We start from the raw sequence: 69,010 nt of genomic DNA, 5'->3' as shown, positions 1-69,010 counted from the left end.
CGCAATGAAAAAGAAATCACATCCGGTATGGAGTGTGTGCATTTCTATGGCAAACTTTTCGGATAGAATTTGCGCGCATGGGCTAACCGCGGTTTTCAGCTGCAGCCAGATGCTTTATACATAGGTCATATTAAATTACCCAGAATACCATCCCCGCATCCTTCACAAGATTCTGTGAAGCTCATCTGCCCTTCCCAGCGCCCTGTTTGCAGGGCGGGGGGTACGAGCGAATGCCCTCACAGGTACCTATTTACTCCTGGGTGAAGAGAAGCAATGAGTGACAAAGTGCCTTAATTAAGGGCACACGCACAATAGCCGCAGGCTGGACTCGAACCCACAACCTTCAGAATTACCCGCAGACCACGAATTCAATGCTCCAGACCACGAGGCCACGGCATTCGATTCCACTAATTCAATCAAGCAATGTAAAATACGCTGCCCTCAAAATTAGGTCAGTTATTTTTTGAATTAACGATTTAGTTGTACATTTGAGTTGTATTTTTATTATTTAGGTAGTGCACTGAGCAAATTTGCATAGTTAGGTAGCACGTTTATTACATATGATACATGTGTTTGTCGCTGGTATTTAATAAAACATGGCAATTTCCTGAAAACGACGGCTATTTCATGCACATTGATTATTTTATGCATTTTTTTCAGCAAATTTGTCTAACCAGATTTGAATAACAGAATCGCAACCTGGCCGTAGTAAAAGTAGATGAAGTGCCTGGTCTCATGTGTGACGTAACTTCCGAAGTTCTTTCCCACAATGCAGTGCCAAGTGGGGTTGTACTTCCGGTCAAATTCTTTCTTGATGTAAGCGGCCAAATCCTTCTCCACGGTGTATTTCTCAGCGCCCATTGCAGCGCATTGTACCGCCTCTTCCTGCATGTCTTCTGACATGTCTGCGTTCCTGATGACAGCCTTCTTCTCCTGTGACGCCATGTTTCCAAGAGGATCACTCGCTTCTGTACAAATTATGTAACAGAAACAGTATATTTATGATTAGGAGACGACCTTTCCACTTCACTGTTTGAAATAATACCATTTGTTTCATTACATTTTCGGGTTCGATGTGTGTTTAATTCATGCAACGAATATAGAACGTACAGTTTGTGATATGGAACGAGTATGCGGGCCCCATTAGAATATCATCATTATCATGCACGCTTTGTTAAATCTTGTGAAGTCTCACCAGATATCGAAGGAAACTGTTTTTTTAACCTACATCCAAAATGTAACGTCATTCCAAGCTGGAAGCACAACTCAGCTCAATATGTACACCACAGAGATTAATATTTGAACCACGCCACTAATATTGCATGTACATTTTCCCTTCACATAATAATTACACGTAAGGTGTAGGCACACGCTGATGCCTAATATACAACATAATATAAAATGTATAAACCAAATCCTCATAATCAACTGTAAAAATGAATGTAAACATACCAGTTTAATGTATTTACAGTTATTGTATTCTTACCTTTCTCGGATTTGTTCTAATTTTGACTTGCAAATTATGTGAACAATTCTTCGTAATCCGCTTGTAAGGCCAATGATATTACTTAGTTGCAAACATGCAACGGTGTTTTTTTCACGGAACAAATTATAATAAATTAAATGATGCATAGCTAATCTGGCTATAACCTTGGACTAACAGGCGCCCACATGTTTTTACTCCTCTGTTGTGTCGAACAGCGAGAACTGTTTTGATTGGTGTAGACAGAAAGCAAGCTACGGTAACTTGCTCTATCTCAGTATTTTTTTGTTTAGTGAGTAGTTTTTTAACTGTTATTTTTTACAGAAATTTTCGTCTCAAGGTCTACGAATTAATCACGTTAGCCATGAAAAAACCATGATTCAATAAACCGACACATTGCAGTTCATGGTGCGTGAAAGGCGTATTGTGCAGCCTAGACTATTTTTCTTTATTACGATTGAAAAAGATTTACTTGTGACTAGTGGCAATTTCATGCTCGATTACCAAAATATCCTGAAAGGTATGTCGACTGAGTAGGCGTTTGGGTGTTGAATTTTGACTTGATGAGAAACTCCAAAAACCACGGCACTGATATCCGTGTACTTTACATGTACTACCCCCTCATCCTTAGGCTGGCCCAACTAGAAGGTGCAAATAAATATGTACATGTATAGGGCCCTGTTGATATCAGAAATTGCAAAGAAAATAATTATGTAAAGGCATGTGTTCCCAGCATGTGGCTGGTACCCATCTTCCAAATGGGGGCGCTCTTCAAAACTTACCATTATTATGTATACTATGTTATTATATGGACAATTTCACGGCGCATTGTAATGGTGTTGAGCGGCTTTTCTTTGGTGGGATTGATGTCAGAAGAACTCTATAAACACTTCAAATCATTGCTGACAAAAAAAAATGTCAAACAATTCCGCCGGGGGGGGGGGGGGGGGCGGGGCAAAGTGCCCCCTGCCCTCCCCCTTGATACGCCACTGAATAGAACTCACAATTAACGAAAGATAACTGTACAAAGATACTTAAATTTAATGCCTGATTCTCGTTTACAAATCACATGGTTATTAAAGTTCAGTCAAGTTGTTTAATCTTGAAATCAGTGAGGTTATTTTGATCTCAACAATATGGATTCAAAGTGTTTGTCGGCATCATGTGACTGCAAATAGGAACTACATTTTGTATTTATAGCATTAAGCCGAAATTAAAACAATCAGAGTTGTACGAATGGTTTTCTTCAAAAGTTGTTTGAAAAAGTAATCAGAGCACTAATCGCTCGCAAAATGAACATATTGAATAGAAATTGAGAGATTTTGAAATTTAGTAAGGATTTTGAATAGATTATAGCATAATTTTGACGCGTTATGTCGTCCGAGAGTTCCTCTTTTATTTTGCAGGCTCGCTATTGGCAATAGTAAGGTCGCACGGACAAAACTACTGAAAGAAAAGAATAATGTAATCTTCTTGATGTGATTTTCTCTGGATGTTAGCATATTTGGAATGAAATCTTAAATTTTAAATGTCACTGATCTCTAAACAAGATGCGTTTGACACCATCAACGTGTACAACTTAACGAAGAAAATTATGAGATACTGAAGTTTATCGGCTTGATCTATTCTGGGAACCTGTGTTTCGTATGCTTATTGTTAAAACTCATATTCAACGAAAGTTGCTTAAAGGTGTCGTATTGTGAAAATAAATACGGGGTTCAATGACACTGCTGCAGAATCCTAGATAGAAAACACCACATGTATAATAATTGGAAACACGTAGGGCATATTATGGACTATAAAAACATTTAGCTGTTATCTCCGAAATTAACCACATAAATAATAGATATCATTAACACATCCTTTGTTCATAATGTCACAGTATCATATACGGTTCATCATGACTCGTTGAGGTTGTAACGTTTCTTGTTCAGACAGATCCGGTCCATCATCCAGATTTGAAGAGCAATATAGCCACTTGACCCAGGTAGAAGTAAATGAAGTGCTTAGTCTCATGAGTGACGTAGCTGCCGAAGTTCCTACCCACAATGCAATGCCAGGTCGGGTTGTATTTGCTGTCAAATTCCTTCTTAATGTAAGCTGCTATGTCTTTCTCGATGTTGAATTTCTCCATGGCTTTCTGGGCGCAGTCAATGGCGTCTTGTTGCTCATCTTCATTCATGTCCGCGTTCTTAATGACCGCCTTGGGTTGGGTTGAATCCTGAGCCATAGCTACTCAGAGTTTGTTACGATTATCTGGGTCAAATAAAGACAAGAAATATCGTTCTGAAGAGGTTCCTGACATAACGTATACTAGGCTATCATCATGGGCGTCGCCAGGATTTTTTTCTAGAGGGGGGCGAAGCACATTTGCCCCCAACCCATTAAATTAACAGCAATATGACTTTGCGCCTCTTTTTCTCTCTCCCCCTTTCCCTCTCTTCCCCCCCCCCCCCCCCCATGATGCCCCCCTCTTTTGTGGGTTGCTTTTCCGGGGGGGGGGGGGGGGCCTCGCGTCGCCCATGGCTATGAGCTATCATCTTTTTAAATTAAAATGACATATTCTGAAACTTTTCGCGGGGACTATAGACAAACCTTCGAAACTGGAATTGTGACAAGGGATATTTTCAATCCTGAATGTTGACAAAGTATGATCGACTTGCAAAAACACTGAGTCTTATGGTGTTGCACATCATAAGTCACTTTCTGAGGTTCTGAGATGTTAATTGTGCGAAAAACCTCGTATGATTTCGCGAGACAGTGCATTATTATTTCATTTTTATTAATATTTATTTTGCCATTAAAACAATAATCAATATAAAACAACAATTCAAAATCAGCACAAAACACTGCTTGGAAGGGACAATTGGAAGAAACAGTGGGAAGATAACCTGCATAAAGTCAACCATGTCGGTATATAGATCTGATCAATCTTTGGATTGAAAACAAGGCATGGAGTAACATGACTCTGGTTATGCAGACAGACATAGGTTTGCCAGGCATCTAAGGTATGATGCCATTTGAACTCAGAATAAGCAACGAATAAAATACAAATAAAATAAATTAAATAAAACAAATTAATAACACTAAATCATCAGTCGCCCAAAGCTCCCACAAATCTGGACTTCCCAAATGACCAACTTCACTTCCTAGTGAATGATTTGTTCCTCCGATTTAACAGCCCGTTTTTAAAGCATAAAAAAATTAGAGTTTTGAAGGTCATTGAAATAATTTTAGATGTTCGCATACTATAACAGTGCCCAAAAGTCACAGTAATAATATAGGGATTAAACATTTCATTTGGAATTTTCCGTGCTGCCTGCAAATAATATCGGAATCAAAATTCGTGGGCGTCCACACCAATTTCAGTGTTAATCATATAAATTGTGAATTATTTATTAATATTGGTATCATATTGATTACATCAATCGATCGCATATAATTATGCCACAACCGGACCGTATACACGCTGATAAAGCAATGCAAAATGTGTTTTAGCGGTTGCGTAAATGATAGATCCATGAACTGATAGGGTTTTAGAAGTAACTGAGGAAATCAAATTACTTACTCTTTTAGACGAACAATCCCTCTGGATAGCTTGATTGTTATAACAAGCTTGCTCCAGTGATTTTGTCACTCATGCACCACTGTCACGCGCATGTACAGATCATGAAGATGTACATAATATTCAGTGACCCAGTTTCATACGTCTCCCATATAACTCGCGATGCCCGATCTATAATGCATCAATAAATTATGCCGGTAACATCTCATTGGTGTATTTGCCTCACTCGCTGCTCCTCCTTGCGTCCTGATTGGTAGCCTTCTCTCGGTACCCTGCTCCTTCTCGTGCAAAAACAAAACGATCGTTGGGAAAGACATCGTGTGATTTTTTTTCTGGGAGTTGATAATCACGTTACCTGAGATGAAAAAACTTTTTGGTGATAAAGTCAAGCTACATATGCATCATGTTTTGAATGTGAAACTTAACCTCTATGTTTATCTTTTGCATTTTCGTTTTAAATTAGTTTAATAATTTCTGCAAACGTATAAAAATATATGTAACGTTTGTATCAAAACTGTGGCGAATCTGGGGTTCATTTCTTGGCCGGGGGCGCAAGGGGGCCCTATTTTCTGATGAGGACATTCACTGGTGTTTTTTTTGTAATAAAAAGATCATTAAGCCTTCCCCAATTTGAAGGCGGGAGTACAAACAATGGGTGGGATAGGTTTCCCGCCAGTAGGCCCCGCACTTTACCTCACTGCACACCCTTATTTTTTCGCAATTTAATATACAAATTAGGTTCATCATTTTTTCAAAGCCATATGACCTTGGCCGTTTAAACGATTGGCATCATTCCACGTGCATAGCACATGCTGTGAAACGCCACTGTTTTATAGTCCACAACTCTGGATTTGGGTATAAATTCCTGTATCTGCTAAGGGCACAGCGATAAATTCAACTGGTAGCTAATCGTCTGTATATAGTGAACCTGTCCTGTAATCGCGCAATATATAGTAGCAAAATCAATAAATCATTTATCTATACTTGCACAGGGTTATCATAGAACCTGACGTTTTCCAGGGCTCTCGCGCAACCCGCCTATGGGAATTTTACATTAGGTTGCCCTTTCACAGTCAGTGGTGGATCCAGCATTACGGAAGGGGGCACCGAATCATACAAGCGGGGCATATATTTGTTCATCTGGGTACAAATGTCTGTCTTTGAAGTGATTAAATAACCAGTTGACGGCAAAGAAAAAAAAGGATAAAAAGACAAGACGTATCTCCTAAAAAAACACCAATAAATAAAACAATAAAAATAACTGTAAACAAAAAGTGGAGGAGCGCAGTCGATGCGCCCCCTCTGGATCCCCTACTGACCATCTCAAATGTTTGTAGAATGATTTCTGACCGTAACGACTCGAAAGAAGCACTCATGTTGAAATTTAATCTGGGTATTCTTTAAATACAATTGTAGGGAAAATCATAGACGGTTAAAAACGAATTTCATTTAGGACCTATCACATCCGGCATTGTCGGTATACTTGGCCTCCCCTCGCTGAGCACTTTTGTTTCGTCTATTTATAAACAGATTGCTTCAAATAACCAATATTGGTAGATACATTTTGTCCAACCAATCCGATCAGTGGTTGGACACAATATCTACCAATATTTGGCTGTTTCAACCAATTATTGGATATTTCAACCAATCTGTTTTAGAGTACTTGCTGGAGAAAGAGAATGTATAACGTTGCGAAGATTTACCTTACAGCCGATGGATCCCGGATTTAGTGGGGTTGGACTGTGAGCAGATCATGGGTGCAATCCCATAAACGGTCTACATTTGTTCTTGAATACTAAAACGGTAATTTAAGGTTGTTCACACAACTTGAAATGGAGCCGTTGCCCCCCTCCCCCCCCCCCCCCCTTGGATCCCTCCTTGGGCCTTCGGCACACCGCACAGTACACCCTCCGCCCTGGCATGCAGTGTGGGTCCGCCCATGAACATGACTAGTTACGTAGATCGTGAGAGGGGCACTGTCCAGTGCTTTTGATGGCCAGCCCAGTGACCATTGTATCCGCGTGAGGAGGAGCACTAATATTTTTAAAGGTCAGTTTTCCATGAGAGGGGCATAATTTTAATGTTGCGAGTGGGGCACTGATAAAATTGTGCTTTCGAAGGGCAGTTTTATATCTCAAGAAGTTATCGCGAGTGGAGCACTAAATTGTTTCTGATGGCCCGATTTTCCACCTCGTGAGGGGCACAATATTATTTTTGCGAGAGGGGTATTTGCGCTCTCGAAGGGTATACTGGTAGTTTTCCCATCTCGAGAAGGTGCACAATCTTGTTAATGCGAGATGGGCAGTTGTGCTTTTGAGGGGCCGTTTTGCATTACAAGAGAAGAGACATATTAGTAGCGCGATCATATGCTTTCATGTGTGCGTTTGAGGGGCAGTTTTGTTTTCATCTCTAGGGGGCACGTTTATACCGCGAGAGGGGCACTTTTGTTGGGCTGGGAAAATCGGCGGGGGGGGGGGGGGAGGTTGCAAGTGCTCCCCCTGCCCCCCCCCGGTTCCACCGCCCTGTAAGACTACATCTTGCCGAATTGTTTGTTTCGCTTCAAATGTCCATTTCATAATTTCTTATCCCCCCCCCCCCAAGTGGAAACAGAACAAAACTGATATTTGTGTGGGTGCAATGTCACTGACGAATACGCGTAGTCATATTTATGAGCTGACTTTTAGCATTAGTGCATGTAGCAGGCTAGGCAGTCTACCGACAGGGGCACTATTTTCATTGCAGTTAAGTTGATTACGAAGTACCAATAGGGCGCTCTCTGTTGGAAGCAATTTCCATAAAAGACACGCACGTGGTCAACGAACGAGGGCGCAATATTCCACAACTAGTGTGCATGGCACATATGGCACGACAGACAACAATGGGCAAGTTCGCGCAAGGACTATAGTTAACCATTGGTCGACTAACGCTTGCCCGAACTCTGTCTAGTCGACGATGGTTAACTATGCTAGTCGACTATTTGGAACCAACCTACTGAGGTTGGTTGCTTCGCTGGTAACCATAGCCGCGCGCGTTCATAACGTACAACAGGGAGCCAGGATCCAGACGTTTTGCGATGACATTTTGACCAGCGTTCGACTAGAGACGTTCGCACTTTGCTATTAGTGCGCAGGCGTAAGGTACGTCACAAATCAACCACTAGTCGACTAATGGTCCTTGCCCGAACTTGGCCAATGTTTGCCGCTAGATTTTGCAGAAATCCGAAAAGAATCTCAGGCAGCTAGCTGAGATAGGCCTACAAACGGACAGACAAGTTGAATATGGATGGACCGACATAGGCTTAATTACAGAAAACCTAAGAATTAGAAGGTGGATACACTATATTTGAATAAATCACTCATACGAATGTATTTTTTTCGACGATATTTACACTTTATCAGTTGAAATAAGTTATGTATCTATAATTTAAGCATGTTATATCATCGCATCGGACAACACGACACAATACGATATGGCTTACTGGAGATGATAACGTATGATATGTCACAAGGGTTAGTAAGTTAGGTGATGAATAGGCGAGGACGACTAGGTAGGTAGCTATAGACTGAGGAGGGGGTTAAACATGATTTCAAAATATCACAAAAATAAGTTTTCACTCCTTGATTCCTATATTCCTATATTTTTCTGTACTTATATACACTCTCTAATTACAATTCATGTTGAACCTTCTTCAACCATGACAACAAGAGGTTCTAGAGTTTGCAAAATGGCGACTCATCACCCGTTTGTAGATAGAAAGTTCCAGTCGCCAGTGAAAGGTCAGCCCAGTATCCCATCGGAGGACAGCCTACCAGACCACAGTCATTGCACTGCCCATTTACAAAGTTGTCCCAACTACGACACGGATAGCCGCGAGGCTCGCATTGTGTTGAGTCGAAGCTGTCGATAAAGAGCTGAAGGACACGGCTGTGGCTGCAGCTGACTTCCATTGGAGCCACTATAGAATCAAGAACCAATTAAAAGTACAAAGTTAAACATATATTTTTCCTTTCATGAAATAAAAAAAACACTGCCAGTTTTAATTTGTGAGATATAATGTGAGCCACGTTATTTGATAACAATGTCACGTGACCACAGATACACAAAATACAAACGTACAAACGATATCACCAACGGTAGCTGGGCAACCAGGCTGCTCTTTTCCGCCATTAGGATAAAAATCCATGTGACCAACCTGCAGTGAATGAAAATAAAATTATGCCGATAAGACACAAAACCCATCAACAAAAAACTAGCAAAGCCACAAAAACGATTGTACGAAATATCAACATCAGAACTAATTATTTTGGGTAAAGTGAACCTACCGTTTGAACAATTCCAAGCCCAAGCAATTCTGCATCAGTATGGATGGCGTCAACAAAGATGGCATCAGTAGGATCCAGACGACAAGCCGGATCGTTGCCGGAAAAGTTTGGTCCGGCGGCATCAAGACCTCAGGGGAAAAACAAAGAGATGTTATTATCACTACAATCATCATTACAACGGAATGGTATCACTTTAATCCGCAAAACTATTTACTCAGTTATCTTCTTTTTATCTCCGTGCGTGAATTTTATGTAAAATCCGCCAAACAGTCTGCGCTTAGTATATATAGATGAAAGGTCAGTATTCTTTGATGTATGACGAAGAAATGCGAGTGCCCAGAAGTGGGACGCACCGAAAGGTCCCGTTTGTAAACTCGGACGTTCTGTACCTTCCAATGATATACCGGTATACAAAGGAATAAGCAACGCTAATTGCAGAAATCTTTAAGAAAAAGCGAACGGAGAAATTCTTACCTGTTATTCTTCCAATTCCTGACTGGAATGCTCCAGCATAGCCAGCGATATGCGCCCCAAGACTATGACCAACTAAGTGCATACGAGCAAAGTTTGCACCCGTCTCAGTGTTAAGAAACTGCATGAATCTGGCAATGACACGACCCACAACGCGTGTGTTCTGCACTGACTGACCGTACAGGTTCCTGGCACCAGCTCCCCAGTCTACTAGAAATACGTTCAGATTCTCCTATGGGTGCAACATAATTACAGAGAAGGAGAATTCTAACATAGTGACGCATGTAATAGTTCTATATACCAAGAAAATTTCAATACAAATATGTGACAGTGGCTATTCCAACCAAGAAGTTTGTGACTTAAAACAATAGTGTCCTAATTTCCGATTAATTGAACCCCGATCCCTCAAGACGGAACAACTGCTTGTTAATCATATAGCCTTTTAAAGCTATAGTCCATCATTTGCAGCCATCCGAAAAGTAACTGGCGTAATTATTGTTGAAAAACAAACTTGGTTGAAAGATAGTAAGGGAACTAAACTCCCTGTGAAATTATTCCTTCTGGGAAGCTGTCATATTGAAGTAATCAACGAAAGAAGGCATTTCCAACGGTGATTCTTAAGAAGCACCGTAGGAAAATTTAAATTAGTAGTTCGTTTTGTTATTCAACGCAGCGCGCACAAGTATTGGAACGACGCACACGCGCGCGCGGTTGTTATGATTCGTGCGCTACGTCGCGTATAGCTGCAATTCAAAACAATTCAAAACATGATTCAGTAACTTTTGATTTGAAATTGAGATCTTAGAATGCTATTTTTCTCGGAATGTACAGCTGAAGCTTAGCTGAAACTTCATCAGGTTAGTTGTTCAGTATCCTTCATTAGATTTTGAACCCTTTTGTTGCTTCAAACGAACAAAATGCACAAATTACAAATGATGGACTATAGCTTTAATTTAATATTTAAAAGCAATTTGCAGGAAATACTGACATAATGAGGACACGCCTTACCGTTGCAAGAAGCTTGTCTTTCAATTCCTTCATCCATTCCGACCTGGCTCCTTTCTCCGAGTAACCGTGAATAAGAAATATTGTCCTCCTCAAGGCGTTGAAGGTAGAATACTGTAGGGAGGATGGGTCTGTTCTGTCTATCTGCAGAGGTTCAAAGGGCAAAGGATTCAGTCACTGATTGTTAATGTTTTTGCAGAGAGGCCAAACTTTAAAGGGAAGATAAAGGAAAACCTTTTGTTATTTTGAAACATGAAGACATGAAGAATGATGGGTAAGTAAAAAAAGCGGAACCAAAACCCGCAAAAATTATATTCATGTTAAAATAATATGTTGCACCAAAAAATAATAATGACCTGAAAGCCAATTTCATAAACTACTTTTAGGTAAAAAATTGCTCAAATTGCTCAATCTGTTCAAAGTATATCACCATTTAAACACAATGACCCTAAGATCTCTTTCGCCCAAAAATGGGATTTCAAAATTCGTCGTCACATTGTCTTCAAACATCACTAACGATAAAATCTCAGTTTAAAAATTATAAATTTCAACAAAGTCCTTTTGAAGGCCCGTCTTTTTGAAATAAGGTAGATTTTATATATCATATTGTTTGTCTAAGCAGGGTTGTTAATAAAGATATTGTGCACTACAGTTGTTGACACTTGTTGAAACAAGTATTCTGTGTCATTTTCTTTGTTGTTCAGGACAGTCACAACACACAATAAATTTTCTTTTTGACGAAAGAGGTTTTATGGTCACTGCGTTTAAATGGTGATATTCTTTGAACGGATTGAACAATTTCAGTATTTGTTTTCCATCTAAAAGTAGTTTCTTAAATTGGCTTTCCAGTCATTATTATTTTTGGTGCATACATGCTTTTTAAAATATGAAATATATTTTTGGGGGGTTTGGGTTCCGCTTTTTCTGACTCACCCTGTATTTCAGGATTTCTTCAGCAACATTTATTAGTTTCATTTCAGTCGCAAGCAGCTTTTAGTGATTAAAATGCCCATTGATAACTGTCAATTCATTGCAACAGATACAGCAGCATTCGACCTGAAATCGACAAAAAGTGCCCATTGGCTAATCACGAAGGGGTTGTGACATTATCTGTTGATATGGAGAATGGTGGGAGAAACTTGTATTTTACCTTCATATACAAATCAGTGTTTAGGCGGGTGTACATCAAGAACTCTGTATTGATATAGTCTGGACTTTTTGGCGGGAATCTGAAGAAGACATCATAGGGCGGGTCATTTGAGAAGCAACCCAGGTCATCGTAGCAAATCTCCTCGGAAAAAACTGAGAAAGTTGGCAAAACATCATTTCATCAGATGAGCAAATAGTAGATGATGATTATTGGACTTGGACATGAAAACGAAGAATGACGTCATGAATTGATTTAATAGTGAATGAAGAGATAAACCTTGTTTGCTATAATGCTATTTTAGATTTGTGTTAATTTACGCTTCTATATTTTCAGACCTGCTTGATAAAACGGGATTGGAAGGACACCGAATCCCGGTAAATAAACACGATTTTTAAACATGTAGGCCTACTCAGTTTTGTAGTCCGAAATTGTTCACTGAAAATAAATGCACATTATTAGTAGAACCCTTTTTCCCCTCAGCTGTCACCTCTTTCAGGAAAATGATGTTGATCACAAGTGCATTTTTTAAACTCAGTAAGTGCAATCATATACATTTAACCTTACCTGACTGAAAGCACAGATTAAACAGGCAACATGTTATAAACAGTGGTCGGTTCATGTTGACAGTAATCGGATGACTGAACAACAACAAAATATATTTCTGAGCAGAAGAAGGATAACTTCTGAAAATCAATTCAAAGTTAAGATGTTGCTGAAAAAATGCAGTCAATCTGATTTGTACTCGCCCCTAGAGGCCCTTTTATACCACCTTCCGTAAAAATATCGTCTCTTAACCCCATTATGCATCCTTTAAAAAGTGTTATCAAAGTTTACTTTTCTTCACCAAACTAATAATAGGATTTCTAATTCTGGATATTTGCCCTTGTAATTATCAAAGATAAAGACGAGGAATCGAGGATGCGGTGCAGTATCATAAAATGATAACATACATGTTGTTGGGAAATGGTAAACTATCTTCTTGTGTTTCTTAGTAGTTATCAGTTTTCTTGTAATCGGATTTATACTATAACCTACTGATATAATACCTATAGTACGACCCTGTGTTAGTCGTAAACTTAGTTAGTCTTAAGTTTGTTAGTAGTAGCAGTGTGTGGCGAGATGAAAAATCCTTTGTGGTATAAATATATAACACAAAATTGATTCATTCAGTTTAGGACCAATCTTACATTGCAACGGATGTTGGATGTACTTTCCGTGCTAGCTTAGATTTTAGATTGAAAATATAAAAAAAAAATAATTACAACTTATTCACTTTTGAATGAGAGGCTATAAACGAAAAACAATTCAGCAATCGTTACGCTACAAATTTTGAATAATTTGCGGCCCGACGATAATTCAGGTTTGCGGGGTAAACAAGTTCTCACCTCTATCAGAATCGAAATGTAGGGATTGGGAACCAGTCTATTTATAGAGCCAACTAGAAAAAAAACCCGAGTTTTTTTTAATGAAAAGTACGGGTTAAAATTTCGACGGAAGAAAAACAAATTCCGAAATTGTGGTAAACAGTACACATGTCAGGTTTCAGGCTTGTTGAGTACATGCCACAATACTGAAAATAACAAGAAGCAATAACTGAAGCCATACTAACCCAGACTGCTGATTAAAACATCCCATTAAAATGTATAACATAATCGTTTAAAATGATTAGTGAGGGTATCTTTTGAATTGTGCGACTTTCCCAAATTTTCCGAAACCCTGTCACTTCTGACCAGGACATAAAATCACTATCACCAACTTTTGTTTTTCAAATGACAAAGGCTTGACTGTAAAAACTTAATAATTTCAAAATCGATTTCTATAAACCATCTTGAATGATGGCTGTCAAGTCATTACATGATCGTTGTTATGTATATCTTGAAACTGATGGTAATAAGCAGTGGCGTAAATCTGCGTGTACAACCACTGCCTTGTGGGGTACCGGAACAATGGAGGTACCCCACAAGGAATGCCGACCGACTTGCGGGGTACCGTTTCGGTACCACATTAAACTAGAGGGCAATGTTCAGGATACAGATGTACATCTTTATGTATACTCGCGCTTACATCAAAATGGCGCATTTTAAGTTTTTGTACTTTTTTTCTCTCCATTTTTCAGTGCTATTGAATACATTTTGGTTGTTGGGAATTTCGCAAAATACCCCGAAATCCACATTTGTTGGTTCTCATCACGAAAAAGTGTGGGGGATGATTCAATAGCCCACCCCCGGTCAAAAAGTGGGGGGGGGGGGGGGGGGGGGGGTTATATACCCCCATCCGCCGGGATTTATGCCCCTGGTAATAAGGGACCTAAACGGCTTGACAGAAATGCTTAATGACGACTCGTAGATGACGAAAGCTGGGTAGACGAGAAACGCGTTGACTTTTGCCTATGGGGTTGGTATACAAATATAAGCTCAGATTATAGAATAGGCAACGGATGTACGCTCAACAGTAAACATGAATGCTTTGGGTAAAAGTGGAACGTACGTGATTTGAATTGTTTTAATTCTTACCAAGATTGATTACTCCCAAGTGTCCTCCAGGATGGCTGGGATGGAATCAGTCCCGCTCCTACACCCAAGGGCGTCAATCGCTTCTCAAAAGTGTGAGTTTGTCTTACATTCCCTATGTGGACTTGTGAACAAGAGATGTCCACATAATGCAGGTTGTGTTAACGTTATGTGGACTAAGCCGTGTCCACATAAGGTTTTGCCCTTTCTGGAAAACAGGTTTAGAGGCATTTTTGGGTTAGGTTTATCCGCAGCAGAATGAAGAGAAACACTATAGGGAATCATAGAAAAAAAATTGGGTTAAAAGAGTTTTCACAGTTTAAGTACAGTTATTTTTTGTACCGAGTTTTCTTAACTACACGAAAACAAAGGAATGTCCACACAAGGTATGTAACGTAAACCTGGGTGTTCCAGCATGGCATTACGCCTGAGGACAGACAACAAAAGGAGCACAAAGGGGCCATTGATCCTCGAAGGAAGGTGCCTATTGTCCTCGAACGCAGGTTTGTGTGCTTAGTCTATGGGAGAGTGTTATATTACAGGGACAAAGGAAAACACAAAGCCAATCCTCGGAAGCATAACAAAAAACGACGGTGTGTGTGTGTGTGTGGGGGGGGGGGGGGGGGGAGGGGGGGGGGACATGCCTTGATCAAAATTAATGCGAACGCGAAGCGCGAATCCCTGACTGGGTGGGGTTCGGGCCGGCCCGCTTAAAGGGACACTGCGTCCTGGAACAGCCCAATTGGGCTACAAAACGCGATTTGAACGAAATGATGTTAATCGAAAAGAACGTTTAAAAGTAGGATATAAACGTCCACACGACTATCCTTTAAAAACTGGGCTTTTTTACGCAAAATATCATGTTCAATTAAAAGTACACGTCGAATATCTCAACCCCTATATTGCTCTGCATCGCAGTGTATTTCAAATTGTTATATTCCCCCTAAAAAAGGTTCAGTTAACGAGACACCGACAATTAATTGTATTTTAACATGTATGCTAATTGCTGGTTTTTATTTCTGTTAACATTTAAATCAAAATAAATGTCATGTATTACGTGTGAATTGAGCTGACAAATCTTGTTTTGAGAAAGTTGGTCATGCATGTTCACTCAACTTTCATTCACTTTGTTTGCTACTTCGTTTGGTAAGCATCCGGTGAGTTGGATGACTAGAACACCTCTCGATCTTAATCTTACACTGAAGTTTCAATATTACCGTGAAGCTTTTTTGAGTAAGTTTATGAAGTTTCTGCTAACATTCATATTTTAATAACATTCATATTTTAGTACTTTCTATGTGCTTATTATTCCTTGGATCGTCACTGGGAAAATGTAAATATTATGCAGATTGTCACTTTGCCATGACACCAACATTAGGAGTGTTTACGCTATCGTCCGTATACGGAATTTAAAATAACTCGTGTCTTGTGTATCACAAATGACCAATGATGACATAACCGGAGGTATTCGATTTATTGCAGTTTTTAATGTAAAGGATTTTATTTTTATTAAATAAATTATTCTTGTACTCATTTAGGTTTCAAGACAATCTTATCTTCATAAGTTGAACCTAGAAATTACAGAATGGCGACTTTGCACCAGTTTGTAAATAGAAGTTGCCAGATGCTGAAGACAGATCGGCCCAGTATCCCATCTTGGGACATCCTCTCCAACTGCAGCTAGTGCACTGCCCATTAACGAACTTGTCCCAATTGGAGCATGGGTAGCCGACGAAATCGCACTGAGTTACGCTCTCAATGTACAGGTCCAAAACACGAACGTGACTGCAAGGAATCTCAGATAAGGGGTCCGCTTTAAGTGCAAAAATATAAAAACAAAAACAAGATAACATTACTGACCATTATATCTTTACATAAGGTTTTTGCTCATTTGTCATATGCAGCATTTTATGTTTTAAATGATTAATACTTATTTTAGATGCGCAACAGGACTGCTTGTGATCAATACAGATAAGGAAATTGTTAAGAATTTTAATATTCTGTACAGGGTGAGTACAAAACAAAGGAAACTCAAATAGCAACCCCTATTTTAAAGAAGTTGTTCTGCATGCAGCGCGTTCAAGATCCAGGGTATGGAAGCCCCATTAATAAGATTTCTTTTAATTAAAGAATTCAAATCACTCACGCACTTTTGCAGTTATGGAATTTTAAACACAAACACTGTTTCTAACCTTGTCCACGGATCACAATAAAGGTAAGTGATATTTCAGCAAAACGAAAACTATTCACATATACAAAAAAACACGTCAGAACACTTTTATAAACATGATAACTTTATGGCACTTATCATAACATTGATTTAAAAACCTGCTAAAAATAATATGCTTTATAATGTCAAGAGTTTACAGTCTTGCCCTGCCTTCCATTTGGCTACCCCGAAGGCTTATGGGAATATTCTGATATAATTTTCAGGATACGACATGGATTCCTTATTTTTTTTTACTGAAGTGATCTGTGATCTGTGGGCAAGGTTAAAAACGGTGCTTGTGCTCAAAATTCCATAACTGGAAAAGTACATGAGCGATTTAAATGATTCTTTCACTAAAAGAAAGCTTATTAATTTGTTTTTCATATCCTAGATTTGGAAAGCGCTTCATGCAGAACTGTTTTTGTTTTTTAAAGGGGGCACCATTTGGGTTTCCTTTTTTTGTACTTACCCTGTGGAAGCATTGGAATGACCATACTGAATTAAAGCGAGCTAGGCTGAGCTGTCGAACCAAACCTCTGTCGCGTATAGTAACAATCCAGGTTACTCAACTTTAGAACTTCTTAGGGTTATCATGTTATAATATTAATTATCACGATCTCTAGTAAAAGTATATTTCTCATTCTGAATGTATATATGCACATACCCTCATTACAAATCAGACCACCCACAAGTGGTCGGAGCAGGCTCTTCAAACCTCCGTTAAAACAGAACTTTGCAAGGGGTCCATTTGAACTAATAGGAATTATGTAGACAATGGACCGTGTGACGTCATGCTGCCAGGCAACCGCCGGTAACCCAAATATTAAATCATCTTATTGTTAAAATGCTTGTTATTTGGCCCAAATTAAACAGTCTAAACTTTTTAACCATTCATTTGCCCCCTCCCAAAAGATATACTTGCAGTGCAGAATACAACCGTTCACTGAAAGTTGGCATCATATGACACAACTTCCAATTTGTTAACAAACGTCATTATAAAATGAAATTACAATTAGGCATCGATTTGCATTCGTATAAGATACAGTTATCAACTGTCGTAAAAGATACTTTACTTTGGTGGTAAATGTCTATTCAAAACAAAGCTTCTCGTTTTAGCTAGTTTTATATATGTAATTATGTGTAAAGAAACCCGCGCACTCTTCAAAGACTCTGTGTTTTGGTCCAAAAGTCGAGAACCGTCAATAGCCGTCTAAAACGACCTGGGCATCACTGATTATCAAGGCTCCACCTTATACTAATGACAATCAATAGAACGTAGACAACTGATAACAAATTCAACTTAAGTGCTCACGTACAAATGTCAACGAGGCTTGGAGGGCAACCAGGCTGTTCCTTGCCACTGTTGGGGTAGAAATCCATGTGTCCACACTGAAAAAAGGGTAAATGTTATTCATTAGTTGGAATTTTTTTTGCGTCGGGGTGATGTAAATTCATTATTAGGTTGAATTCGAGACGTATAAACACTGTATTCTCGTATACAGTGTATACACTGTATACACTGTATAAAAGCGAAAAAAATCACTCGGGTGGGACTCGAACCCACGACCTCCTGCTTTCTAGTGCATACGTCCGTCTTACCACTCGACCAACGAGCTGGCCAAAATCGGTTGACTGGTTCGAATCTGATGTAGCAGCGGATACCGCAATGAAACTATTCATAAGATGGAATATTTGCGACGGGGTGATGTAAATTTAATATTAAGTTTTGCCCTTCGCCGACGTATAAACACTGAATTCTTAGTGTTTTACCTTTCGAGTGAATTGTTTTTGAAAAAAATGGGCTGAACAAGTCAAATTTCCAAATTTTGAGTCTGCTAGCTTTTAGTTCTCAAGAACTAGAAACCAGTCGGAATATCATGTTGATAAGTTGAGATTGGATCGTCTCATTGTCTGGTACATTGACTGAAGTAAACCTTGAATTAGCAACCTTAGTTATCTTGCTATTATTATTACAACAAAATGGTACCTGATGGAGACATTTTCTTTTAAATTATTTTACATTAGGGAGACATTGACCATTAGGAAGATTTTTAGCTTTGAACTACCATTTTTATAGAACGAAGTTTAGTGTAACAAGCTACTTTATTTAAACGAATCCTTCGGTCGGCAATTGTATAATTAAATAAGTTTGGGGCGGGAGAGCATCTATATATGGAGTTAAGGGAAGGTTTTAGTTTGTGCACAAGTCTATAGGCACGTCTCCTTACCGTTTTCGATAATTATAATTATTATAAGTAGGCCTATCTAATAACTAGATGACAATGTCAGTACTATCGCACAGCGCAGGGCTAGGAAGGAATTTGTGTAACACAATGATTATTTTACTTACTGCTGCAACAATGCCTGCCCCAACAGCTTCCGCATCGGTGTGAATGACGTCAACAAAGATGGCGTCACTTGCGTCTAAGCGACAAGCCGGATCATTGGAAGTATAGTATGGACCGGCAGGATCAAGACCTGACAAAAAAATGAAACTAGTTAACAATATAGTAATTCGATTTAGTTTTTGAAATTTTCACACATCATCAATTATTGGATAGTGACTGAATTATTGAACACGAGTCGCTAAATGACCGATTTTAATGCTGGGTTTGTTATTAGTCCTATCACGGTTTATTGCAGCACCACTTCAGTTTTTTTGGTAAGTAGGCCCTACGACTTCAACTTGCATATATTTGTAGAGAGTGCGCCAAGGATATTTATCCAACATCCTGACCTCAATCAGGCCGACCGACATGATCGACTGTACCCTGATATTGCAGCATCGGAGACTCAGAGCTATTGAATTCGCGATATTTCGCGAGAGAGAAAAAGAAAGAAGAAAAGTCAAAGATTTTGTAACTTCAAAATAATCTAACCAGTGTTCCATGTAGTGAATATTTTCCAATGAAATAAAAAGTGAGAAGAGGAGAACTCGGTTCATAACATCATCTGAAACAGATAGACTCTTGTTCGGAAAGCATTAAAAAATATATAAATCTTAAGTCACACCTTTCAAGGGAGATGGCTACCAGCTGCTCAGAAAAACAGGATGAAAAATATTGAAATTAATGAAAGTTCATCGTTATTTCGAGGAGGAAGAAGATGGAAACTTCGTTACTACCTGAGATTCTGCCGATACCAGACTGGAAGGCTCCGGCATAGCCGGCAGTATGTGCACCAAGGCTATGACCTATGATGTGCATACGAGCGAAGTTTGCACCTGTCTCAGTGTTAAGAAACTGCATGAATCTGGCAATGACACGACCCACAACGCGTGTGTTCTGCACTGACTGACCGTACAGGTTCCTGGCACCATTGCCCCAGTCAATTATAAACACGTTCAGATTTTCCTGAGAGGGAGAGAAGCAAGTTTAATTAAACAAAGAATACGTCTATATAAAAAAACATGTGTTGTTTGCCACATGAATCCCATGAACCAAGGCCAAGAGCAGACATTACTTGTGCAAACACTAAGAGTTAATGAACTGCCACGTTTCATAAAGTGAAAGGACGAGATGATTTAGAGAGAGAATTAAAAATTGTAGCTTGAGAAAAATCGAAAAATGGTCAATTCGGTGGAAAATCGAATGAAAATTCGATCCATTCGATTGAGTGGATCTAAAAGCTGAAATGTTTAGTCGTATTAAGTGAATTTTCACTCCGATATAGATTGAACTTTTATTTCTTGTAAACAAGACAGTACATTGCTTTTCAAATAGGCCTAAATATATGATACATTTCTTTAGTATGTATACGCCGTCCCGATATCAGTGAACATTTTGAAATGTAACTTATTTCAATCCTGTCATTTTATTTTGGACACAAGGCCTTAGAAACCTATTTAAAAAACACCGATCGCACCGCATATATAAACACGTACCACTGCGAGTAGTGCGTCTTTGAGATCCCTCATCCAGATAGACTCGGATCCTTTCTCCGTGTAGCCGTGGATGATAAACACCGTTCTCCTACCGGAATTGAAGGTAGAACTCTGAAGGGAGGATGCATCAGTTCTATCAACCTGCACAGGTCAAAGGGTAGGTTAATTTTCCATTTACAGAAAAAAACTCACGTCAACTACCTCAGGTACAGAAGAAGAGACGAGAATCAACTGGCATTAGCACTTAGACCGAGTTTGGGCGGTCTGTTCTTGACGCGGGTATATTGTTCTTGCAAAAAAAAACCACGGATAGGTGGTGTGTGATCCTGTTCCGAGTGCAGTGTTCCCGCCTTTGGAGCACGAGAACAATATACCCGTGTCAAGACAAGACCACCCGAACTCGGCCTTTAAGTCCAGTCAAGTCAAAGGATAGAAGCATCAATATAAACATTAACGTTCCAATTGGGGTAATTTAGACATAATTATGGCAAAAGAAACGTACGCGGTATTTCATGATGATGGAACAGTTAAAACTTCAGGTCATCATTTTTTATCATTAATCTGTAGCGAGATATTTCCTTAAAACACCACAAAAGGATACTACACAAATCCTAAAAATGCAGCATCTTGTTAATCACGATGCACCTGTTTCTCATTAAGCAGCAGGTACACTTTCCTCTTCTTTTTCTTTAGTAGGGGCAGGGCGAGGGTATATCCTGAATGATCATCTTCTTGATCCTTTTAGTCAGGTTCCCTGACCAGATGATCTTGACGTCTCAGACCAGATCGTAGATCAGGAAACCGTCACATTCACAAATAGGAAATAACGCAGTAAAGCCGGTTGAGTCTCTATAGTCCGAAGTCCCATGGATCCGAAGTCCCATTGGTCCGACGTCCCATTGGTCCGACGTCCCATTGGTACGACGTCCCATTGGTCCGATGAAACATAATACTGTGTGGTTCCACTGGTTCAGGTCGACTGACCCTAACCCTATATACCCTAATCCTATGGGGCGTCGGACCAATGGGACTTCGGACCAATGGGGACTTCGGACCAATGGGACTTCGGACCAATTGGACTTCGAACCAATGGGACGTTTATACCAACTGAACGTATAGAGCAATGGGCTGTCGGAAAAATAGGACTTCGGACCAACTTCGGACCAATGGGACGTCGAACCAATGGGACGTCGGACCAATGAGACGTCGGACCAATGGGACGTCGGACCAATGGGACGTCGGACTAATGGGACGTCGGACCAATGGGACGTCGGACCAATGGGACGTCGGACCAATGGGACATCGGACCAATGGGACGTCGGACCAATGGGACGTCGGACCAATGGGACGTCGGACCAATGGGACGTCGGACCAATGGGACGTCGGACCAATGGGACGTCGGACCAATGGGACGTCGGACTAATGGGACGTCGGACCAATGGGACGTCGGACCAATGGGACGTCGGACTAATGGGACATCGGACCAATGGGACGTCAGACCAATGGTACTTCGGACTATAGAGACGTCCCCAGTAAAGATCCCCCTATGAGCGATAATTGAGGCACAACGTCTGTATTTTTTATTTGCTATTGTAAAAAATTCGTAAATTGTTTAAATTTTAAGCAAATTAACCTCATGTAAATTAGGCCAATGGCCCGCGATCGTCCTGCGTAATCCCCATTTTGTTGCAACGAACTTTTGGTCCCGCACTGGGACTTCGCGCTGAAGTCCAACCCACATTCCTTACCAGTGGAATGGACATTGGAATTCCCTGCCGGACCTAAAAGCTCTGGAATTTCGCCGTTCTGCGGATTCTGAACTGTAGTTTGCTGAGGTGTGGTCAAGGGACTCGCTCTCCAGCGATGCCATGCCGCCCGACCGTCTGGCTTGCTGAGGCCGCTGACTTGGCCGTGCCTTGCCCGTTGCCGTCTGCACGGGGCACGGTTCCTACCACCACGACGGCCAGATTGACCGCCGACTTGGCTCTCCTTGGCTTGGGCCAGTATCATGGTGCCGTTCCCGCCGATGCCACGCCCCTCCGCTATGGCACTTCGTCGACTGGTCAGCTAGCCCAATCGTTCCCCTGATCCGGTCTACACCTGTACCGTCCGTTACACCAAGCGCCCGGTCTCGGAGGTCGCCGATCAAGACGCAAGTCATGACAAGAACTCTCTCAGGACTTCCGAACTTTTCCGGCAGACTCCAGTCCAGGATTCCACCCTCTGGAGGTACCTCCCCTCTCAGTCCCACAATGGCCAACCGTATGAGTTACTTGATTTGTAATGTATAATTAATCGCTTTCCCATCTGCTTATTTAATCTGGTTTATGTGTGTTAATTTGTGATTTGTAAATAATTAAATTAATTCTAATTTCATTTCCAAAAACTCTTTGATTCCGATCCTCTTTCATTTGAGTGTTCCTTTCCCTTTATTTCAATTTTGTCTGTTATGTTGTTTGCTTGGATTGAAGCGACTTCGTAACACTATGGATACGGCTACTGGGTAATACGCCTGGCAGTGAAATTCTTAATCAGTGCGTTCGATTACTTCCCCCGCGCTTACTCGTGCAAGCGCGACAGCGTTCGCTTTACCCCTCACGTGACTTCTCGCGCTCACTCGAGCCTGGCCCAAGTAACCGACTCGCCGAGCCGGTTACTTCGGTAAGTATCCCATAAGGCCATGCAACGACCGGCGGGCGCCTCAGGCCGTGTCCAAAACGGACTTCCACGGAGCATAGAGCTACAAAGTAGCTCTATGCACGGAGCTACGGCTACGAATTGTTGTCGGCGCGTTCCCGCGAATTTTTAATGGGCGTGGACGTGCTGTAGACAGTTAATTGATTCGGATGCAGCCTGGGAAAAATGTTGCAACCTGACGCCACTTCCGCGATTGTGTACAAAGTTTATGGAGAGTCAAGAAAATTTTCTGAGTATTTCCTAACAAAAATGGGAAATATTTCTCAGTCCCAGATTCATGTCTTATCATCATTTTTGCAATGAATGACCTTCATTGAGATGATATATAAAGAAAAAAGTGGCGTCAGGATGCAACATTTTTTCCGCCTGTGTCATGTCAAAATTCAACTTTCCAGCCATAAATGTCGCGAGGGGTGGCCAAGGGGGAGGGGGCGCAACCCCCCCCCCCGGAAAAGCACCAAAAAAGGGAGAAAAAACAGAGAAAAAAAGAAAAGAAAGAGAGGCGAGAAGTCACATTAGTGGGGGGGGGGGGGCAAATGTCCCTGCCCCTCCCCCCCTCTAAAACTAATAAATCGAAAATATGTTGAGAAATACAGGATTTTTTTGGCAAAATATGTTTTGCCCCCCCCCCTCTAGAAAAAAATCCTGGTGACGCCCCTGTTCCAGCTCTTGCACGAAACTTTACCCAAAACCGTTCGTTTATTTAGCTCCACTGCGCATGCCTGTTCTCACGCGAGGAGCTAGGCGCGAGATAAGCTGGGGGAAGTAATCGAACGCACTCAACGCAAACCTTGAACAAAAAACTATGAGCTCAAATATTTTTAGTATTGATGCCAAGCATGACGGGGATTTTCTAGTAAAGAGAAAATAACATCTTACACCCGGAAATACCTGACATATCGCGAACATAAAATGTATGCCTGTGTCAACGAAATATTATCGGTAAACTTCGGACATTTTCGGAAACGCGCAGGATACTGCATGTTTGGTTACTTGCCGTTGCGCCTACTTTCGGATCAGGCAAAATACTCACAACTCTCCAAGGTGTTTGAGACACCCATCAAATTAAAGTTTATTTCATTTTTCATTTTCTGGTTTTTTTTTTGTAATCTGATGACATTTTGGGACAATTTCATCCAAAGATGATTACCCCTAAAGTACTCCTGAAGCCATTTTGAAAAATAATGCCTTCGCTCCATTGCAAATAGAGCAACAATATTTATAATAGTTGCTGTACTATTATGCAGTAATCTCGTATGCTTTTATTTTATTTCATTGTGGTGTATTCTAATTGTAATGTATTGTATTTGTACACGTGTGTATGAACATTAGTAGTGTATGCAGGGCCCCAATGGAAACCAGTTTTAAACTGTTTGGGCACACCCTGGGTAAAGAAATGTAATAAATAAATAAATAAATAAATAAAAAAATAACTTTAGGGCCTAATTTCATCAAAATTTCACAGAAATTCATATCAATGTCGCAGTCCAAATCACGGCTTCCACCCTGTTTCTTTTTTTTTTTACAAACCCTCTAGTTCATGTACCACAAAATGCTCTAATGGCCTAAAAAAAAAAAAAACATGGGCATACTATCATGATTTAACCCGTGTAGGCAATTTTGGGCCTATTTACTGACCTGCAACCCAAAGAGATGTCACACTTACGTAATTCAGAATACAGAAGCCAGAATCAGGGTATTAACTTGAATGCTTACCTTCAAATAACGATTTGTATTTGCGCGAGTATACAGCAAGAACTCAGTGTTGATGTAGTCGGGGCTCTTTGGCGGGAAACTATTGAATACATCAAAGGGTGGGTCGTTGGAGAAACATCCCAGATCGTCGTAACATACAGACTCGGCAGACACTGAAACAGGTACGTATGGAAAGTCAGACAGAATTAAACAGCTTTCTTGGATCTAGGTAAATATAGAACCCGTTGTCCTTACTGAGATGAAGAAAAACGTTAGGTTGTACAAGATTCGCTTCTGTACTAAGTCCGTTCATAGCACAAAATACGATGAAGTCAACTTTTAAAGCATTCGTCATAGCTTACCCTGTTGCCAAGATAGACAAACAAGGCATAACGTCACAAGTAAAAGACGAGCCATAAGTAAGAAGCAAAAACTATATAGATGGTTCGAAAACAAAATCAACGCTACTCTGTTGACATGCTAAGCGAAAAACAGTCTGGAGAATGTATGAACATTTATATACCCTGAGGCAGCTACTAAGTGCATGGCGTCACGCATTGCTTTTTTTCTATAAGTTTACTTATTTGATTTCGTTCACAGAATCGTTTTAATTTGGATAATTTACACTGTTATATTAGAGATTAGCACCGTGTGAACATCGCGGATTTTGTCAGATGGTACTCATTGCATAAAAAGGGGCTTATATATTTACTCGATATTTGGTTCTTGTAAATCGAAGTAACCTTTTTTTTTTACCTTGTCACTGGTGGACAACTAGCACACCAGATAAATTATTGATGGTAGTTCACTGTGGGCTTTACCCGAACAGCTCACACAGTCTTTAGTGATGTTGGAACATGACATTTCTTGTGCGTGTTTACGAGCAAAAGCCTTGAATGGAGTCTAAGTTGTCCCGCGGTGAGGATAAAGCTATTATCTCCTGCATAAATCGGATTATTCCTCAGCGGATCGTTCGACATTTCATTTCTTTGATATTATCATCACTTTGATGACAAAAGAAATTTGACAATACATGTACAATGTACTTCATTTACCTTCACTTGAGAAATACTCATTTAGATTAGTTGTGTAACAACTTAATGTATCTTCGCATTTCGTATTCTGTTCATATCTGAAGGTAAAGCAGCATTCCCTGGTGGTTCCCTCTACTGCTTACACAAATCAGACGTATTAGAACAAGACTTCCTGGGCATTTAGTTTTCTTGAACCGAAACTACCAAAATTCGGACACATTACTTCCATCAAGCGCAAATTGCAAAAGTTAATGCAGGCCTTTGGTTTATTTTGCAACTTTTTGAAACGGGAAAATGCTGCAAGCAAATTTGTAGTTGAAGCTTATTCGTGGATGTTTTAATAATTATGTTTTAATAATTCATATAGACCAGGCGCGGATTCGGGGGGAGGGGGTAAAAAAAAACCGAGCTCTGTCCATTTTTATTTTTTCCCCCATAAAAATTCATGGAAAAAATGCGAAAACCCCCCCTGCTCTGACACCCCAAATGTGTTTCTGGTAATAATGTCCGTCTGTGCACAAAATACGGACAGAGCCAGCTTGGTTAGGGGGTATACACTATTCTGTGATATAGTATTAATAATCGTCGGATTTGAACAGCGCCCCCATTGAAAGTATGGTACGAGTCCCCCCCCCCACACCTATTGATTTTCGGAGGCCAAATGTCCGTAGAAAAAACTGTCTACATTTCAGATTTTTTTGCCGATGAACCCCCCCCCCCTGCGAAAATTCCCGGATCCGCCCCTGTAGACCTAAAAACAATTTCTTGTTTAAAATGGCCCTCGCGGCCTCAAGTCAATAAGACCGTCCATATTCAGAGTAAATCTTTTAAGCCACAAGTCTGATGTATTGATGCGGAAGTAGATAAATTGTTAGAAGTTATTTGTCAATAAGGCTATTCTCCTTTTTAATAAGGACGGATTATGTGGGCTCAGTAAATAAACCGGTGACAGAAATAGTCAACCGGTATCTATTAATTCTTGCTGTTGTTATCTTTTAGATTATACATTTTCAGTGTGTTGATATTTTTTTATTCCATTCGTAGACCGCATCGTTAACTCATTTCGTGTGATACGCAGGGGCGGCTTACATTTCTGTTCTTCACAAAACAGATTTTCGACAGTTACTGGTTTATTGCATTATTTTCACTTACTAGAAACTTTATTATCAACGATGCACATTCTGACAAGTTTATTGTTTGTTTGGATGACCGGATGTCTCGTGAAACCAGGTAAGGATGTAAGGCTACTAGGCTATAGTTTGATGTAAACGTAGCGGTTTCATTTTTGTCGATCGTGTCTAAAGCCAGAAATAAGATTTGTGCCAGAAGCATGTTTGGTAAAATGGCGTTATTTTGGTTCTCTCTTGAAGGTTTTACAGAGGAAGTTTGCTATGGTGATATAGGTTGTTTTGTTTTTGTTCTCTCTTGAAGGTTTCACAAAGGAATTTTGCTATGGTGATATAGGTTGTTTTGTTTTGGTTCTCTCTTGAAGGTTACACAGAGGAAGTTTGCTATGGTGATATGGGTTGTTTTGTTTTGTTTTGGTTCTCTCTTGAAGGTTTTACAGAGGAAGTTTGCTATGGTGATATCGGTTGTTTTGTTTTGGTTCTCTCTTGAAGGTTTCACAGAGGAAGTTTGCTATGGTGATATCGGTTGTTTTACTGACGAGGCACCATTTGATGTGTTCTTTCGTTTCCCGCCCATGTCACCCGAGTACATTAATACTGAATTCCTACTGTATACCCGACTCAACCCCAGCTTGTATATGAAGGTATTTTTTGCATTTTTCCATCGAAAAGTTATGTCTAAGCATTGATGTAAATGAATAGAAGGCATGAGCATGTCCACTATACAGATTAGAAGCTTGCATTCAATTTTCCATTAAAGAGAAATAAACACACAAGAACCCCTGCTTCCACGAATTGAGTTGAGCGACATCCACTTCTGAATACGTTTCGATAACTCTCTAATTACAGGTTGACCGAACCGACCCAGCATCTGTAGAATATTCCACGTTCAGCCCGAGACGACGCACAGTGTTCATCATTCACGGGTTCACAGAGAAAGGCTCGCGAGCTGAATGGATGAAGGAAATGAAAGATACACTGTTGGAAGCGGTAAGTGTTCATGCTGCAGACGTGGACCCACACATCACCCAGGGATGGGATCTGCTCATAAGTCTGACGCCTCATAGGTCCGACGCCTCATAAGTCCGACGCCTCATAGGTCCGACGCCTCATAAGTCCTACAAAATCGCATCCCCTAACAAAATAAAGGCCCGTAAGTCCAACGCCTCATAGGTCCGACGCCTCATAAGTCCGATGCCTCATAGGTCCGACGCCTCGTAGCTCCGACGCCTCGTAAGTCCGAAATGAAAGATACACTGTTGGAAGCGGTTAGTGTTCATGCTGCAGACGTGGACCCACAAATCACCCAGGAATGGGATCTGCTCATAAGTCTGACGCCTCATAGGTCCAATGCCTCATAGGTCCGACGCCTCGTAGCTCCGACGTCTCGTAAGTCCGACAAATTAAACGCCTCGTTTTTCCGACGTCGGACTTATGAGGTGTTGGACCTATGAGGCGGAATAAATAAATGTTATGCCTCATAAATCCGACGCCTCGTCAGTCCGAAATTTCGGACTGATAGGTACGTTTCTTAATTGCCCCTAAGGACGTAACATGTACGTCCATGCACGTTTGTTATCTTCTCAGTGATTGCCCAATTCCCTGTCACGTGGCATAGCTATAAGTTCCTTTTACGTTCGGGTTATGAATAGGAGGCGGGCACATTATAAAGAGCCTAATACCTTGAATGAATAACTTACGCCACGGCCTTTTCAATTCATTGGCCGGGGCACAGTGTCGCAACACAGACAATAGAAGGAAGGCCCACCGCTCCACCCTAATTCTATAGAAATATCGCACTGCGTTGAAGCAATGATAGTTTCGTTCGCACCTGTTGGTTTACAGCATTTGAAAAGCGCAGCATTTCGTTCAGGTATTGAACCCTCTACGCAGATAATGTGCTATAATTATGTAAAACGTCAATCAACCAAAACAAACATGAAAATAGAATACACCATTCAAAAATAACAACATTTTGGAATATACCTTTCAAAGGGAAAAATATTAAAAACGCATGTTTACCGATGACAGTTTTGATATCTTACATTGGTATTTGGCTTGATAGATGCATGATCATTATGTAATACGTAGAGCACACAGGATCACCCCACCCGAAAACCGTAGGAGGGGGGCAATTAAAAAAACACAAATTCCAAAAGTAGTGGTTTTAAGGTAAATTTGTATTTTAAGACGCAGCTGTTTGGAATACTTAGCTTCATTATGTTGATACACAGGCCATATACAACGTTTTTGAAAATAATCCAGGGATGAGTTATACCACAAAATGCATAATTAATGTCAATCACAACGAAACGCCCACCACCGACTACTGTCGGACAAAAATACGAGTATGGGTGGACTTGAAAATTTACAAACCATACCATCATGTTTGTGTGCAACACCTTACATCAACAAGGGCCACAAAACAATACCCATGCAGGGGTGGATCCAGCACCTGCCACACTCGTATTTGGGACAGTTTGTTTACGTCATGACATAGCTCAAGTAAAAACGAAATAGTACAAATTGCTGATGATTTGGCATTTATGCAAATTACACACTGTTCCCTTATTTGTTTTCTTCTCGATATTTGATATGTTATTATATGTGCTTGTCTGAGATCAGGCTGTAAAAATCGGCAATTTTGCAATTTATTCCGGGTTTATTTTTTAATATGGTGTGACATTTTTGAAATTAATGCAAATTGGGGAAAGTTCCACTGCGATGATGTTGGTAGACTTTTGATATGTTCGTATATATTCTTGTCTGATATTACGTTGTTAATATAATTACTGGTGCAATTTGTTCTGGGTTTAATTTTTTTTTCATAATATGACTGGACTATTATACATGTAGCAACCGACCACTATAATCTGCATTGTCTCAAATTTCCCAAGGCTCAGTAGCGTATCCAGCGGGGGCAGGGGGGGGGGGCACTCTCACCTGGAGGATTTTTTGGACAATTTGTTTTTGGTCATCACTGATTTAAATAAATATTTATAGAGTTTGTGTGACATCAATCCAACCAACGGAAACCCGCTCAACAACCATTACAATGCGCCGTGATAATGTCCATATAATGTGTAGTACATAGGCGTAGCCAGCAGGGGGGGGGGGGGGAGGGTTAAGGGGGTATTTACCACCCCCCCCAATATTTTGTAAGGAGTGCCTTTTTCCATTCAAATGCCCTTTTTTTCAACGGGCTTAACCCCCCCCCCACCCGATAATTTATAAAGAGTGCCCTTTTTTGCGAAGTGCCCTTTTTTCTGAACAAGTGCCCTTTTTTTTTAAAAAGAAGTCCCTTTTTTGGGGGCATCTGCCGTTTTGGATGCCTTTTTTTCAGAATTTCGCATTGTATCGCCCTGAAAAACACCATATATTGGCCCTTTGTGTGCATAATTGTCGGTTTTGAACAGTGCCCCCATCGACAGATGGGACCAGCCCCCCCCCCCCCCCCCACGCTTTTTGATTTGACGGAGGCCAAAGTGTCCGGAGAAAAAAACCTGTCTACATTTCACAACGGATGTGCAAGTGCCCTTTTCAAAAAAAATTACCTCCAATAAAAATGACCAATGGTCAGTGTCAGGGCAAGTGTTGGGAGAAAAAAAACATGTCTACATTTCGGCGCGGATGTGCAGTTGCCCCCCCCCCCCCTCCAACATCAAAAGCTGGATACGCTGCTGCCTAAGCTTCCAGCCATCACGTGGAAAATCAATGTATGCCATGTAGACGCGATGTCTGGTCAACCATACCATCACGTCTCAGCTAAAAGGCACGCACGTCAATTACGAGTCGCTCAGTGAACTGGGATCATTATCATGTTAATGGTCTTATACGGTGCATAGTCACAGCCAATCACAGGGAGACCGCAAGCGTTAGGTTCGCTGCTCTCGTCCTACGTCCCAGATCAGTGCTGCCCATGGTGGCATACTCCGGCATAACCAATCAGATCCACGGTTACAGCACTGAACGTAGCCTTAGGGTCATTTTAGGTTTTCGTTCGGGAATTCAGAAACGTACCTTATGAGACGTCGGACCTATGAGGCGTCGGACTTATGATACGGCCCACTCCCCAGGGATCAATGCAGATAGTTCAGGAGGATACATACAGGGGCCTATAGCTGAATGGGCTTTGGTGGGTGTGAATATCCCACCTGCACTATTTTTTCACACGGCATTTGGAGACTCAGACGGCAAGCGAACCGTCAATCAGGGCCAAGTTCGGGCAAGGACCATTAGTCGACTAGTGGTTGATTTGTGACGTACCTTACGCCTGCGCACTGATAGCAATGTGCGAACGTCTCTAGTCAAACGCTGGTCAAAATGTCATCGCAAAACTTCTGGATCCTGGCTCTCTGCTAGCGTTATGGATGCGCGCGGCTATTGGTTACTAGCGAAGCAACCAACCCCAGTAGGCTGGTTCCAAATAGTCGACTAGCGTAGTCAACCATCGTCGACTAGACAGAGTTCGGGCAAACGTTAGTTAACCATTGGACAACTATAGTCCTTGCGCGAACTTGGCCAAAGTCAGCGATGCATACGTCCCAGCCTCGACTCCAGGGGCGCGTGCTCGTTCCTTACACTAACCCCTGGCTGTGATGATGACGTAAATGACGGTGAATGGCTACTCACAGGTACTGCGCGCGCATTTCGAAGATTGCACGCCGGTGTCACGGTCTCACTTCTCCGGCGTGCTAGCTTCTCCGGGTTGATTCGGCGGATAATTGAGCACGTTACAGTGCACGTTACATGAGCACGATTCATGCTCATGTGTCCGCTGTGCTTACTTTTCCTCGGGCTGTTTTCTGAAGTCTGAAGCCCGTTAATAACACAGTGAGGGACACCCAATAATGTGTTATGTAACACTTCCTGTGGGTCAAGTCATATTCCACGGTCTTGCAAGCATTCTGATTATTTTGTGTTCCCAGCGTCATGCATGTGTGTGTTCATGGAGGAATAATTAAGAACGAACTCCTTGGTCCGTGTTCCTTGCTCGTTCGTGGTCCATTTTGTCCTTATTTTTGCAACCACGGCTTAAAATAAATGTGCATTTCAAATTCAAGTCTTTAACATTGGAAGTTAACAGTGCGCGCCAAGAAAATTCTATGCATACAAATATCTTACGTACACAAGTACAGCCCCGAAAAACTCAGCACACTAATACAGTGACGAAAATGTACACTACTGCGCAATTTTGTGCATGCGTGTTGAAGCGAAATTTCCCTTTTGGAGAAGCTAGCACGCCGGAGAAGTGAGACCGTGACACCGGTGCCCCCATAATGCGCTCGCGTGCTTTGCACGTAACGTCACGTACTAAAAAAAATTAGGATTCAAAAGTCGCGATGCCTGTACGATTATGGATTATGTCAGCCGCGTTTTTCGCTAACCCCCCCTGTATCTGTGGTTGTGAAGGCACGAAAGGGGTACGTACATTTAATACAAATCTTTGCTAATTAACACAACGTCCAAACGTTGTGTTTGAAAGGATTGATTCTTCAAAACCACAACTTTTAACATTTTAAAGATGGCGTCGGCACGTAAAACGGATAAACTGCAGCCCTAATTATAATGTACCGTATTTTGGCACATTTAAATTACACAATTCCAGGGGTTACGATCGCGCAAGGCATCATGAGAAACAACATGGCGCTGCAAGATCGTACCCACGGGGCACGAGGTTGCACTTTTAGTCCTGTGATGTGGGAATGAAATAGGGTCACAATTTAGCAATGTCGACTCCGATTGGCAGAGGCGCGAGATCGCATAAATCTGCATGCTAGCGCTTTGACATATCAGACGTTATACTTGACTCCGTGGATATCAGTTATAATATAGAACGCTCTTTATATACGGACTGAAAAATCATAACTAATAAGAATAATTCAGAATGGTTCTCATCAATTTGCGAGGTGGCCTTTCTGTTGGTGTTTCCCAAACTGTTGGAAATTGTTGCCTGCTGTAAAACTAGATGTCGTCCTTCGTTCTGAACAGCTTCATCCGCATTCATGTATACCATGAAGTGCGCCCTCATGAACATTCCGCTTTCCATGTTTTGTTTTTGTTTTAAATAACAGGAGAACCTGAACGTATTCCTTGTAGATTGGGCATCGGGTTCCAGGAACCTATACACGCAGTCAGTTCAGAACACCAGGGTAGTTGGTAGAGTCATTGCCAAATTCATTCAATTCTTGAACACGGAGACTGGAGCAAGCTTCGACCAAATTCATCTGATTGGTCACAGTTTAGGAGCGCATATCTCCGGCTACGCCGGAGCCTACCAGCCCGGTATTGCAAGAATCACAGGTCCGGTAACGTTTTTTATAAGTTTTTTACATAACGTGCTTTATAGTTAATGGCTTGCAATAATAATTTACACACGAGTCTTTGCGTCGTGCCTGTAGCCGCTTCCCATAGCCTCGTGTGTTATTTCAAGCCATAGCCAAGTTATTTGGACACGGCCTTATTACTTCGCATGTTTGCAATCTGTTGCATTGCGCTGCCTTGCTATGCTTTGCGTTACGTTGTGTCTCGTTGCACATAATCATAAGGTCAAATAAACTTAATCATTACTGGCCAGCCAGTGGTTACAGTCTGTCATATTTGTGTATGACAATTTACGTAAAACGAATTCTAGGCACTAGTTGGGTATATCCATTGACGTCTATCCAAATTGCCATAACAACTCCGAGACAGCTCTGACTTAGCAAACCGATCCCCGTTGACAAGTTTTCAGAGAAAGCAAAAGAGAGCGCTCAATTGAAAGAACAAACATCTTTATTGAGCCTCTATTTATCAACCTTGGCCAACAAGGGAATTGCAAAAACCCCAAAGGTTTTTTTTTTTTACTAGCTGCAATTATATATTTGGTTTCGGGTCGTAAGCTTGCATTATTCTCCAACAAAATGACAGAGTAAGAATAAAAAAAGACACAATTTTCAAATTTTCCCGCCGTTCTGTAGGGCTTGATCCCGCAGGGCCAAACTTTAGGGACAACGACCCGGCTTGTCGACTTGATCCAACAGACGCCATCTTTGTTGACAACATTCACTCTGATGGAGAGACATTACTCGAGCTTGGTATGGGTCTGCAACAACCGGTAAGCAATTAACAATTGGTCAGCATCACTATTCCAGTATTTCAGCAAGCAGCACATCAACATTATTTTTGGAATTTTGGAAGTCTTTTGGCAAACAGGTATTCTGGTGCTCCAGTATCAACAATCAATAAGCCCAAGAGAATACGCATGTATATAGGCCTACATTTTGAAGCAACATGAATATTGAACCAATTCAGTCTGTTATCACTGGCTTGCCATCAACAGAGGGCGCGCTTAAACTCACGCAATAAAAATTAGATTGTCTGGTTCCCGACCCCATTGTCATTGGGACTTAAAATATGGGGGTCCAGTAAGGGTGCACACCGGTAAATAGGCCTAAACCCATCTGCCGAGCTCATGAATAAAAGTTATACCCTCAAAATATTCTATATTAGAGAGTTCTGAGAGCCATAAAATTGGGGAATTGAAGAGATATGTGACATTTGGCCCGGACTTGAGGCTTCCAATTCTGAGCATTTTGGATGCAATTGGGCTTGAAAGTGGCGCTATTTTGCCCGTGTTGTGGAGGGATCATATTTCAAGATGGCTTCACTTTGGGGAAAATAGGGGTCGTCTTCTTTGGGTGAGAATTTCTTGAAAAGTCAATGGTAAACCCACCAAAAAATGTGAAGAAAATGAAGATCACATGTTGATCATCATTTTTCTGTGCAGATACATTTCTGAGTAGTTTTTAAAAGAATTTTGAAGTATGGACATTTAGCACTGGTGTCTACGGGAATTTTAATCATTTTTGTAGAGACTAAAAAAATGACCATGCGCCGCGCATGCGTTATGCCGCGACAGTGGTTTTTCAGTGGGCGGAAGTATATGCAGGGGGGGGGGGGGGCAAAAGCATTTTAAAGGTATCAACAAGGGCTGCTCCGCAACAGATGCTTCCAAATCTTGAGGGCAGAGATCCGTAGGCCATCAACCGATTACAGCAATTGCGAGTTCAACAGAGGGCGGGCTATAACTATGTTGTGTGAGGGTAAACTTTTTAAATACATTTACTTGCTTTGTATTTTTGCTTTATTCGACTCAGCTCGGAGACGTTGATTTCTACCCAAATGGCGGCAAGGAACAGCCGGGTTGTCCCAAGACAGTTAGTGACAAATTGGGTAAGATACTGCTTTTATGTACACTGCACCATGTTGGTTGTTTCCGTCTTTAATTCTAAATTTACGATATAGGCCCAGGACCACCATACACTATTTTGAACATCATCAAAGACGCAAAGGTCTTAATAAACACGTGAAGAAGATGACCCGTTTTCATAATTATTGCCTTGCATGAAGTATGGAAAGGGAACATTATTATGCTTATAGGTAATACGTTGGTAATGACTATCAACTTCAAGTGAGGAATCAGTAAAAACGTTGAAAAAATACAGCTTGCCCCTGATGCAACAAATACAACTTTTGCTTGAATATCTCAACATTGCTTCATTTTTCAAAATAGATGATACCGAGTCAGAGTTGAAATGCAGTCATTTCAGAGCCGTTTACTATTTCACTGAAAGCATCCAGACAACTCAGTGCCAATTCGCTTCCTACCCCTGTAGCAGTTGGGACGAATTCTTAAACGGGCAGTGTTCGGATTGCGGAGCGTTGGGATGTCCGTCTATGGGTTATCGTGCCGACAGCACGTTGGCACGGGGAAAGTTTTACTTGCAGACAGCCAGTCAGGAACCATATTGCCAAGACAAGTAAAATCAGATCCTCATATTCAGAGTGCTTTATAAAGAGTGCTCTTTGAAGATGGTTATTTTCATCTAACAAAATGTTTTATTTTGCTTTTTTAAAACTTGCTTTGAACAATTCTGAATTGATAGCGAAATGGTTGCACTGAGTATTGATTAGACATTGATATATTTAATGGACTTAATGTAGGCTGGGCTTCTTTGACTTAAAAATAACACCCATGCATTGAATAATCCTTTGACAAAATCAACTTTTTCAACAAGTTCAAATTGGTTTAGAGGTTGACCATCTTCCTCATAAATCACCCCAAATGTATATGCTTCTGAATCCACCTCTTTGTGTCCAAGGGTTTATATCTTTTTATTAAGTGTCACTGTTAGCCATTGAGTTCACCGTGCTTTACCCTGACTATGCCGGGGTCCCTCTGGTCACAACACCCCATGAGAGTAATCCATCATCCTCAATCCGCGGTCAATTTCATTCTTGGTGCTGGAGTGAGAGGAATGGGCGTCTCGGTGTTTATCATTCAGAGACGTGCCGACAGACAGATCGGCAATGGGTGTGCATCAATCATAGCTGATGACTTCCAGACTGTACTGCATGTTTATATGGTTTTGTCTGTGGTAGGATAGAGGAGGGCTGCTCCTTTACCACACGGAATCCTTTGAAGATGGAAGGGGAGGGAGTAAAGTTGTTCATCTTCCTCGTGTTCCATTTATCTCAACTTGCCAAGTGCGTGCCAGCCTGCCTCATGCAGCCAATTATGTGGTCAGGCACGAGTCCCCAATGATTAGGATTGTGCTCAAATTAACTTACGCTGGAGAATGTGTAACACATCGTTTGGCCGCCCCTTTTCTACAGCGCACTTGTACGCGAAAGCGATCCAGTTTAAGTACTATTAAAATCCATTTGATAATTTGCTGTACATGTACTTATTTTCATGGAAACTTTAATCATCTTGGTTGAAACTAAATAATTTTAACAGCCAGTTAATTTCCAATTGAATTAATGTATTAGGCCTAATTTGTTTTAAAAATCCATGTTTCGATTTGTTTCTCGTCTAGATCATAGATGACAGTCAAAGCAAATGTTACAGAAAGGTTTCACTGAAACTAAGAGAAGTTTCCTTCAATAAAGCTTTCAACGGCAACCCTTAGCAATACAGTCTCTTCATCTTTTCCACTTCCTGTATTTTTTTACAACTGTAGTCGCGCCTTAAACATTTAATAAAAATATTTCAACCCTAAATATGTCGGGAGGAGTGAAACAGCTGGCTCATGCTGACATCCCTGTCTGTCTATTTTATTTCTTTGACTTGAAGGACACTCATTTGTTCGCCGCAAGAAGCCCACCGTGTGTACCCCCCACTCCACTATCGCTACAAAACAAAACTATTCGCAAATTAAGTTAATTGATCGGGCGGGGTTAACGGGCAGGACCTGATTATTGCTTCTGTCCGCTTAATTGACACCGTAAGTCAACAAAACGGAAGGACATCTTCTGTCTGGTTTGGTTTGAGACAAGAATGAAGCAGTGTTCTTGCTCGCTAACAGTAACAATAATCATAATAGGCCTGGGTTCCTCTAGACACGCCGGTCTACCTCCACGTTGTTCTATGCTATAGGTCCCAGCTCTATGATCTCAGAAGGCATATCCGTACAACACGCAGGAAACATGGCATCTCGAAAAAGTGAGATAGCATAACTTTACCCAGGACCCGTACCATCAGCTTGTAAAAAGCAAAAGAAGTTTACTAAAATGTCCCCCTTACTTAACCCCGACCTTCACGAGTCATGTAATCTTTTGATTCAAAAGGGTTGACACCCTTCCCCTTGTTTTTAAATTGGAGGAACACGTGGTGTATAGGCCAAAAGACACATGGTTTTGCTTTAAATCTGGTGTAATGCATTATTAAATGACCTTTGTGAAGTCCACATTCTACATGCATGGTTTGAAAATTAATATCGACGTTGATCAAAGACACTCTTTTGAATTCTGTCCGAATCAGACTATGAAATGGTAAGGGATCCAATTACTTAATTTTTTCCTACCGATATGTTGTATTTTCGAAGTACATTTTTATTTTTTGTTTTTATATTCGCATACAATGAACAGCGACCGTCGCAAAGGGCTGACTACCAGCATCGTCGATTCATCATTTTCGACACTTACCTATCATCACACACCAATTGGAAAAATGTTGTCATTTGGAAGTAACAGTTTTCTTTTCTCTCGATTTGGATCGTCCATTGCTCACAGAGCTACAGAGGCAACCAACGTGTGCAGGAGCGTTATACCGTTCGAACGGATGGACTACTTCACCATGCTGCGAGGCAAAACAAATAAAAACCTCCCTTGAGATTGGGAAGCTAGACCCAGTCTTGATCAGTGAGCGGTGTTAAAACAAAGTGTGAGGTCATTTTTCCGGAAAGCAATGAAACATTACGGTCATCAATGATTCATGCTTAATTTTAAAGATCGTCCCGAGACTCTCACAATAATTAAGAGATAAGAGATTTGCCTCAAAGAAGGAATACGTTTGTCGCACTTCATGAAAGTCGATTTATTCCGTATCTGACACTCACACTCTGTTGATTAGTGTCAATAATGAAATATATCATGATAATGACAAAGTTTTCTTTTCAGAATTAACGTTAACATTTCATTGTCGTATAAAAGGTAGCCGTCGGCTAAGAATTCTTTTTTTTTTTTGGGGGGGGGGGGTGACCAGTAGGGATCAAGATTGAGGGAACTGAATAGCATGGGAAAAAAAGATTTTTTTTTTGCCCGATGACCTGGCCGCTGGAAGATGATAGCAGTGGGTCCGTATGTGGGCAGTGCGGTCCGCTAGACTAAGGTTATGGTTACAATGACCTGTGACAACTCGCTGGGAGGTAGCCACCAAATCATACGGCCGCCCTACTTGAAAACAAAAAGGATTGAGGACACTAACACATTTAACACAAAAACTACACGAAATTGTTACCTTTAAATATCTAAGAAAATGTGTGAGAGTACATGTCTGGTTGTATGTCTGTATTGAACGATGGGTTTTGGAGCCCTAATCTGATCTACTCTCCGTCTACTTTTCTCGGCTTTAATTTGCCAATTCTATCGTGAATACGAAACCACGAGGGAATTGTTCGACTTAACTCGAGATCTTCTTTCCACATCCAGAGAAGGCCAACATCATCCGGATTTCTCAGAACAAATCGTCCCCTTGATTTAACAGTGTGACTAAAGCGCCACCTTAGAAAAATACTGACAATCTTGAGTAGGCCTATTTGATCATTATCGAGCAAAACACAAATTGAAGGCAAGATTTCCAATATGTTTTCCTTTTTTTGTTATGTTGAAGTTTTCAAAAATCGCCTCCTCTAAAATATTCGTATCAAAATCGTTTTCAAAAAAATGTCTAAGCATTATGCTACTCCCAAAAAGTAGGTTGTCCCAACGGTTTCTTGCACAGAAAATATTATTAATGGTCAGCGTTTCGTTTTTATGAATCGAAATTGTTAATCAGGGAAGCGGGACCCTTTTCACAGGAGGGGGGGGGGGGGGGGGGGGCAAAGGGACACTTGCTCAGAAAAAGGGGCACCTTCCGTCGGTGTGAAAGTGGAGGAAAAGAATATGGTTATGACGAGAACTAATTATGAATACGTTGTCCATCTTGCTCTTCGTGTTCATGTTACCTAGTTATGCAAAGCGACCATTTTTTTTTTATCGCGAGAGGGACACTTTTGCTTTTGGTGGCCAGTTCAGTGACCATTTTATTCGCGTGAAGAGCATTATTTTTAGGGGCCAGTTTTGCATCTTGAGAGGGGGCACAATTTTAATGTTGCGAGCGGGGCACTAAATGCGCTTTCGAGGGGCAGTTTTCCATCTCGAGAAGTTATCGTGAGAGGAGCACTAGTGTTTTTGATGGCCAATGTTCAAACTCGAGAGGGACACACTATTATTATTGCGAGAGGTGTAGGCCTATTTATGCTTTCGAGGGGTAAGTTTTCCATCTCGAGAAGGTGCTCAATCTTGTTAATGCGAGAGGGGTTCTTGTGCGAGTGCCCCTTACCCACCGTTCCGCCGCCCCTGTTGTTAGTCATGAGAGAAGTGCTGATCTGCACTGCTCGCTATAGTATTTGAATGCAGACCTAAAGTCTGAACACAGATTCAAAATGGCGGAACAGGACAGCCATTTAAAGTCTGATACCAGCCAGCTTGTCGAAGTTGACTGTGACGTAATCACCCTCATTTAAATATCTAATAGAAAGCGTAAATCACAACAAAATACACACAAGTAATAAACATTTAAATCATTCAAATCCGACTGCGTAAAATACGCAGTCGCAGTACCCCCCAGAGATGGCCGTCATTGAGTGAGCTATATACGTTCATGCATACCCAACCCACTTCATGTAATAAGTTAACCAGAAACTGTGACCAACAACGAGTTCTTCATCAACTCAGGAAAAAGAGGTCACATATCTTTGTTAATCAGATCAGTTAAGTAGGGAATAGAGCTACATTTGTACCTGTTAGTCCTACAGCGTATTGTGCTGAGATGATCATTGTTCCTCAACCCATTGTTCCTAATCGGGGGCAGCCAGTCTCTGAATTTGTGGGAAGTGAGTAATGATTTGCCAAACACGGAACACAATTGTTCTCTGGGGGAACATTGAGTTGGGAACATATTTCACTGTAAGACCTATTGAGACAATATTCATAAGACAAAATGATACGAAAAGCCCTGCGCTGTAATTTTTCTAGACATTCCTCTTGCTTTTTTGATAAACATGAGTGCCAGACAGGGGTCGCATATTCTAGAGTAGGTCTGACATATTGAATGTACACAGTAACCAGATCTGAAAAGGCTGTAAGCACGAGCATTGCAAGAAAATTGTTCACAGCGCATATAGCAACCATTAAGATATCATAAGCTTGAAAGCACGGGGCCATTGCCTGTCGCCTCATATACACGTGTGTAATGAGGTCAGGTCTCCGGTCTGTGACTTTTTACACCGCATATCCACTATCCGCATAGCAAAGTGCCTTATTGGTCCATACTTAGCTTGAAAAAGCCCAGAGTGTTCAAAGTCCGCCATGGAATTTGTGTTTTTTAGAAAGTTGATTTATCTTTAAAAAAAATCTTGAAAACAATTGAGGAACATTATAATTTACGCTTCGGTCCCTGAATGACTATACGTAAATGGCAAAGTCATGGAAGACACGATTTTTCAGTACAACCATCATGGATTTCGCGAGGGGGGGGGGGGGTGGTAACGGGGGATGTAGGCCTATACACATTTCGTATCTTCAAGTTTTGAACAAAGCGTGAAATGGTGTGATGCCCCCCTTCGATTTCTTCATGGCCGGTGATTTCTTGCATCGCTTCTGGATGGAGCATAAAATACTCGCAAGCATGCTCAGGCCACAGTGAATTGTATATAACTCTGTCATATCTAGCTGTCGTCACCCAACAATTTAATATTGCACGTGTGGCGGATGCCTTTCTACTCTGTGTATTTATGTTTGTAGTCTGCGTTGAAACCCGGTGATTCAGAAACTCTCTATTTAGCTGCAGTGATGCATAATATGTTTGAACTTCGAGAAAGACTGAAAAATATCGTGGTTTGGTGTGGAACAGTGATAATGGCGTTCGTGCCTCTGAAAGCGAGGGGAAAATATGCAGCAAACTTAATAGATATAAAGAAAGGTGATAAATAAGTATTTTCATTTTCGTTTTGTTTCCAATTAATGTTCATTTATGTCAAAATTGAATTGAACATCTTTGAAATTAAAGAACATAAAAACAGGGAACTTTAAACTGAAAACTACACAATCCATATATAACCTTCAGATTCGTCAAGGGTATACTACGTAAATTTATAATGTAATTCCAGAAAATGTGTTGAACGATGTGTTCTATCTATTTGGAAAGTTGGTCTGTTTTTTCGATAGCTGACGTCCCCTCCTCAATTTCTCATCAATTATTCATGCGTACATCGGACTGGACCGCGCTTAATAACTCCGCAATGGCCACAGGAAATTCAGCTACAGACGGTATTTCAACAACTTGCGAGGGGCTAAACAATTCGGCAGGCAAAGCACTGAAATATTCGTGTCGTATAGGATAACCCGAGATTGGCGCAAATTATTTTGTGAGGAGTAGAATTACAAATTTTAATTTTCAATACAACCATTTTTTCTTTTACCTAACATGGGCACTGTATGTGGTCTAGTTTAGTTGCATTTTATATTAACTATATATTACTTTCTTAAAGCTACTTACGAGCTTGATATGTGTATCTCTGATTAGTTGTATATTGGCTCCCACCAACTCTAATTATAAAATTTACAACTGAGTGATTAGCACCCCGTTTATACACTTGATTTAAAAGAGTCGACAAAAAACCTCGTCATCAGTGATGACAGATCTTTGTTTTAGCTCGAGTTGCATTACACACCCGACAAAATACCTCTCCTTCTTCTTCTTCTTTCTTCTTCTTCTTCTTCTTCTTCTTCTTCTTCTTCTTCTTCTTCTTCTTCTTCTTCTTCTTCTTCTTCTTCTTCTTCTTCTTTCTTCTTCTTCTTCTTCTTCTTCTTCTTCTTCTTCATTCATTCATTTTCATGATGACTTGATGAGTTGGGCCCAACTGTCCCTGTCGAGCATAGTGTTGGAAAGAGATGGACCACTCAGACCAGTTTCTAGCTCGATGGATGTTTTCAGGGTCATGTTGGGACGACCTCTCCTTACTTGTTTTAATATATTTGTTCTCTAACCTGGTTTATTGATGTATCATATTCATATTCATATTCATATTTATTTCCACTTAATCATTTTAAAAAGAAAAGGTTGAGACAATAATTTAGATGCGGTCTTACACTAATTACATTTGTTACTTTTACTTAACTACACAATGAAATACACTTTGAGTTACACATACAGAGACATGGGACCAACACAAACAAGACAAGACAAAAACAAATCAAGTACAATCAGAACCTAAATATGAAATCATTCGCAGAATATGTTCACAGCAAATAATATTTAAAAATAATTTAACATTATTGTAAGTTTTTCATAAGCAGGGACTTTAGCTTTTTTTTACTGCCAATTCTAAGAGTTTGATTTAATGTGTTCCAGAATTTGGGGCCCTGATAAATAATAAACGTTTTAGCTTTGGGGTGTAGGGGGCTATGGGGAGAGGTAGTACCTCTGGTTGTCTTCCACGCTGCACTCCATGAGTGGGTCGGCATCATTGGTCCTCACCCATCCCCTAAATCTCTCACGTGTTGGCTTCAAGCGCCACACTGGTAAAACCGCTTCAGCTGGCGGACTAAACCACGTGAGGGGGTGGTGTTAACATGACACCACTGGGCGAAGGACCTCCACGAAGATGGTCACCAGCCAGGGCGGAAGAGTTCCCAGACTGGCGAATCCACATGTTCGTGACCAAGGCGAGCCACCTAGTTGGAGGACATCGGCTGTGGTCAGGCCTGGAGAGGGTTGGGCACCGCCAGGCGACACCTGCCCTAGACACACCTCATGAAGATGATAATCAGGACATTCTGGTTGTACAAGGCGACTGGAATGCCAAGGTAGGAATGGATGCTTGCAAGAACTGGAGAGGCACGTACATAATGGACAATATTGCAATGCAGAGACCAACGAGAGAGGATTGAGACTCCTGGAATTTGCCACATACAACAATCTTGTGATGACGAACACATTTGGCCATCATAAAGCGTCTAGAAGATGGACATGGCACAGCCCAAGCGGAGACCACCACAACCGGATCGACCACATCATGGTAAAGAGACGCTTCCAATCAAGTGTGAACATGGCCAACACACGAAGCTTCCCAGGAGCGGATATAGGAAGTGACCACGATCTGGTGTTGATGACCTTCCGACTCCACCTAAAGAAGGTCAACAAGCAGAGCAACACAAGGATGAAGTTTGACCTTGAGAAACTGAAGGACCCAGCAGTAGCAGAAGCCTTCCAAGCAATGATTGGAGGGAAATTTGCACCACTCATTATCCTTGATGCTGATGCTGATGTTGATGACACAGACATGGATACGTTCATCAACACCTTCAACACAGCTGTGACCGAGACAGCCAATGAGATCCTTGGCAAACATCGCCCGGTCAAGAAACCATGGGTCACAGCTGATATCCTAGATCTGTGTGATAGAAGGAGAGAGCTAAAGAAAAAGAAAAACGAAGTAGAAGGGGCACAGCAGTACAAAGCAGTTAATCAGGAAGTCAAAAAGGGCATGAAGAAAGCAAAAGAGAATTGGATAGAAGAACAATGCAAAGACATTGAGGGAAACCTACAAAAGAACAATAGTAAGAAAGCTTACCAAATTGTGAAACACCTGACAAACACAAAGCAAGGGCGAGTTACCACGATACAGGATAAAGCAGGAAATTGTCTTACAGAAGAACAGGACATTCTGAAGAGATGGACAGAATACTGATCAGAGCTGTTCACCCACAGAGCCACATGTGACCCAGAGGTACTGAATGTCCCTCTAGCAACCAACACCGATAACTACCCCATCCTTCGTAAGAAGAAGTGGAGGCAGCAGTGAAATCGCTGAAAAAAAAGGAAAGTCGGCAGGAGTGGACAACATTCTAGCAGAGCTGGTTCAGGCAGGTGGAGAGGCCGTAATTACTGCCATAACAACTATCTGCCACAAGATCTGGCAGACAGGAGAATGGCTGACACCATGGACTCAGTCACTGATCATTACTCTCCCCAAGAAAGGCAATTTACAACTGTGTCAAAACTACCGCACAATCAGCATTATAAGTCATCCAAGTAAAGTCATGTTGAAAGTCTTGCTAAACAGACTGAAGCCTCTAGCAGAAGAGATCATTGCCGAGGAGCAGGCAGGCTTCCGAGCAGGGCGCAGCACAACGGAACAGATACTGAACCTCAGGATACTGTGAGAGAGATGTCTACATCAGCAAAACCTCTACCACGTATTTGTGGATTTCAAGAAAGCATTTGACAGGGTGTGGCATGCAGCCTTATGGGCAACCATGAGGTTGTACAACATCAGTGCCAACTTGATCAGGGTAATAGAGCACCTCTATGACAAGGCCACCAGTGCAGTATAATTCAACGGCAGCACAGGGGACTAGTTCAGGACGACAGTTGGAGTCGGGCAAGGTTGTCTTCTCTCTCCCACGCGCTTCAACATCTTTCTGGAGAGAATCATGACGGACGCACTGGAAGACCATGAAGGTACAGTCAGCATCGGAGGCAGGACTGTCACCAACTTGCGTTTCGCTGACGATATCGATGGTCTAGCTGGAGAAGAACAGGAGCTTGCCAAACTAGTGAAGGGCCTTGACAAAACATGCACATCCTATGGCATGGAAATCAGTGCAGAGAAGACCAAACTCATGACCAACAGTATCAACGGCATCACCACTGACATCACGGTCAACGGCAGGAAGCTTGACACTGTCCAAAGCTTCAAGTACCTGGGAGCTGTTGTGAGTGATCGAGGGTCTTAACCAGAAATATGCTCCAGGATCGCGCAGACAACATCAGCGCTGACAAAATTGAAGCCCATTTGGAATGACAGGAACATCAAGCTCAGCTCAAAAATCAGACTGATGCGCTCGTTGGTCATCTCCGTCTTCCTCTACGCCTGTGCGACCTGGACTCTAAGAGCCGATTTAGAGAAGAGAATACAGGCCACAGAAATGAGATGCTACATAAAGATTCTTGGCATCTCCTACAAAGATCAAATCACCAACGAGGAGGTACGGACCAGAATCAGGCAAGTGGATGCTACGAAGATCTCCTGACCACTGTGAAAAAGCGCAAACTGAAGTGGTATGGGCACATTTCACGATCATCAAGACTTGCTAAGACGATCCTGCAAGGCACTGTACAAGGAGGAAGAAAAGTGAGGCAGGCAGAGAAAGAGGTGGGAGGACAACATCTCGGAGTGGACAGGCCTGACGCAGAATGACTCCCTGAGAAAGTCTGAGGATCGAGAGGGATGGAGGAAGCTGGTTGACAAGTCTTCAACGGGTGCCCCCACGGTCAGAAGACTACGGGATAGGTAACAGGTAACAGGTAGCTTTAGCAGTACGTTATGTGTGGGATATGGAAATCCCTGTATTGTCTGGTATGACGACGATGAATAACGGTATTAGTCTTAAATATTCGTTAAAAAGAATTAAATGTCATGGTTGATGTATGATAAAGACAAAAAAGGAGTCTGTCAAAAGCAGCCAGGGTCTACGAACAGGACGTTGTAAAGTTTAAAAGTTTAACTTCTAGAGAGACCGCAACGCTCTGCTACAGTGAACGGCGCTGACATCATCTCATTGTGTCAGTGTTTATCATATTAACATCCATCAAAGAGCGGATCCCGCCCTCATCGTTTTTCGCCTTGTAATGGCAGATTTTATTGAAAGCTGACAAAGACATCCAGGATTCAAGGATTCTGCCCAATACTATTGGACATAGCCAGGAATACTTCACACTACTAGACTATCCGTGAATTTCCGCACGATTCTCATCAAGCTAGATTGACTGCACAGAAAAAAATGGAACTGCATCTTTGAATCAGGAAAACGTCTGTCCTTCAACATCTCCATATATTTCCTATTGCAGGTCGTTCGTAGGTTCATATAGTGTCGTGATTTTGTTAGCATTATTATTATTATTATCATTATTGTGTATCTATTTCTGGTAATGGAACCAAGGATTCCTCAATAGTGCTCTAGGCTCTGTAGATAGAAGGCAATGATAAGAAATTACAGTTTTAGAGGTGGGAGGAACACCCAGAAGAATATTCCGGGGAAAGCCCACAGAATCAGGTAGGGACTGAAAACCCAATTCATTATGTTGGCCCAGGCAGGATTCGAAACCCGGTCAGAGCGCTGGAGGGTGAGGAAAGTACCGCTACGCCAACCTGACCTCCCCGAAGGGGGGGGGGGGGGAGGGGTCAGGCAGAACAAAATGTCAGTCGTGTAATTATCATAAAACCATGAATATGTGCAACCTTGCAATACGATTGTCTATATACGTTGACACTTATTTTGTCATACTCTATGGATGAAGCCATGTGGCTTATAACATCATTGGAGGCGTTCCCAACCAAAGCAAGCTGGTTCCCAGACGGACCGCGGTAAACTGAACATTCTCCCTAAGGGCTGGTACAGTAGACGTTCACTATTACCCGCCAGGATGGTACGGTCTGCTACGTGCCCGGCTGCCCCTTTGCTGCCCAGGACGATTACACCTCAAATATGATACCCCAAGCTCTCGTTTATTTGTCTTTCCTGTTTTCACACCACTCAATCAAGTTCGGTCTGCACCTGCGGGTTGAGACATGGAAGAATTTAGACATGGCTGTTTTTGACATTAAACTTCAAGTGTCATTACATATCAAACTAACTCTTGGTGAAGTGAGTGTGCTGTGGCATTACTTTGTAAGTTTAACTGCTTCTTGTCGATGGATTTTTAAGTTAAATCAGACTTACTCCATTCTTTCTTTCCATTCAGTTCACTCCCATCAAGTATAATAATAGGCCACCTGAATGAAATATCAAATTTCGGAATGGAAGTGATTGAAGGGATAAAGCTAAATTTCAAATACTTCGCTTTGTTATCATAAAATAACATGACAAAATCACATCAACCAAATTATTCTGTGAAAACATTATTTTCCAGACAGTATTGCCAATGCTAAGTTATGCTTTTTAGCAATGGAAACCAAGGGGGACATTCGTAAAAAATTTATAAAAACATTCCACTCTGAGATTTTGTCGCCTGGAAAAACATTTTGAAAAGTGAAGTAGCTAGTTCAAGGATGTACAGCGGTTGGTCAGAGGCATCTGTTCCTCTCGTTGGATCAACTTCAAGTATAAAAAAAAAATCAATTTACAAATCAACTTCAATATTTTTTCTGGTGCAGACGAAGAGCCTTGTGGTTTTTAATCATGCGTTCTCAAATAACCATGCTAGGCTGTACACTGTTTATACCTCCAGGCTAATGGCACCTGGCCTAGCATTCTTGAACTCAACCGATACGGGCAAATCAACAGTTTTTTCCGGCGTGCATTCTCCTCCTAAATGGGCCGGCTTCGTTTGATAACCCTGGGAAAACGAGCAAGCGAGCCCGCACCGGACCATAATTTTGTTATTTCTAGGCCAATTTGCCGGGGGATATGGTGTAGATGTACCCATTGAGGCGATGGAGGCCACACGGTATAAATGGACCAAGAGGAATTACATGTATACCAGTAGATCATCATTGAAGGTAAAGTTCAATGCAGCATATACGATCATCACGACTGGTTCGACTGAATTCCGCCATACCAAAGGATTGAGCCCGCCAGGCCGATATGAAATTACACGGATATATTTCGGCTGGATACTTACTGCCAGATCATACATGTCCTGACCCCTTAGCCCCCCCCCCCTGTTTTTTTTTTAAATGTAACGCTGAACTATTTTTAAGCCAAGCACACTTTCTTACTATGTAATGACTTAACGATTTTTTTCCAGCTATATATATATTTTTTAGCTCCATTTTACTACGATGTAGTTCTACTGTTTTGCTACATGATGCATGTATTTATAACGAACACATTTCTACAATTCTTTCATTAGTGTACTTCTGATCAAAGGGTTTACCTTGTTAAAACATTTAACAAATCTTTTCTTCGCTCTTATCACAGCGATCTGTGATAAGAGTGATGTATTATACTACCTATTATATTACGAGTACTTTAGGGAGACATTCCCATAGGGGTTTCCGCAATTTTTTCTAACTTTAATGACCCGTAACCCCAATTTTCCCTTATCCTACCGTCCACGAATTTCATGTTTTGGACGACTAGCAATCGATCAAGCTTATTATGCGAAATTATTGCTTTTGCCTCTAAATAGGAGTTGTGACACAAGCGAGATATTGAAATGTCTCCCAAATGTCCGGTGTCTTCCTAAGGTATAACTTATGACGAAAACATGTCTCCTTAAGGGTACATTAACAGCAATTATGCTTCCTATACAATGATTACATAACTTTATATGATATTTGAAAAAGAAAAAAAATCTATATTAAGGAATTGAGGAATCCTTGGTTCCATTACCAATTAAAGGCGAGTGTTAAGAGAATGCGCGGGTGGCTCGAAATCGCGCCTTGTTACCGCAAAATACTAGTTGAAAAGATAATTCAAAACAACAAACAACTATTCCTTGATAAGTTGCCGTTTTCGTGTGTACGCGGGAAGGAATTTTGGGTACAAAAGTTTGGTCCGCAAAAATCGAGCCGTTGGATGGAGCGCTAGCGTCGGACGAACGTGATATCAAACAGTGACTTACGTGGTAATTGCAGTTTATGCGGCGCCAGTCTTATGTAAACAGTTTTGTTCTATTTTTGTTTACACATTTCTTTGTAAATGCAAGACATTATGAAGATCTTTACCAAGATCTTTGAAATAGGACCAGCTAACGATTTCCCGACAAAAAGTCACATTTAACACCATTCAATAGTAATGTTTTATTTGTATATTCCTGCGCTATTACAGCGCATGCGTTTAGTCGTGCAAACTTGAGGTGAAGAATAGAGCATTCACAAGCATGCGCTTTCCTTTCACATTGTTCAGGTGTTATAATAATTAAGCAACTGAGTGTTCTTATTCTTTTAGTGTACTGAGTGTAAAGTCAAAACAAGAATAGAAGTCCGAATTCCGGATCCACTTCACACCGGGATTAAATTCAAACTGTTTCCAGAATTAAGAAAAAAAAGTTGTGCAGCTGTAGCCTTTGGTTTCATTTTCAGCCACCGGTCGAGCCATGAGCCTTTTAAATCTCACAGCCTAACCAATTACAGCACCTAGGGGTTCAAATTGACCGAATTATTCCATCAATAATCCACTATACAGTTACACCCACTGAGACTGTCAATTATCGGTTGTTATGAACTATCCATTGGGCTCAATATTCACAAGTCGTGCCAATTCGTCTTCAGCCCTTTTTGTTTTTATAATATAGCCAAGTCTGTCACTGTAGCTGAAGGTAATCATTCTGCGAGATCACCCGTAGATCCCGTAGTAAGTGATTGGATGTGTGGAATGGGTATAACATGAAGGGGCGTGACCGACCCCACACGTACGTACACATGAGCATATAACTGAAATATAATATATTGAGTTTAAAGTGTTTGGTGCAGGGCACGTTTACATTAGGTTAATCTTTGTGTTCTTAAAAAAGATTTTGTCACACAAGCATTTTTTCCAGATAACAATAACAATTGATTTTTTCTTCTTCAAAATCTGCCCCACTTAGGGCACTGTAAAATGATGACGGTTTGGAAAAATTCCAATTTACAAGAACAATTATCTAACGGAGAATAAAATGTGGAAACAATTTCATTGTCGTCAAATATTTGTCGGAATGTTCCAAAATCCCGACCTTGAGACATTCCTGTCTGGTACTCCGCTCTGCGGGGGTGCAGACGTTTGCCTATATTGCTATAGTCATCCGGTGAATTGTTGATGTATTTCTTGTCACAACACATGGCAACAATAGGCTTTGTGTGCAATAATAACTGCAGATGATTGATAGGTATCCGTCAAGCGGGCGAATGGCGTTGACCATGAACTTGGTCTTGGAGTGATATTATAGCGAAGGTTTGGGAGAATTGTTCAAAATGGAAATTGGTCCATATTGCAGCCGTGCCTAAATTTCACATTTTAAAGAAGGTCTGTCGTTTAAAATCAAGACAGGCGAAATTCGATCTTTTTCATCCCCAATTTTAATTCTATGATACATTTCCTGTCAGAAAAAAAATCAAAGCACATTCCTGGGATGCTTCATTTTGAAAATGTAACACTGCTCGTCGGTAAATTTTTCCATGTAGGCCCAAATATTCCATAACTAAACGTAGGCGGATTTTTTGTTTGATGTCCTATTTAAAAGTCAACGTTTTGTACGGCTATAGAAAAAATATATATATATTTTTTTAACATAAGAAGTGATATGTACGTATGTTTTAGGTAAGCTTTCGCTTGCTGATTTTGCAAGCTTCCTCAGATCACACAAGATCTGTGTTTCGACTTCGAGATAAAACTCTAAAATAACACAGGGATAGCAGCTTTAAGTGGAGAGACCATGACTACATTTATCTTCCCGTGAAATCGAATCGTTTTGTTTGTGTTCTCTAGCAGGATTTACGCGTAACTGAATGGCTGTTTGAGAGTATAGCAAGTAAGTGACTGTTAGAAAATTGAGGATATACCTTTAACATTAATGGTAAATACAGTAGTTGATGCACAATCGACTCACGTAATGACAAGATGTGCTGTTAAGATGTTTTCAACTATCTGTAGACTCGTTCCCTATCGCGCCTTTATCATTCCTCATTAAAACAAATATTTGGGAAGTGACCCGCAGTCTACTCTGAACGTCGCTAATGGTCCGTTAGTGTTCCCTGTGTTTCTATATTTCTGCTGAACAATACGGAACACTTTGTCCAAGGCAAAGCTTCAATAGATCAAGACATACATTTTGATTCATACACAGCCGAACTTGTTTCGTTAGGAGACAATGAGTTACATTAGCCAGGGCAAACATAAATGTTCAATAACATGGCATTATGAAACCATTGGTGTCAATATCCCAGTCCCTGAACTGCGTGAAAATATTGGGTCTTTGGTTTGAACTTTGAAAATAAAATAGATAGGCATACTCGAAGAATTAAAATAAGTGTAAATGTGACACTAAGGTACATTTCAAAGGTTTCATTTGAAAATTTCTATTTATATGGCCCCTGTAAGGTGCCTCAACTTGACTAAGATTCTGCCCTTTGACGGCAGAAATGTGAGATGCCTTCTACTTGTTGATAGAGTTGACTGATCATAAAACAAACATTGACAAGGGTATCGCGGCGGTCGAGTCTCTTGTTTCATAGGAAGACACATTTTGCCGAAAATTAAAATTCAACAAGCGGACTCTTGAGAAAACTAATGGGGAGAATGAAGATCAAAATATGCCTACAACTTATAAACAAATATAAAACAACTGTAGCTTTTAAGTCCTCCAAAGATCCTAAAGTTGCATTCACCTTGCTATTTCCGACTTTCATCTCGAAAAAAAATCCTTTTCTAAATTGCTGGTTTTTCTAGCAATACCAAAGTTATTCACTTTTGAATGATAAATAGACCGAAAACATCTTATTGAATTATTGAATTATTATAATTCTTATTGAATTATTGCTTTACAATTTCGAATTATTACCTGCCACAAAATAATTGCGTTCTCACGGGGTAGGCTGGTTCACATACCATCGATAATGTACGGACCGGGAGCAAGTCTGCTCGTAAAGCGGATCTGTTTGTGCCAATTTGCCAAAAATAAAAACCCTTATTTCAGAGGGTTGCAGACGTCCATAAAATGGGAAAAAGAAGAGTTTGTTGGAACATACAAGTTGAAAAGTTATTAAAAGAACAACTTTGTTGAAGAAAACGGGGAAATCAACTTTAACAAAGAAATTGAGATTCCCTTCCACACCGATGTTTTGCGGGATTGTACAGCTCGAAACTTGGTCTTTTCGAAAATTGATGACGTATGGCCACCGCGGAACGCATATGTAACACTATAAATTTGAGGTGAAAGGTCAAATCTTTCAATTTCCTCTCCCCATGGTTGCCATCCAGCCGCCTGCGGCGCCATTACTATGGCGAGTAGGTCACTGGAGAGATCTGTCTGGTGTATCAGTCACAAAGTGATGGGAAAAAAGTCAAGTTGTCCGATGCAATTTCGATCTGTTATGTATGAAGTGGCTTTCGGCTCGAAGAGGTGTTATTCACTCGATCACTGCACTGTGAGCTTTTGAACCACAGTAAAATAATTTTAAAAAGTTATCCGGCAGCTTACTTATTGAAACAGATTGGCGTTTTCAGGATACGATAGCAACAATGAATCAATTAATGCTGCGAATGCAAAAAAAGAAAAAAAAGAAAAGAAAAAGTGACCCTCCTTTGATAACGGCTTAAGAAAACGCGCACACATTGACATCCGATATACGGTAAAATTGAGGGGAAAAAAGGCCGATGCAATGCGTTGTTGGCGGCGAAACAATTATACGTCGACTCTGTTTCCTAATAAAATTAAAAAGTGTTCTTGACTTGCAAATCGGTGTTGTTGGTTCTTTGTGACCACGCTTTTGTCTCCGAGTTTGCAGGGCACAGCGCCAGAATACTAAATTACATATTAGTATATTCAGTTGGTAAATTTGGTCGTCGCCTCACAAGTATGACACACACACGTTGGGGGTCTATGCACGGACAGACAAATAAAACCGTCCCAATTTCAGTGCGGTTTTGCCTTTCAAACGACATAATGTGAAGAGCATCCATTACCGGGCTAACCGTACACTCCAACCATTTGTGATAATTGCCTATTCGACGGATGAATTACCTGAGCGGGGACTTGATGAGTGCCATCCCCAATTGGGATTGACATCGTCCCACTGGTCACCCCAGGACAAGAAACACCGGGTCTCGGAAAGAAAGAACACAAACTAGTGACGATGAGTGCTGCATCCATAATCCGCAGCGATACAAATTGAAACCTCATTGACCTCTGGTAATACTACTGGCTTTATTCAACCCACGGATCCTCGGGAAAACGATCCGTAGTAGATATGCACTTTGGAATTTCTGTCTTTTTTGAATAATGGCTCGTATTGGATGACTGAACTCCGGACGCGAGTCGATCCAAGTAGCTTTGAGCCTGCGTCCTGCGCCACAATGTTTGAACTAAAATCCGAGAGCCCACTAACCTACATAAGTGTGATTTCAGAGTGTCCAGTTTCATTTCGTAGCTGGCGGCTGTGAGTGAAAACATTCAGCGTGGGCAGCTGCTAACTGAAGCTGAGCAGAAAAGTACACAAGACACTGTATACATGATCAGAGGCATAGATTTTTTCCATTTTACCTCTCTAGTCTAGCACATGTATAGTCCCCATCCTCTGCACTTTTCTATAGGCCCTGTACTGCATCGTTGCAAACGACTCCCTATTGCTACTTCCGTATGCATCTAGGCTGGAGAGGAGTACCTACCTGCCTTGTCAATTAAGCCCTGTCAATCAACCTGGATCGGCAAATCCCTAATGGATCAGTTAAGGGCAGCGGTGAACGACTGCTGTTTGCACGGCTCGTCCCAGTCGGACAATGGGCATCAATTAGTACAGCATAAATCGGTGACCAATCAAATCAGTGCATGACGAATCACGTGGGGTCGGCGAAGACAGAATGGATCGAAACTCTCATCGATTCGTTTATGTACCAAAGATGATACAATTAGGCTACGGAGCCGCTGTATGCTTTGCTTCCGTGTGTGTCCGTGTGCTTGCGTTAGTACAGTGCAATATGAACTATGAGAACACTTTCTGGTCTTCAGTATCCGGGTTGAGATGAAGAAGTCCAGTCTGGAATACTTTCAGTGCAACCAGCACAGGAGTCTTGTTACCGGTTGCGATCGCTGTGGGACTGCCGATAAATTGGCCTCTGGAACTCTCAGGTTTGCTACACCAGTAGGCCTACATGGCCTGGAATACAATATTATGATTTGTGGAATGGAATGCTGATGGAATTGTAAACTGAGGAGGCAAAACCCAGTGGTGATGAATCTATCGAAAGATCATGCAATCCTGAAAATGTCAACGACTGTAACTTACAGCGTAAGGATGGAGATTGTGGAGTATTGCCTACATTGTTGAAGACGGTAATCTTAGATATAGAACTCGTAACTTTTAAACATAAGTCTACAGAAAATCCCTGCTTTAAATAACGGCACCGCTTTCCTTGACATTATCAGCGGATGCTTCATTTAAATGACAAGATGACAAGACGAGCTTGTGTTCAGCGAGCGATCCTTGGCACCGCAACTGCAGCATTTGCCCTTTGGATTATAGGTGCCGCCTTCCTGTTGTTGACCGCGGGCCGGTCACGTCCTGGTGTCACAGGCGAAGACACTGCAAGTAATCCAAACACGCGACTGCTGAGCCCAGTAGAGAAACGCCTAACTCACCTTGCTAACCTTGTGTCTGAACTACGACAGGAAATTGGTTACCGGAGGAGACGAGTTGCAGAGAGCGATGAGAAGCTAACCCGCCTCAAGGCGCAGTTAGACGGCCCGTTAGTAGACGCTCCTGCGGTGCGAGCTCCTCAACATTCAGCCGAACTCAACCCGAAGCGACATTTGATGGATGTGCACAACACCCTCGACCCAATTTCACCTGCGACGCACAAAACAACGCGGTCTACCCACAAGAGGGGTGAGACGGACAAAGGTGCTGAAACTCACGGGGCAAATGAGGCCGATTCCCCCACGCAAGATATTACCCTGAGCAACAAACTAGTCTACGGTTGTAAGGAAATTACAAGCATACCCCACTCGAACAAAGAATTGATAGGATCTGGGTTTACGAAGCAAGTACACAAGGCGTTGTTTGGAGGTAAACCTGTAGCGATAAAGACCCCTCTTACGAACGGACAAGACGTAACAGAGTGTATAAAGTATGGGATGGGTGTTGATGAGTGCTTCAGACTAGCAAACTTCAAGATGCTAAAGGAAATTGCGATGCTGCAACAACTTCAACATCCCAATATAATCAAGGTTGGTTGAAATCAGATAAAACCCCGTCATCACCCAACCCCTGTGATTTCGTTTTGATTTAAATATTTTTGTAAGAAAAGCATGTTCTGAAAACTATACTTTCTTGTTTACTGTAACTCTGAGTGTTGGACAAATCATGTAACTTTTATAGTTGCTTCAGTTCAAATACCGGTGAAACAAGCATAGTGTATAAACACAAAAGATCACAGTAGTGCTGCAAAAAATGCAGATCGAGTTTTCCTACTTTACTGTGCGGTTAGAAAAACGTGAAAAGGACATGCATTACAGAGAAAGAGAGTGAGAGAGAGTGCCGCGTGCCAAGGGTCACACGTGGTGGAAATAACGAACCAATTATACTACCGTAAAACAGCGATTACACTCATAAAACTCTATTAAGTGTTGAATTGATGGCTTGATTTAGGCAAATGTATATACACAGTTTTACCAATAAAATCTGCCCACATGAGTAAAAATATTTTTGTTCAGGTATTCTCCAAGAACAGCGATATACATTCAAAGTGCGTTTGCTTGCAGCGCTTTCAGATATAAAGTAATATTCCAGCTGATTAATGACACGTTTGTTAAATTGGACACACTACTTCAAATAAGTATTGGCGAGTGTAAGCGAAATTGTCATTATAGTCAAACGCCCAATTGTTTGATACCTAATAAAACAACAGAAGAACCTCGGCGAATCGTGCAATCATCAGTTTTCCATATAATGGAAAAATTAACGGTCGACCTCCGTACAAATATTTCCGTCTATATACTTTCCCATCAGTCAACATCTGGTTATGGTTGTGTACAATCTGACCTTATTATAAGAATATATTTTAAGAGATATCTGTTAATGATTGTTTTATACGAAAATGTTTACTTTTAATTAATACGCGGAAGAACTCTCTCGTGACACAGTCCAATTTAACCTTATAGGCAAACCATTCGTGGATCATTGATGATTCTTGCACAAAGGTTCTGGAGAAGACCTATTCCTTCAAAAAGTACTACATGTATTCGGAAAAACATACGAATTGAGAACAAAATCTTGTGATTCCAAAAAATGCATCCCCTATATGAAAACGGGCGCACAAAACGCGGACCTCAAATATTTATCAATCAGCAACTGCATATAACGACAGCTGTCTTTGAGTAATGGCCCTCTTTAAAATATCAGAATTCTTTCCTTTCTCCAGATTAACAGAGATTAATGGCGCAGTTAAAATGCGAGATAATAGACGTCGTATTTTTCTCTTCCGTTGGCAGGTTTTCCATTAGTATTTTGTGAGACTGTTTTACGAGTCTATAAATCTGACATGCGATCATGTGTACCGTCCGTGCTCCGTGGGCCGTAATTATAGTTGAAAATGTTGGAACTGAAATCTCGTCTCAGGTTTACTTTTTTCTTTAGTACTTTGAAGTATTTTTTTGCTGCATTTGATCGAATTGCGGTGCTTGACTTTGACGCTTTGCAGATGTCGAAAAACTACCAATGGTTATTGTTTTTTTCCCTTCAGAATACTGCATCTTTACAGGGTGAGTAAAGAAAAAGGATAACCCAAAATGTGCCCCCAATTTTCTTTTAAAGACGTTCTACATGTAGCGCTTTCCAGATCTAGTATATGAAAGCCCAAGTAATAAGTTTCTTTATGTGAAAGAATCATTCAAATCGCTCATATAGGCTACTTTTTCAGTTTTCCACTTTTTCAGAATTTTGAACACAAACACCGGTTTTTTTTTAAACCTTGCCCACGGATCACAACAAATGTAAGTGATATTTCAGCAAAACGAAAACTATTCACGTGTCGAAAAACACATCAGAACACTCTTATGACCATGATAACTGGCACTTATCATAACATTTATTTAAAAACCTTCTTCTTCCAATGTTAAAATAACATGATTTAAAATTTCAAGAGTTTATAGTCTTCTACTTGGCTATCCCGGATACCTACGGGATTATTCTGATATAATTTTCAGGATACGACATGGTTTCATGTTTACAGAAATATTACGTATGTGATCCGTGGACAAGGTTAAACGACAGTGTTTGTGTTCAAAATCTGGAAAAGTACATAAACGATTTGAACGATTCTTTCACTAAAAGAAAGCTTATTAATTGGGCTTTCATTTCCTAGATTTGGAAAACGCTACATGCATAAATTCTTTAAAAATAGGGGGCACCATTTGGGTTTCCTTTTTTTGACACCCTGTATGTTACAAATCTAGGTCATCTACGGGTTATTGTGATATTTCTTATAAGTCTTACTTTAAGTTTAATAGGCGATATGAATTTTGAAAATGCAGCCTTAAACTGAAAAGTACCAGCGTTTAGAAATTAAAAAAAGTACAGAAGATTATTGATAGAACTTCACATTTTACAAACTTATAGTCGTAACAAATGGTGCAGGATGACTCACAAAAGGGATGATCGACTCTTGAAACTGGGAAGTGCATCGGCGGGAAAGGGGAGAGAAATTACTGAGTTCTCAAAAATCTGCTCGCAGTAAATCATTCACAATTAGATTCAAATTAATTCTTGGTATATGTATAGGCCTTCTGAATTATCGGCCTTCGAAAATAATTATATGAGGCCTGTAAAACAAACGCTGTACCGTTTATCAAGTTTTTATCATTTTATTTGATATCTTGATTTTATTTCTCTAATTCATTTTTTTTATGTCACTTATGTTAGATGTAATTCATTCGATCATTTTGTCTATTGTGTACATTGGTGAAATGACCATCAGGAGATGAGTGACTTACAGAATACACAAATAAATTCACACACAATTAGTTTCTGCCCAGAATAAAGTCGACAACTCCAAGGTTGCTATTATCCTCATAAATTATGTTTCATGCGCTGAGAAAACTATTTAGAGTCCCAAACGGTAGTGCCGTTCAATCGAGTGTAAAACTGCAGCTTTTCGAGCAGTAAAGAATTAACATCGTGCCCTTATAAACATTCAGCATCCACATAAAGGTCATGCTTCGCGCTTTTAGAAATGTGTATCCACATTGTACGTTTCGCCGCAGAGCCCCGCTGGAAACTAGTATCGATAAACCGGTTTCGAGTGTCGATGTAACAAACGCTTCTGACTTCACTAAACTAAAGGCGATAGATACACCTTTCTCGGCACCCTCAAAAGGGGGATCGATACATATCGAATAAATGGAGGGGAAATCAGCGGCGTAGCCAGGGTTCTCATTCTAGTAAGGCGGGGGGGGGGGGGGGGGGCTGGATGTTACAGTGGAGGGGCGCCCAATTTCATCCGTGCTCAAAGGTATATTTTTTCACACCCCGTAGCGCCCCATGCCCCCGTAGCTACGCCGCTCGGGGATAGAATATGAGGACTGAATCGATTCCGTCTTGACAGCTGTCAATATCGATGGGTGCATCTGATCTAAGGGGCACAAGTTATCAGAAGTCGGAAGCCTGTTGGCTAAACATTGCCTGGAGAGGTGTCTTATCTGTCTCGTTTGTCACAGCATCAGAGATATGCTAAAAGATAAGGTTTTGCATTGTGAGTGTTATTAGTCATTGCATGGTTGAGCAACGTGTGTCCATGTCTTGCGTTATTACTGACAATGTTTACAAAAAAGGTGTTTTTCCGCGGGGCATATAGGGGCGGTTCGGGGGTCTGCTAGATGCATCACATAGTACATTTAGTTTGGCATCCAATATAGTAACACAGTTCCATTTAAACGGGAAAATCATGTTGCTGAGGCGCAAGTCTTGAGTCATCGAAGGCTATCCTTCACATGGGGATTCTTATTAAATTGATAGAATTAGTATCAAAGGCGTATTTGATAGCAAAAGCAAATCCGTTGAACAATGTTTGACAACTAAGGGGCCATTCAAAATCTTCAATGTTTTTAAATTTGGATTTTGTTTCCTAATTGTTTTGACCCACCCAGCCACCCCTATTTTCGCTTTACAAAATATGATTTGTTATATGTAGTATTAAAATTCCAAATACATGTACATGCACACACACGTTTGTTTATGGTGTAAATCGAGGATTTTCTATTGTTCCTCTTCCATTTTCTTTGTTTGTACCGTACTTTTTCGCAACAGCTCTCATTTGTTTGCACGTTTTCTAATCGAGGTCGTCCTCGATTTGGTTCCTGTCCTCAATTCACCGATGATGTTGCACGTGTTTGTCCTCGATTTACACCATTAACAAACCCTTGCATGCACACACATTTGTAAACAGCGGCAATCGTGGACCCCCTTGGTTTTGTACACGACTTTCAATCGAGGACTTTCGGTTAATCATGGACGTATTGATTGTGTCCTTTCCCTGTTGTTCTTGGTCTACGATTGCCGGTGTGTAAATACTCATGTACACACTGTACTGTACAGCAGGTCATTCTGTACGTCTGTACGTCTGTATTCGGGACGAAGTTGGAAAACAAACGCACGCAAGGAACACTGGTGTGTAGGCAAGTTAAAATATCTAGATTTTTGGTGAAAAATGAATTTGGATTTTCAATTATTTACCTTGACCCACCCACCCACAATTTGGAGAAAAAAAATCCAAACTTACAAACATCGAACATTTTGAATGGCCCCTATAACTCCTAAAAAAAGTTTCCAACACAATTCCAAATCATATATATTAACCTTCCGCTAAATAATACAGTTTAACAATATCAATCGATAGCACAGTTACTGATGTGCGTATATCAAACCAAGAACAACCGAGAACAATTGAGTCTCGCATTTGCGAAATCTCTCAAAAACTCAAAACTTGAGAGTCTAGTTCCGCAAACAAGGTCAACATCTGGCTACAATCTGAGGAACTCAACAAAATGAAATGAACTCAAGTGCAATACCTCCAGATTTAAGAACAGTCCTGTGCCACATCTGATCAATCTTTTGAACACAACTCAATAGATATATATTCATTTTGTCTTTGATAATTTTGCGGTACTGCAAAGCAATGAATGTCATTGCACTAAATTGTTTAGTCCTTCACTGTCAGAACTTTTGATATCATCACTCGCATAAAATTGTGAAGAAATTATGGAGAAATGAGAGCTCCCTCCATTACGTTTGGTGGGTAACGAAGTAGGCCTATCAGGTCAGTAACCTAGAAAAACACAAAACTGATCATAAACTATTTGTTTTGCGCGCCAATAACAGAAATTTAAAGAGTGTTATTAGATTATGGCATAGTAACTCTATGATTATGGGGAAGTAAATCAGAGCTGTACATGTTGGGGGCGCACGCAAATTGCCAAGGGGGCACTGTAAATTTAATCGGCGTGATCAAAGGACCGCAAATAAAATAGTCTCTGATGTTTGACCAAAGTGGCTTCTTAAAGAATGTCACATCTAAGGGGAAAAAAGCGACGAAAGAAAATTGCACACATATGAGAGACTTGAAAGATACGGATCATGAAAAAAGCTATTCAGATCACCCTTTTGCTACATTAGTGCCCCAATTTGTTGCCTTTTCTTTCGAGATGCGACAGGTTAATTCACTTCTACATAGAATTGATTGAGATGCACCTGTTTTCATGACAAGTGCTCGCATCTACTCCTTGACATCAGTTAAACCCGCCGGGTGTCGGCAACTATACTATATTCGGCCGTCTGAGTTAATCCATCACTCCTCAATGCTGAAAGAACTTTCTGTCCCTTTCAGTCGTGTGAAATACTACATTAGGCTGAGTATTGTGACTCAACCGAGCAAAGTAAATGGGTAACACTCCTCTTCCAAGTAGGCCGATTAGGCCTTCCGGGTGGTTGTTTTGTTCCGTGTTTTGTAAGCCGACGTAATTCAGTAGGCGGTCGCTGGCTTGAGCTTAACAAATACCGTGGGGAGGTTTTGCTACCGCCAGTACTGTGGCAGGGACGGCGCGTTTACTGTCTGGTGCGTTTGTATTTGGTGAACCACAATATTTTTTGCATTTGCAAACAGTGAAACCGTTTTGAAGGGCACTTCTGGGGATTTGGAATTCTTTGTGGGAGTAGTTTAACAGCCCACGGTGTTTGCTTTTTACAACCAGAAAGTGACGGGGAGCGGGCTTTCCTACCTCCATGGCCTAACAATTCAGAGAAGCCTCTTAAAGTGACGTTAATGTCCGAAGCCTAATAAGAGGCAGAACTTCAGATGGGTTTCCTTATTTTCAGCCAGCTAAAAACATGTTTGACATAACCGCAAAGTAAGCACCAAGGAAGAAGTATTACGGTTTAAGGGAGTAGGCCCTAATGTCTTTCATTTGAGATATGCAAATTTGTGTTTGTTTATGCTGGAAAAATAGTCTCTTACCGGTTTGCTGTAGGGCCAAGAAATTCCGCCGTAGGCGACATGAGTTTCGAATTATGAGACTTGCTTAACCATAGCACAGGGATGGATCTGGCTTTCACGAAACGGGGGTGGGGGGGGGGGGGGGCGAGGTGATATGAAAGGGCGGGTGGGGGTTGAGTGAAGGCGTGACGCACGCGCTGCTAGCGGGGTCCGGGGCTTGTTCCCTGAAAACTTGTTGAAATCTACGGTATTTTTTTCCTGCATTCGAAGGCAGTTGAAACTAAATTATCTTAGGAGCTTTCCGTTTACTATTTGTGGACCCATTTTACAAGTATCATAACGTTAGTGGGCGAATGAAGGGGGGGGAGGGGGGTTGCAAACCCCCCACCCCTCTAGATCCGCTACTGTAGCTTGACCAACCATTCCCAGCAATTATACTTTATCAATAACGTTATGACGAGGCTGAGTTGTAACACTAATTTTCGATAGACTATCATGATTCTTAAATTGTTTTGCTTTGAATTAATCCATTTTAATTGGAAATAATTCACTCAGGCTTATAATGAACAAAATAGCCGTATGATTTGTGCGTATTTGTTCGTCCAAAAGAAGGAGGTGTCTACGGCCCTGTCGTCCATGAAAGAAATATGTGGTTTTTCAGTTTGGTAATTCGAAGAAAAAATCGTTAACTAACTGAACTTCATAGAAGAACCGGATCTCAACGTTTAAGAACCACACAAAAGAAACCTTCTTTTCAATTTTTTTTTTAAAATGTGCCTACTCTCATCACTCCAGAATAACCATAAAATGGTACTAAAAATCATCGATGTCTTTAGCATCTTAGCCAACTGGAGCAATCCATATGTTGAATGAGAGGGGCAGGACGTGTAAAGTAAACCAACACACACCAAGCAAAATAAACTTGGCCTACAACAATTAGTCATGTGTCAACCGGATTGCATACCAAGTATTAAACAAGAAAACTTGACCTTCCTCTGGCATTCTGGTTGTCGAGCGCAAAACCTCAATATATATTACTGACATCGAAAGTCTGGAATGTTTATTTAAGCCGTAAGTTTTGAGCACTTATAAAATTCATGTAAAATTCTGCCAATTCGAAAAAAACCACCAAAAACGAGTAAATTTCGACTATTTTTCCTACTAGCCTGGATAAAAGGACTGAATGACCGTTGCCTGCGTGAATCTTGATAATTCTAATGTTATCGGTCATGATCGTCTTCGGTAAAAATAAATGTGAATGCACTGCATAGTTCCGTTACCTTAAAACGTGCCGACCCCTACACTGTTCTCTACCTGTAGTTTCCTTCTTTTCCAATAATGCGGATATATATAATCTTTAACAAGGGTAAAGGGAAACCTGCCTAGATGCCATGCATCTATTTACTATTGGCTGACTGCCGTCAGAATATCGATATTATAACCCTCATTGCTCCGTTGTTTACGCTACGGTGATTCGTCAGAAGAAACAAAATTGTTGAGTGGCCTAGAAATGCGGTTCCAGCACGTTTTTGCTGCCCCCAAAAGGGCCACATTTTTGTCCCCTCTGACTGAGTCACTGATTGACTGAGTCACTGAGTAAAATGATGGAAAGCTAATGTTCTATACGGAGGATTTCGGGCAAACTCCACTGGGCAAGTCTTGTCTTGTTTAACCAATACCTTGTAATTATTTTAATTATTATATTCAAAACGGTGATTCGTCAGAAGAAACAAAATTGCTGAGTGGTTTAGAAATGCAGTTCCAAGCACGTTTTGCTGCACCCAAAGGGCCACATTTTTGTCCCCTCTGACAGACTGAGTCACTGATTGACTGAGTCACTGCTCATGGTCTAAACTGAGGATTTCCGGAAAACTCGACTAGGCAATTAAGTCTCCTTCTTGTTTTTTTTTTACCAGTGCTATGAAAACATTTTAATTATTACATTCAAAACGAGATTATATTTGCTCTCCTTAGGATGAGTCAGGACCGGTAATTTTGAAACTGGTTAATAGATATGTAAACAATGTACTCCGTCAGATTTTGAGGACTGGGTAAAAAGCAACAATGTTTTGTAAATATCAAAGTATTTCATGTAGTTGGTTTTATACATTTAGTTTCCTTCCCAGATCGTCACAGTCAGAAATCTTTGATACCTTTGTCTCTAAAGGACTAAAGTGAACCCGCGCATAGCTGCAATCGGAGAGTTAAACGTACACAATTATACGTCTTTATTTTTATTTTGATTTTTATTTCTCTTTGTCCACAGATGTTAGGTTTCTGTTTGCCGGGACAGATCGATACCCATGATTCCTCACACACTACTACCATGATTACCGAGTATGGAGAGCCAATAACATTCTTGGATTTGTTGAAAATGTCCTGGGAGGACAGGCTAAGGGTGAGTGAAATAATAATGACGATTTAACAAAAGAAAAAAGAAAAAAGTCTCAAAAATGTAAAAAAAAAAAAAAAAAAAAAAAAAAAGGTTCTTTAGTAAAAAGGTCAAAGTATCCCATCGCATAACTTGTGGAAAGTTTCATCGCTGCAAGTGTTCAAAGATCTGATTTACTTTCAAGATCAAAGAAATAGCTCAGCCCAATTTTAATGATGCGATATCGCTGTCATCTGCAGACAGCGTGCAACTGTGGTATGTATCAGGACTCAGGAGGAGCCCAAGTTGCATTGGATAAAAGAAAAATAATATCTTTGTATGTCCATTCCGTGAAGTTCTTTGAGTTGAAAAACTAACTTATAAATGCAGGTTTTTATGGACTGGAACAAACGAGAAAGATGGTAATTGGCTGTAAGTGTGTGCATGAGTACCGCTGAGCAGAATGTCACAGTTCATCGGCTACTTATTAAATCCCATAATAATGAGAAAATGAGAAGACAAGAAATACAAATCCATAACCTGTCCCAAATAGAGACACAAGGTCATTGGTGCACACTTTTTCCTTCATAGTTTCCCCCTTTCAGTCTTGTCTATTTAATCAAATTGAGAAGAAGTTATTCACTGGAGTCTTACATCTATCTGTTGTCATTAGCTATCCAAAAAAATGCTTGTTCGTTAATGACAGAAAAAAAACCCAAATAAGTAGAGGGCGCTCGTAATGTAGAGAAGATGGAATATTTGACAAAGGATACCTTTGTGAAATTTGAAAAATGACTTGTCCCCGATCTTCTCACATGACCTTTTTGTTTTTTCAGTTTTGTGTTGTATCGTTTTTTTTCTAGATATCTCTTGGAGTGAGCCGTTTGTTGTTTAACCTTAGTAATTCTTCCGTTGGATCCCTAAGCATCCATGACTTCAAACCATCCCAGTTCGTTAGAGTGGACGGAGAGGTATGCTATTATAAATAGATTGTTAAAATTTAAAGTAAAATACTTCAGCTATACAATTAGAACAAAATAAAAGTGAAGGATGAACGTAAAAAAATCTCGCTGCCCCAGGTTTTTGCCATTTTTGGTCACGTTTTTGAAGTCCTGCTGGGTGGGGATTTTGGTCACTCGCAAACGTTTTTACCAATAGCACACAAGATGGAAAGGTAACCAGTTTAGTGCTCCCCAACCATGTATGTTGGAGATTGTCACTGAAATGTTGTCCCAGGGGTGGGGATTTTGTCACTTAAAAAGCGACAATCCCCATGTCTTGGGTGGGGCAACACGGGGGGTTGGGGGTTGGACACATATTTGATAAAAGTTAAACTTAATATTATTTTCTCTGATGTCTCAACCCGAACAAAGTCACATAGTCCATCTCATTCACTATCTTGGAATTCACCGCTGTTTGCACACCGCGACAATCGAGGCACAACCACCTGGCAGGAATCACATCCAATCAGAGTAGGAATTGAATTGTAAGATTTTCTCTGGTTGTTAGTCGTCCTGTGTTTTTTATGTTACGGCGGCTTTCGGTCCGGTCCCGCCCGAACGCAAGCGCGTGCTGCGCGATCGCGGTAGCATGTTTAAGACCTTGATGAATGGAAATCTTTCATTGGATGCAAGCAATTAACATAAGGGGGATACCAAAAGTAGATGAATCAATTTTAGAAAGAAAAAAATCTCCGAAAAATATTAAAATACCCACCCTCAGCTTATTTAAAAAAAAATAATAATAAGTGTGTTAAAAAACAACAAATCCCTGAAAAGTATTAATAAAAATACCCTCCCCAAAAAAAATTATCCCAAAAGAATTAGCCTAAAAAAAGCCGCATTTTTTGGAAAGTTGAAAATTAGAAAAATAAAAGAAAGTCGCCCCCACTTGACCTCAGATATACGTAAAATCCCCATTTTTTTTTTAAATGCATTATTCTTCCACCCATGCTCTAAATCCCAATTGTTTAACAAAAGTCACCCGTATTTCCCTCCAAAATCATTTAAGGTAACCAGGGCATTAACAATTCAACTCAGAACCACGCCCTATACTGTCCACATTGAATAAAAAATCGCTGGTATCCCCATCTGTACGTGCACACTGAATACAACTCTTCTGTCAGTCACCAACTAAGAATGTTAATGTACTTACGTGCGTGCCTTCGCTCACGATCATGACAGGTAGGTGACATTGCATCGGTTCAGTACGCGGGTGGTGACGATTCCGCTTGCCCCGTTGTTGGGTTGAAAGTCAGTTTATTTTTGTTTCTTTATTGTTCTCAATTACCATACAAGTTTTACTGTTACATACTGTCGTGACTTCATTTCTTATACATCACAATTTCATGGAGAGCATGTGGCCTATGCATTAGCTACATAAACGATCCATGATGCATGTCGGCGAGTGCGCGAAAATTGCCTGTCGCTTAAGACGAGGTGTCGCATAATACGAGATAATGTCATAAGTCCCAAGGACCTCGTATTAAATACGAGAGTCGACTGTAAATGTTGTGGACATTGCCTCATTGTCTTCAAAAATAAATCTTAAAGATTTGTTTTAGTGCAGTTGCATTTTTAGCAATTTCTTTTTGAACTCGCTACCTTTTTGCCATCTCGAATTTTAAGTTGCCATCTCGAATATTAAGTTGTCCCTAGTCTATGCTTAAAGCTTTAAGATTATTGAAAAATTTCTGTTCTATTTCAGATCAAGTTGGTTGATCTTGATGACGTGGATGACAAACCAACCACGTGCCGAACTCCTGTTGATTGCGCTCTTGACGGCAGCTCATCCACAGCCTATTTACCCTGTATAGCTGGAACCTGCCTTAATTACAGCGATAGAATGAATGTATACAGTGCATACAAAATCTTCTTTACGTTGTTACCGTACGAGACTCCTCCCAGTCTTCGAGTGGTGATTACCAATCTCGTTAACAAAACAGGTATGATTTAGCCTGTTAAGGTGTCATCTGTGACATGGTTTTATTAACACAACACAGTAACAATGACTTAGTATGAATGGTACTCACCAGTATCCCTGTAAAGCAAAAATGCGCACCTCAAAGATGGCAAAAGCTGTGAAGGATCAGGTAAAGATGCCCATAGAATTCTACACTAGGGATTCTTAAAAGATAATGCTTCAGTGCTTCAGAGCGTTGCATGAAATATTCTCCCCTTGTAAAATAAAAACGTTTTATGGTCACAGCGTCTTACAGTTAGGCTATACTCGTTGAACAAAAAGTATTATCTTCCCAAACTACCTACGTCACTTGAGTCGTAACGCCTGGGCACAATTAATACACAGTATGCATGCAATGATACATGTGGTATGTTTCGTTTTTGCAAGTGGAGTGGTGTGGTAAACAGCCATTCTATTTTGAAAATGAAAGATCCCGGTTTTGGCACTTCGAGTAGGACACTTAATTCCGCGTACACAAGATTGTCATGCGCACACGGAAATGCTGGCCAGACTCACTGGCTATCCAAAAAGAGCTCGGGAAATTAGTTTTGCTACCGGCGCCCTTTGATAAGGCGGTGCGATGGATGCAGACCAGTAACTCGGTATAAAATTGCCTATGCCAGCCAAATCACGATTTGCATGCCCTCAAATTTGTCTGTATAAAAGCATTTTGCGGGCCATGAACTTGAGGGTTTGTAAAAAAAAAAAGAAGGGTGGCGGCCGTGCACAGTACTGTGTGCTTGTATTTCTGTGAAATTTGGAAGAAATTGGGCCCTAAAAGCGCTCTATTTTGCAATAGAGCGTAGGCATCGTTTTTCAAAAATTGCGATGGGCTTCTTGACCATTTTTGGGGTGCTCATCTTCTGATGAAAATTTTTCCAAAAAAAAATCGGATTTCCTCCACCCCCCCAAAAAAAATTGAACAGAAAATTAAAGACGATGAAATAAGCTTTAATTTGATGCGTGTCTTGAACACCTCAGAGAGTTGTAAGTATTTTAAATAATGATTGTGGGAAGTGCGCGTAATTACCACAAAGGTTTGTGGCAGTGTGTTTACTGGTCTGTACCCTTTCTATGCTGAATCAAGACCGCCCTCAGTGCACGCACGCACTGGATGAAGGAACTCCATAACTATACACATGAGCAAAATTGGACTTTTATCTCCGATCTTTCGCGGCACGAACTGACTCATATTATGAAGCCCGGGAAGGGACAGGGTAGAATTTTTGGGGGGATTTGCTAATTCGTTCCAAAGAATTACTAATTCGTTCGCACGAATTGCTAATTCGTTCGCACGAATTGCTAATTCGTTCCCACGAATTACCAACTCGTTCCCACGAATTACTAACGCGTTCCAGGATGCACGAGTTAGCAATTCGTTCCCACGAATAAGGAAATCGTGCGAACGAAATAGCAATTCGTGCGAACGAAATAGCAATTCGTGCGAACGAGTTAGCAATTCGTGCGAACGAATTAGGAATTCGTGGGAACGAATTAGGAATTCGTGCGAACGAACTAGGAATTCGTGCGAACGAACTAGCAATTCGTGCGAACGAACTAGGAATTCGTGCGAACGAATTAGCAAATTCACCCAAAACAATTCCACCCTGTCCCTTCCCGGGCTTCATACTGTATGCATTCATGAATGATTATAATAATACATGTTAAACGTCTGTTATCTGATCTGTCAGGCGAGGCACTGATTGGTTCCGAAGAGACGTATCAGGAGCTGGAGCGAATCCTGCAATTATATCGCAGTGGCGCATACCTCAAGTATAAAGATGACGAAGAAGAGAGCTTTTATACAGGTATAT

The 69,010-nt window shown here is 40.9% G+C and overlaps 6 protein-coding genes across 7 annotated transcripts in view; 2 read left to right on the top strand and 4 right to left on the bottom strand.

Annotated features, from left to right (window-relative positions):
• Positions 1–339: 339 nt before the first annotated feature.
• Positions 340–2,277, bottom strand: LOC119742117 (dynein light chain 1, cytoplasmic-like). Its single transcript, XM_038218150.1, has one exon. It carries the CDS (start codon positions 943–945, stop codon positions 670–672), a length of 276 nt encoding a protein of 91 aa, XP_038074078.1. The 5' UTR covers positions 946–2,277; the 3' UTR covers positions 340–669.
• Positions 2,278–2,534: 257 nt separating this feature from the next.
• LOC119742116 (dynein light chain 2, cytoplasmic-like) lies at positions 2,535–5,190 on the bottom strand. Its single transcript, XM_038218149.1, has 2 exons — positions 5,052–5,190; positions 2,535–3,739 (listed from the first exon to the last, which is right to left on the bottom strand). The coding sequence occupies exon 2, from the start codon at positions 3,711–3,713 to the stop codon at positions 3,432–3,434; it is 282 nt and encodes a 93-aa protein (XP_038074077.1). The 5' UTR covers positions 3,714–3,739; positions 5,052–5,190; the 3' UTR covers positions 2,535–3,431.
• Positions 5,191–8,419: 3,229 nt separating this feature from the next.
• Positions 8,420–14,631, bottom strand: LOC119740278 (pancreatic lipase-related protein 2-like). Of its 2 annotated transcripts, none has more exons than XM_038215543.1 (7): positions 14,510–14,631; positions 11,997–12,148; positions 10,850–10,990; positions 9,845–10,073; positions 9,371–9,498; positions 9,165–9,240; positions 8,420–9,003 (listed from the first exon to the last, which is right to left on the bottom strand). In XM_038215543.1, the coding sequence occupies exons 2-7, from the start codon at positions 12,030–12,032 to the stop codon at positions 8,759–8,761; spliced, it is 855 nt and encodes a 284-aa protein (XP_038071471.1). In that variant the 5' UTR covers positions 12,033–12,148; positions 14,510–14,631; the 3' UTR covers positions 8,420–8,758. The 2 variants fall into 2 exon arrangements, with proteins under 2 accessions (XP_038071471.1, XP_038071469.1); XM_038215541.1 differs by lacking the exon at positions 14,510–14,631 and adding an exon at positions 12,561–12,818.
• An 855-nt stretch (positions 14,632–15,486) lies between these two features.
• On the bottom strand, positions 15,487–25,486 carry LOC119741806 (pancreatic lipase-related protein 2-like). Its single transcript, XM_038217703.1, has 7 exons — positions 25,353–25,486; positions 25,012–25,163; positions 20,599–20,739; positions 19,840–20,068; positions 19,066–19,193; positions 18,032–18,104; positions 15,487–16,319 (listed from the first exon to the last, which is right to left on the bottom strand). Exons 1-7 carry the CDS (start codon positions 25,405–25,407, stop codon positions 16,078–16,080), a joined length of 1,020 nt encoding a protein of 339 aa, XP_038073631.1. The 5' UTR covers positions 25,408–25,486; the 3' UTR covers positions 15,487–16,077.
• Positions 25,487–27,054: 1,568 nt separating this feature from the next.
• On the top strand, positions 27,055–37,189 carry LOC119741804 (pancreatic lipase-related protein 2-like). Its single transcript, XM_038217702.1, has 7 exons — positions 27,055–27,254; positions 27,644–27,795; positions 28,001–28,141; positions 33,226–33,454; positions 34,111–34,247; positions 35,290–35,365; positions 35,706–37,189. Exons 1-7 carry the CDS (start codon positions 27,197–27,199, stop codon positions 35,954–35,956), a joined length of 1,044 nt encoding a protein of 347 aa, XP_038073630.1. The 5' UTR covers positions 27,055–27,196; the 3' UTR covers positions 35,957–37,189.
• A 16,643-nt stretch (positions 37,190–53,832) lies between these two features.
• The window catches only part of LOC119740968 (extracellular tyrosine-protein kinase PKDCC-like), a 21,559-nt gene continuing 6,381 nt past the window's right edge, over positions 53,833–69,010 (top strand). Inside the window, exons 1-5 of the mRNA XM_038216496.1 lie at positions 53,833–55,607; positions 64,131–64,262; positions 65,099–65,206; positions 66,942–67,179; positions 68,888–69,004. Coding sequence (XP_038072424.1) covers positions 54,810–55,607; positions 64,131–64,262; positions 65,099–65,206; positions 66,942–67,179; positions 68,888–69,004 — 1,393 coding nt within the window. The 5' untranslated portion in view covers positions 53,833–54,809. The remainder of the gene's footprint in view (positions 55,608–64,130; positions 64,263–65,098; positions 65,207–66,941; positions 67,180–68,887; positions 69,005–69,010) is intronic.

Source organism: Patiria miniata, unplaced genomic scaffold (genome assembly GCF_015706575.1).
Source record: "Patiria miniata isolate m_02_andy unplaced genomic scaffold, ASM1570657v1 HiC_scaffold_5, whole genome shotgun sequence".
In the NCBI taxonomy this organism is placed as follows: domain Eukaryota; kingdom Metazoa; phylum Echinodermata; class Asteroidea; order Valvatida; family Asterinidae; genus Patiria; species Patiria miniata.
This window is presented reverse-complemented; position numbering and strand designations above follow the sequence as displayed.

What these genes read in the sequence shown, in the direction of transcription:
- LOC119741806 (XM_038217703.1), bottom strand. Translation starts at nt 25,407, where the DNA reads ATGGCTCGTCTTTTACTTGTGACGTTATGCCTTGTTTGTCTATCTTGG. An exon ending in TTGTCTATCTTGGCAACAGG is followed by an intron (nt 25,164 to 25,352) that starts GTAAGCTATGAC and finishes TACCTGTTTCAG; the next exon opens with TGTCTGCCGAGTCTGTATGT. An exon ending in TGGTATCGGCAGAATCTCAG is followed by an intron (nt 19,194 to 19,839) that starts GTAGTAACGAAG and finishes TTTTTTTGTCAG; the next exon opens with GTCTTGATCCTGCCGGTCCA.
- LOC119740278 (XM_038215541.1), bottom strand. Translation starts at nt 12,615, where the DNA reads ATGAACCGACCACTGTTTATAACATGTTGCCTGTTTAATCTGTGCTTT. An exon ending in GGCTTGGAATTGTTCAAACG is followed by an intron (nt 9,241 to 9,370) that starts GTAGGTTCACTT and finishes CATTCACTGCAG; the next exon opens with GTTGGTCACATGGATTTTTA. An exon ending in TACCGTTGGTGATATCGTTT is followed by an intron (nt 9,004 to 9,164) that starts GTACGTTTGTAT and finishes TTGATTCTATAG; the next exon opens with TGGCTCCAATGGAAGTCAGC.
- LOC119742116 (XM_038218149.1), bottom strand. Translation starts at nt 3,713, where the DNA reads ATGGCTCAGGATTCAACCCAACCCAAGGCGGTCATTAAGAACGCGGAC.
- LOC119742117 (XM_038218150.1), bottom strand. Translation starts at nt 945, where the DNA reads ATGGCGTCACAGGAGAAGAAGGCTGTCATCAGGAACGCAGACATGTCA.
- LOC119741804 (XM_038217702.1), top strand. Translation starts at nt 27,197, where the DNA reads ATGCACATTCTGACAAGTTTATTGTTTGTTTGGATGACCGGATGTCTC. An exon ending in AAGATACACTGTTGGAAGCG is followed by an intron (nt 28,142 to 33,225) that starts GTAAGTGTTCAT and finishes TTTAAATAACAG; the next exon opens with GAGAACCTGAACGTATTCCT. An exon ending in GTATGGGTCTGCAACAACCG is followed by an intron (nt 34,248 to 35,289) that starts GTAAGCAATTAA and finishes TATTCGACTCAG; the next exon opens with CTCGGAGACGTTGATTTCTA.